This window comes from Sciurus carolinensis, chromosome 11, assembly GCF_902686445.1.
Source record: "Sciurus carolinensis chromosome 11, mSciCar1.2, whole genome shotgun sequence".
Classification (NCBI taxonomy): domain Eukaryota; kingdom Metazoa; phylum Chordata; class Mammalia; order Rodentia; family Sciuridae; genus Sciurus; species Sciurus carolinensis.
The window spans coordinates 73,358,972-73,431,060 of NC_062223.1; the positions used below are offsets into that span (position 1 = coordinate 73,358,972).

At 35.9% G+C, this 72,089-nt stretch overlaps 5 protein-coding genes and 1 pseudogene across 5 annotated transcripts; 5 read left to right on the forward strand and 1 right to left on the reverse strand.

Annotated features, from left to right (window-relative positions):
• The first annotated feature begins 9,830 nt into the window (after positions 1-9,830).
• LOC124959576 (olfactory receptor 52D1-like) lies at positions 9,831-10,814 on the forward strand. The gene has a single exon (XM_047517983.1). The coding sequence runs from the start codon at positions 9,831-9,833 to the stop codon at positions 10,812-10,814; it is 984 nt and encodes a 327-aa protein (XP_047373939.1).
• An 11,968-nt stretch (positions 10,815-22,782) lies between these two features.
• Positions 22,783-23,736, forward strand: LOC124959577 (olfactory receptor 52D1-like). The gene has a single exon (XM_047517984.1). It carries the CDS (start codon positions 22,801-22,803, stop codon positions 23,734-23,736), a length of 936 nt encoding a protein of 311 aa, XP_047373940.1. The 5' UTR covers positions 22,783-22,800.
• An 8,125-nt stretch (positions 23,737-31,861) lies between these two features.
• Positions 31,862-32,767, forward strand: LOC124958073 (olfactory receptor 52D1-like). Its single transcript, XM_047515769.1, has one exon. It carries the CDS (start codon positions 31,862-31,864, stop codon positions 32,765-32,767), a length of 906 nt encoding a protein of 301 aa, XP_047371725.1.
• Positions 32,768-38,323: 5,556 nt separating this feature from the next.
• On the forward strand, positions 38,324-39,006 carry LOC124959578 (B-cell CLL/lymphoma 7 protein family member A-like; annotated as a pseudogene).
• Positions 39,007-44,686: 5,680 nt separating this feature from the next.
• LOC124959789 (olfactory receptor 52E1-like) lies at positions 44,687-45,622 on the reverse strand. Its single transcript, XM_047518184.1, has one exon. It carries the CDS (start codon positions 45,620-45,622, stop codon positions 44,687-44,689), a length of 936 nt encoding a protein of 311 aa, XP_047374140.1.
• Positions 45,623-66,690: 21,068 nt separating this feature from the next.
• Positions 66,691-67,644, forward strand: LOC124959726 (olfactory receptor 52E2). Its single transcript, XM_047518064.1, is given in 1 exon segment — positions 66,691-67,644. A coding segment is annotated over 1 exon segment (954 nt).
• Positions 67,645-72,089: the final 4,445 nt, after the last annotated feature.

Below are 72,089 nucleotides of genomic sequence, written 5' to 3' on the forward strand. Positions count from 1 at the left end.
CCAGATACAGAAAGAAAATACTGCTTGTTCTCATATGTCATATCTGAAGAAGCTAAAGTCATAGACACAGAGGAAAGCAGTGGTTACAAGAGAATGAAGACATAGGGCAAGGGGAAGATGCTGATTTTGGATGCAATATTAAACTTAAATACTAGAAATAAGTTCGAAAAATGTTTTGTACATCACGGTGACAAGAGTTAATAACAATATACTGTTTCGTCAAAAAAAGCTAGAAGAATACATATTGATTTCCTCAACTCCATTAATGTTACAAATATGAAGTAATACACACATTAAATAGCTTTATTTAGCCATTCCAAACTGTATACATAACTCACCACATCATGTTGTGTATCATAAATATGTTCTATATTACTATTTAACTAAAATTGGGATCAATCCTGCCCAAAGATATATACCTATGTGTACATTTATGCAAAACAGAGTCAATTCTCATTGTTCTCAGTACTTATGTTCTATAAAGTCATTGAGAATACATAATTAGCAATGTGGAACCATACATTACAAGATTACATTCCTAAGTGCCTAAGTATTGTCATGATACTTTACTGAGGTGATCAAAATAAAACCTTGTTTTATGGGCATTACTTTGTAAGGATATCATATTTAATATAGAGTTATTGCATGCACATCACACTCTTTAATAGAGTGTCAGGGATTTTGTAGTCATTTGTGCCCATGTCCTTGTGTGATAAACCAATCTCATCAGCACTGGAAACCTGCTCTTCCACAAAATTTTTACATGGTTTAACATTTAGCAGGCAGGCATTATAAAAGTTCCTCTGACAGCCTTCTGTTATGCAAAACCTGCCTCCATTAGAAGGTTTTCATTTTTCATGTTTTATTACCTCTTAAAACCTGAAGTCAGATGCACCAGCCAAGAAGAGTTGGCCATTTCTCAACACTGGTTAACTTGAATGTAAATGTCTTTGTCTTCCAGCCTCACAACAAGGCTGTTCTCTATGCTGATTTTTAGTGGTTGATATCTCAAGGATACACAAATGTGCCCTTTACTTCAACCATAAGAAAGTGAGTTTAAAGATCTAATTGACCTCTATTAGTGATTCAATAATGAGACATCATCCCATCTCAAAACAGAGGGAGCTCTGCTGGGAAGAACACAACAGGGCGTTTGTAGAGCAGATTGAGCAGGAATAAGAACACAGAACAAGAAAATAAAGTAAGTTGGTTAATATCAGGTTGCTTTTCTTGTAAAGGGCAAACTAAGGGGAGTTCCTTATTTTGCTGGGTCGGGTTGACTAGTCCCTTTCCTATTGGTTGTTATGAATATTCTGTTTTGGGGAGAAACTGACCTGCTTGGGGATTTCTTACTACCATTTCATTTGATTATACAACACTTGGCACAACTGACTCCTCATGGCTATTTTGTTCTGGGATGCTGGTGCTTAGTGTAGGGCCTTAGTTTAAAACAATGACATCCATCAAATTTCATATAGCACATGTTTTCCACATCTTTAACACATGACAGATGTTACTTTAACACTTTCCAGATAGGCCTTATATACAAATAAGTGAACTTCCTCTTCTGTTTTCTGGGGTAGCAAGCAATATTGATTTATTACCTTTGAGTTCATAACCAGAAGCAATATAACTCATTTCTGTATGAAGGTTATTTTCTTCATAAGGCACAGGTAAGACTTCTTAAGAACTTAAGAACAATCCATAGAACCTCAGCACTATCCTTTTTGACCATTTGAATCATTGTGATCAATAATCAAGAGTAGAAAAAAGAAAGAGAGAACATGTGGCACTGAATAGACAGCATAAATTGTTGGGGGCTATGCCATGCCGACTGGCCAAGATGGCGCCTGGCAGCCAGCCAGAAGTTGTTTTGATCACATGGAGATATGTGTGCACAGGTGTTCCCGAGTGCTCCTGCTCGGCCTGCTCGTGATTGGGCAGCTGGCTGCTCACCTGATCTCAACTGACGTGGCTCCGCCCTCTGCCTCTTGGAGGGAATATAAGCGGACAGTAGGTAGAAGGTAAAAAACAGCAGCTAGTAGAAAGAAGCAGCAGGCAGCGGTGGAAGGTAGATCACAGAGCGGAGAATTGAGAACACACCTCTAGATGACAGATAGGTAGATCACAGTACGCGGGACACATCACTAAGAAGCACCTCAGATAGACGCACCCTTAGTTCACAGGATGCAGGACGCACCTTTAAGAAGCAGCAGAACTAAGAAGATATAGATCTCTGAAAGTGTACTCTCTCTCTCAAGCAAAGCCTCTTTCTCTTTCTCCTCTCAAAGCAAGTAAGCCTCATTTCCTCTATCCTCCATAAACAAGCAAGCAAGCAAGGAAGCAGCCCAGAAATAGAAGTAGCTCAGTTTCCAGTCCATCTCCAATAAATACCTGCGCAAATTGTTGCTGCAGGCGGTGACAAATATCCGCGGATTTGGTACCGCAAAGAGCCAGCAACAATAAATGACATTCATTTACATGTGCGCATTGAAACTAGAACTTAGATTCTTATCTTGTTCAACCTCAGCTGGGAACCTGCATATCAGGAAGTCAAATACATTTTAGGGACTAGACAAATTTGCAATATTGACTCACTGAATACTGAGTCTCAATGATATATATGTAATTTATATTAAATATTTACTTAAGATAAATATGAAGATTATAAGAGGATTAACAATAAAATTATAAACTTCCAAGTTGTTCATTTAACAAAGTTAAACTGGATGTAGTGCCAAACACCTGATTCCCATTTGCTCAGAAGGCTGATGTGGGAGGATCACAAGTTTAAGGCCAGCTCTGGCAACTTAGCAAGATCCTGTCTCAAAATAATACACGAAGAAAGGGTCCAGCTGTGGCTTAGCGGGAGAGCTAAGTGGTAAATGGTACCCCCCCCCCACACACACAATTTAACATACTAGTTAGATAGATATCAAAGTGTTTCAAAAAATCATTCAAGGCCTGAGATTCTATCTTCTATGTAGACTAATCTATTAGTCATACTTTCAACTGAATTTTTAATTCAATTTATTGAGTCATTTCCAGGATTTCTGTCTCATTCTTATCAGATTCCTTATTTCTTTATTGAAATAATCTTTCACTTCCCATATTTTCTAAATTCATTCATTATACCTTTTGTTAGCTCATTGAACATTTTAACTATGAACACTGTGGTATGAATCTCTCAGTTATTGAAGTGTTCTAGGCTGTTTGGGGTGGTTTGTATCCATCAGCTAGAATGATTATCTCTTCGGTTTTATGCAAAGGACTATTTATTGAACTTATTTCTCTAGTGCCTCAGGCTGGGTGGATATTCATGAATTGATACTCCCACTCAATGTGTATCCTCTGTTCTTCACGATAACAGCACCACTTTGAGAGAAGATACTAAACCCTATTAACTGCAATTACTACAGAGAAAAGCCATGTACTAATAAACCTGAGGGGAAAAATTTTGTTGAAAATGTTCCCTATGGTTTCTTTAATCTGGGTATAAAATGGTAGTAATGTTCTGGAGTAGGTTGAGGAATTAGTTATTAAAATATTAAAATTATGATTACACTATGTAGAGGATGAAAAGGAGAGGAGAGAAATATTGGACAAAAGAAAAAATGAAAGAAAAGATAGAAAAGAATAAAAGAAACCAAGGTAAAAAGTTGAAAAAAAAATGGAGAAATTTTAGGCGCAAGCAAATACTGCAAGAGTGAAAAGAAGAAATAAGAGGAGTAATTTTCAACCTCAGCTAGGAAAACAAAGATAGAATGATTCCAGTTAATGATTTAAAACATTAGAAGAAATATAATACGATGGGTCAAGGGAGCAATATAGAATAATAGGGGAACATATATCAATTCCATAAAAAAAGTAATACCTGTGAGATCAAAACTGACATTAGAACTATTTGTGATAATCCATGTCAAGGTGGAGAGATTCTTATTGAGTCTTCCTGGTTTGAATTGCATCAGGATTCAGGACCGTTAGAAGATGTCCACCACTCTTACACTCTGTTTTCCTGGGTCTGAATGTAGTGATCACACCAGCTCAAGTCTGATACAACTTTAGGGGGACCTCTTTGATTTTTGGTGTGTTCATGTACATACTAGCTTTCTGCTCAGTCAGAGGAGATGGTCCCTAATTGCATGGGACTTAGCACACTGATTATTTCCTGTTAGGGGTATTGCCTTGTGTGCCCTCCTGTAGAAAAGTTCCATGTATCCACTGGTATCAAATTCAGCATGGGTTACTCGTGCATTTTCAGAGTGTGAGGTGTGTGATGGTCCAAAATAGAAGTATTGTAGTTTATTTGATGAGGTGCTGGGTGACCCAGGGGGAAGAGGTGTAGGACTGCAAACACTCTGGAGTACACAGGTTACTGGTCAGTGGTCTTGGATCTGGGCACTTTGAGTGGTGACTAGTGTCTGTTGGGTGCTCCTCTAAGACTTTTTGTGGGTCTTACTGCCACTGTGTATGTATGAAGTTCTCTGCTTCCTGCTTGATGTGATCCTCAGAAATTGCCTTCTGTAGGTCCACATATCTGAATGAGAACTGAGTTAATTTGCAACTCTGGGACTCCTAGTTGTAGATCCTCCTATAGGTAGGTGTTGGGGCACAGGAGCTACTTCCCTGGTTGCTATGGATTACTCACCAGCTGTTCCTTGTTTACACTACAAGGGTCCAAGTCTGTGTACTTGGATGGCACTCTACCACTCTGCTGGCTACTTATGTTGGGTGTGATAACACAGGATGCAGGACTCAGGGCTGTCACTGATGTCTGTGAGTCATGTGTGCCTGCTCCCCTTCACATGGGCTTCTTTAAAGTGGCATGGAGCTTGGTGGCTGTCTGAAAGTGTGGAACCTGTATTTTCTGGTTCTCTGTGGCTATTCCATGGTGCAGAAACCTATACCCTGGCTGATCTGGGTGCCATTCATGTGAAGGGTGGAGTATCAGTTGGCCCACCTGTGTCTGAGTTCTTACTGCCAGTGGTTGTGAATTTCTAGGTAGGCACGTCCCTCCACTGGGGCTTTACTGATTGGTTCTAAGTACTTGAGGCTGTAACTGCAGTGCCTCTGTGTACAGGGTCTCTATGGGTGCTCTGTGGCACAGAAGCCTCCACCTTGGCATTCTTAGAGAATGGCATGGTTTCAAGCATTAAATTTCCCACATAAATGTTTAGTTACAATGTAAGTCTCATCAAAATTGCATTTTTATTACTTCATATAATTAAATAATTCTGTGCATTTATTTTGATCATGTATGGAAAGAATAACAAATCTTGAATTATGGCATGAATTTGTAAAGTATAATAAGATTTACATATTCAAAGTTATATGAACACAAAAGTTATAAAGTAAAGTTAATTCTGGTATCCAGATGTCATGAATTTTGTGGGTTTCTCTACATTTTTCTTTATTAAAGACATTTAAAACAAAATGTTGATTAATATTTTCCTTTATATACCTATATGTGATATTTTTAAGAAATGACAATACTGGATTAGACAAAGGGGAATGAAGGAAAGGGAGGGGGAATGGGAATAGGAAAGACAGTAGAATGAATCAGACATAACTTTCCTATGTTTATATATGAATACATGACCAGTGAAACTCCATATCATGTACAACTGCAAGAATGGGATCCTAATTAGGAAGTTATACTCCATGCATGTATAATACATCAAAATATACCCTACTGGCATGTATATATGAAAAGAACAAAAAATTCATGCAAAATCTATGATGTTGTCAAAATGAACCCGATCATAGTAATGTGTGATTATAATGCTCTAATTTTAAATAAGATTCATTAAAAAAAATAGAAAGAAGAATTCTGAGATACTGCAGTCCTGCTGAGAAGAAGCTTCCAGACACAGATGGGGAAGACTCCCTCCTTCCCTTTTCCCCTCCCCCTTTCCCTCCTGGATTATCCTATTATTAGATGTTGACTTGAAACATATAGGAGTTGTATTCTGAACTCAAATCTCCAGCTCCCAATTGATTCTTCCCTGACACCTTGGGGAAGCCATCTCACCTCCCAGCTCAGGGGAACTTAAGGCACATGGTAACTGTCTATGACTGAGCTCATTCAGAAAATCTGTAAGTCTGGGGAGAACAGAAGCTTTGCTCAAGCCAGGTAAGTTCTCTTGTTGATCCACACAGAGCCACAGGGAAGTAATGGTAACTCTCATTGCATCCTGAGCTTGGCGGAGAGTAGTTAGATAGTTTTCAGGGTTCTACTATTAGTAGCTGGACTCTGAAAAAGAGACTTATTTAAAATTTCTTGAGGAAACAGATGATATTTGGGTTTGGGGCACCCTGAAAAGAATTCATCTTTTTTACAAGCAAAGACATCTTTATTTTGTTATGAATTGGGACAAGGCAACTGTCTTTAAAAATAAATATGTACATGGGCTTTTCAACATACTTGAGTAGATTAGAGAAAGATTGCTGAAGGAAAGAATGAGAAGGAGATAGGCTAGCAGATATTCTGAGAAACCATAGAAATCTATACTTTTTGAGCAATGTTTTATCCTGCTAACAGCAGTACAATGTGGGATATAATATTACATTTACAAGACCCTATGGGGTATGCATTATTTAAGGTTTAATGAAAGCATTAAACTTTGGCTTCAAATACCAGATATATTAATCCATAGTAGAACAGCTGTAAGAAACCAATTGGTCAGCATTAGCTACTTTTCTTATCTATTTCCTAAGTAGGATCACCTATTCCAAAACTATCTAGAATACAAAATGGGTTAGAGCCAATAATATAATTAACATGGTATCTAATAGATGCTCAATGCATGTTGGTTTATATTATTTTTTCCTAAAGAAATGGATAATAAATGCAGGACTGGTGTAAAAACAGCACAGATCATTTGTTTTATTAATATACAGAATCATATGTAAGTTTCTTCTCCTTCATCCCCTATCAATATCTCCAGGATAGAGTCAAACAAAAAATAAATGCTAATTTGAATTTCATATTGTTGGAAACAGATCTCTGGATATTCTCAATATTTAACATTTCAGGAAACTGTTAGTGCAATAGAGGATATGAGGATTTGTGAGGACTACACAATATTTATACTGATAAGTATAGAGTGATTTATAGTGGTCAAGTTTATGCTAAAATTACTGAAATACTTTCCAGAAAAACAAAAATAGTACCTCACCTTCCCCCTTTTATTTCTTCATCAATTTATTGGAACAGATAACAAATAAGTGGTAAGACATCATTTTTTTCCAGTAAGAATCTGCAATGTAATACAGAAGAAAGATATAATAAAATATAAAATACAATATGACAAAAGATGATTGACAGGTACATGCACATACCATAGGGACACCAAGGAGGGTGCCAATGATTGTTCAAGGTATCAAGGAAAATAATCTCAGAGGAGTTGAAATGTGAATAGAGATTTCACTTCTAGTCAAAGTTATTAAATGTTTTTTATGTGTGTAAAATGCCAGTAGAAGAAAGATACAGGGTCATTTCCATCACTGGTAGAGAATGTGATCAGTTCTTGATGGCAAGAGACAGGAAAAAATGTATTTCAATGGTTAGAAACATTTGGTAGTTGTTTAGAAAACATGGTAGGCTACATCTTATTATGACACATCAGTTTGTATTTTTTTCAGATTAATAAAATTTCAACTCTGTCATTATTTATTTACTTACCTTAAAAACTACAGGCAAATAATGAATAATCTGAATACATCACCACTGTTAAAAAAAGGCAAAATATGTGATAAAAGTAAAGATAAATCTTACTTTGTCTATGCTCTTCTCTGTCTATATCACATTTTATACTCCTCCTAAGTGATTGCTTTCTGTGTTTATAAAATTCTCAACATGAATATATTTATACTATATGCTATGCTCGTGTTTGGTTTTTATATGTATATTCCAAAAGAGTGCAAAAAATAAAATTATCTATCTTATTTTAATGCATCTGATATTAGTTTGTACAAAAAGGACTTTTAATTTCTGAATGTTTTTTATGGTACCGAGTGTAACATAGTACAAATTTTTTAACTTATGACTTTTAATAAGGGCAGTTAATTTTAATCATTTTAAAAGATTAAATTATTATTTGAATACAGACATATTACATAGTTTTCTAATAATCTTGTTTCCTAAATTCTTTTTCTGTCCAATATATGCCCTGCATCAGAAAGGACATTCCCAGACTTTCCAAAGCTACCTTGACACACATATCCAGTTGTATCCATGAGCAAAAGAGAATATATATCCCTAGAGACTCTGAAGTTCAAATCGTGAGAATAAGCAGAAAATTTGGTTGTGAAACTTCAAGATAGTTCAGAGGCCAAAATTATTAAATCATTGCCATTAAGTATAGAAGCCCTGTTTGATATACATATTTCAATATTGAATTATTGGACACTGAATTTTCAGTTATTTTTCATTATCACTTTTACTCCATAACCATGAATATCTAGCATAGTAAATAAAGAGTTTCCAGAATAGTGTCAATCATATTTCTAAAAATGTAAAAGACTATCTACTAAGGTACATTAATTATTTAAAAAATTCTGCTCTAATAATATTAATAAAAAATGAAACAAATATGGTGATGCATGCCTGTAATCCCAGCATCTTGGGAGGCCAAGTCAGGAAGATCTTGAGTTCAAAGTTAGCCTCAGTGAAATGAGACTCTAAGCAACTCAGTGAGACCCTGTGTCTAAATAAAATACAAAATAGTGCTGGGGATGTGGTTCAGTGACCAAGTGCCCCTATGTTCAATCCGGGGTACCCCCCCTTAAAAAAGGGAACAAATATATTAAGCAAATTGCAGTATGGTGCTACAGCTGGGGTCACAAAATGCAGAAGCATGCAGAGGAAAGGAAAAAATGTGAACTGAAGCTTAGGTAGAATAGATCGATGGAAAGTGAACTTACTCAAGAGCAAGTTTTTTGACAAATTACATAATTGAAAGGAAGTGATGGAATCTCAAGACTTCAGGTTATAATCAAGTTGTTTTAATATAGTCCAAACTGTGTGGCCTGAGGAGAGTCATGACGTACAATGATTTGTTAGTTTCCTGACAAATTGTGTCAACTTCTCTTCTTATCCTTAATAAGTATCATGCAGTTGTGAGTAAACCTACTTGTGATCATTCCACAATTGACATATTTCCTATATGCTGGTTTTCCTGTTTCAAAACCACACCCTGTTGCTTGGCATGTCCCTAACCTACCGTGACTAAAACCTAAATATATGGTAGGCATCATCTCTTTTCTGTAAGAATAAAATTAAAATCTCTGGTTATTCCTCCTGTCTTGCTTTTACAATATATCATCTGCACTATTTCTTATCCTTCCAAATGCAAGAGTGTTAAACATTCTTTAATTCTTAATTGGCATCATTTTCTTCAATGGAAATGGTAGGTTTTTTCATATGTTTAACTGTGAAATTTAATACTTAGTTTACCAGATTTAGTATCTGTACATCAGTTGTATAACAAATGAAAATTTCATGTATCAATGAAAATATCAATATCAAAATATTGGTAAAAATTATAAAACTATGTTGTGAATGGTTAGGAAGATCCACAGGATTCAATGTATCTCATTAAGAAGAATTAAATGTTTCTTGCAGTTCTCAATGTAGATACCATTTATATTTTTGTTAAGATGGTGTGCTTTTTAAGGCAGAGAATCTGAAGAGGATGGAATAATTCCTGTCTAAATATTCACAAGTATGGTAGTTACAACGTAGGCTAAATTTACTTGCAATTTGGCTTTCTTTATGAAGATCACAAACTTCAAAAAATTATTATTTTGTTTGTTTAAAGGAAATAACCATGAAGAGCAAGCTCAAACGTCCAACTCTTGTGATGTCAGCATATAATAAAACAAATGTTCATCCACTAACCTTCATTCTCATTGGCATTCCTGGGTTGGAGGCTGCTCACATCTGGATCTCCATTCCTTTTTCCATGGTCTACCTTTTGGCCCTCCTGGGAAACTCTTCACTTCTGTTCATCATCAAGACAGATCCCAGCCTCCATGAACCAATGTACCTCTTCCTCTGCATGCTGGCTGTCGCTGACCTTGTCGTGTGTACTACAGCTGTACCCAAACTTCTCAGTCTTTTTTGGTTCCATGATGGAGAGATCCGCTTTGAAGCCTGTCTCACTCAAGTATTCCTGATACACTCTTGCTCCACCATGGAATCTGGTTTCTTCCTGGCCATGGCTTTTGATCGTTATGTAGCCATTTGCAATCCACTAAGACACTCAGCTATCCTGACACACAGTGTAATTGGGGAAATAGGTCTAGCTATTGTACTCCGGGGCACAACGCTTCTCAGTCCTCACCCTTTCCTACTACGTTGGCTTCCCTACTGCAGAACCAACATAATTTCCCACACCTACTGTGAGTTCATGGCCCTCATCAAGATTGCCTGTGCTGAGACACGGATCCGCAGAGCCTACAGCCTCATTGTTGCCTTCCTTACTGGAGGAGTGGACTTCATACTGATCATTTGTTCTTATGTGCTCATACTCCACACTGTCTTCCACCTCCCATCCAAGGATGCCAGACTCAAGACCTTGGGTACCTGTGTCTCCCATGTCTGTGTCATCTTAGTGTCCTATACTCCAGCCTTCTTCTCCTTTCTCACCCACAGGTTTGGGCACCATGTGGCTCCCCATATCCACATATTTGTGGCTAACATTTATCTTCTTGTCCCACCCATGGTGAACCCTATTATTTATGGAGTAAGGACCAAGAGAATAAGAGACAGATTCATTAAATTGTTCAGTTTTCAAAAACAACTGAATTGAATCAGTTTGTTGGTGGGTAAAATATGAATAAACATTATATTATCACTCTTGGAATATGTGATTTCTTCATTCAGACCCTCTATTTATGATCAGATGATTAATGATTTTCTGTGGGAAGTAACTTACTAAAAGACAACTAATATTTAAGCATATAAAATTCCTGGTTCCTATGCAATTCAGTAAAGTTTTCCAAAAAAGTATTGGGCTTACTTTAAAATGAGAATCTCATTATTCTACTTACAACCCATCACTGAATCTTATCACTGTGACTGTCTTACAGTGTACATAACAGTCTCTATTATCATAAATGCCTGAATGTGGTCATTATAGAAAACATGAATTTAAACATCTTTGAGAATCATATTTATAAAAAAAAGCAGGAAACCAGGAGAAAATATCACTTTGAACTGTCTTTTTATGAGACATTTTGACAACACTGTGTATTTCTTTTTAGGGTGCTATGATTATTTTTCTGTTTTTCTACATTATTGTTACCTCCCACTTTTTAAGAGAATCTTAGTTATCATCCATTCTTTCTGATGTATGAGATGATGTATGTGGAGACCAACTAAATTTGATTTATTTATCATTGATGCGAAAAGGAAATGCTTATTTTTTAATTTTTTATGTTTTTAAAAAATTTTTACAGACTGCATTTTATTCATTGTACACAAATGGGGTATATCATTTTGTTTCTGTGGTTGTACATGATGTAGATTCATACCGTTTGTGTAATCATACATGTACATAGGGTAATGATGTCTGTCTCATTCCACCATTTTTCATACCCCTTTCCCTCTCATTTCCCACTATGTTAATGGAGGAACTTTAGATTATGTAGAGGGAACTGCATAATTTTTAAGAGGTAATAAATAAGGCAATATCCCTCTCTAGAATCTCAAATTTGTGCAACACTTGAAGTCATTCATCTTTCTGTGATGGACAATATTTGAACTTATCTTATGTCCAATGACATTTGACCAGTTGAATTATATGACTTGATATTTTATCTCTTCTAGTATTTTCTTGAGATCTAAATTTTGGAAAATGCATGTAGTATTTTGATACAGATGAATAAGAGATTATCAAAGTAAGAGATATTTTAACATATCTCCAATTATCCTTTATAAAGTTCATAATGTTGTTCATTTCAATTTTCCTATCCTCTTTGGCTAAAGTACATAAAAGCTGTGATAATCGTTATATTCAGACAGGAATATTGCCAAGGAAAATTCTTTATCAAAATGGTATTTTCACCAACTGTTGCTGAACACAAATTCCCAGCTCCCAACCCACTTACTTCAAGGCGGGATGACTGTCCAGCCAAGCACACTCCAGAGTGCCACAGGGGATTAGGCTCAGTCTAGACTTCAATGAAAACCATATTTTTCTTAGTTCCTTGTTCTGCCTCACCTTGCTTCTTTATTTCCTCACAGGTTTCTCTAGCTATGCTTGCACAGAATTATTTGTTTCACCATTTTCCTCCCAGAAGCTGAACAAAAACACCCCTCTACTTCTATTTGTTTACAAAATTTTAAAAATTAGGTAAACAGAGGGTTCTGAACTAAGAGATGAAATGTACTTGACATTACTATGTTGATCTTCCTGAGATTTTCTTCACTAACATGGAAATAAAGATATCAAATAAGAATATTAACTTCCTTGCGAAATTCTGAGAAGGACCGATAATCATCGTGCTAATGGTAATAGCTTGTACTCATGCATTCAAACCCACATTAATATAAAAAATGGTATTTTCTTAAAAAACAAAGTAAACAAACAAACAAAAAGCTCATGGAAAATCATCTGAAGCATAACAAGAAAAGGAGTTCTCAAACAACATGATGTATGGTAACAGCTTTTTGGCTGACAATTTGGAACATACCATCATATTTACAAATTTCTTTTTGTTCACCACAGTCCATTCTTCTTGAGTAAATATCCTTTATTCTCAAGTTTATCATTTATCATTTAGTGAAAATTTATAAGTTTAACTTCTTTGTTATCTGTTTCTTTGAAGTTTTCATTATTTCACCCTTGTTCTTTAACAATAAATTTGTAGCTACACAATTTAATTTTCTAGTTGTTACTTTCCTTTAGACTTTAAAGGAACTATCCTTCTTCTCTGGAATATACTATTGCTCTGAAGAAGTCTGGTCAAATTGTCATTAATTTTTAGGTGATTCTTTTCTTCTGATTTTTATCAAATCTTTTGCTTGATTTGTGTTCTGTTTTATCAGGTGGATAAGCCTCACATGTATTGTGTAACTGGATGAATGACACAAAAAAAATCTGCTTGACATTGTTCAGATTTTAACTCTGAAGAAGACACAATAGTGGAAGTAGGGTTCTGTCGATCACGTTGTCAAATTTCCCAGGTGATTATAATAGATATATATAATTGAACTGCAGCTTTGGAAGTTGTAGAAGTTGTGAAAACTAAAGTAGAAGATCCCAAGCATCTTAGGGATAGTCACTGTGGAGAGCCCCAAGTCAATGGTAGCCAATATGACCAGGAAGTAGAACATGGGCTGGTGAAGACTGCTCTCAGCCCTGATCACCAATAGGATGGTGAGGTTCCCTATGAATGCAATCAGGTACACAGCACAGAAGGGAAAACCAATCCAGATGTGAAGAGCCTCTAGTCCTAGGATCCCCAGAAAAAAGAGGAGGGGTGAGACTGGCTGTCACTGGGAAGGAACATCCTCCCTGGGAACCATTAAGTCTTTGGTATTTGTATGCCCATCAAACTGCCAGGTGCAGGAAAAGCTCTGCAAGGTGAAAAATAAGAGCATTATGCAATAATATATGCTCTATTCCTCAGGTGATTCACCCCATCAGAAGCCCAAAATACAGAACAAATTAAAGAAGTAGATCTCAATGAGAAGGATCTGAAACAAGTGCTGCGTTAGATGGTAATAAAAGACTGTATAGGATATATTTCTCATGGTCACTACCTTTCTTCCCAATTAATTTACAATGGTTTTCTCATTCATATCATGCTAAGCTTTTGCCTGAACACCAACATTATTATGTTCTCTCATCATCACTAACACAATTTACTTTCAATTTTCATGTACAGAGGGATCTGCCAGGACACATATGGTGACTTCTATTGATTCCATAGATGTTAACACAGAGCTATTTCACTAGACGGAAGTTAATTTGCCCAAGACCACTATTTAGTGAAATATAACTAAAATATGACCTAAATCAACCCATTTGTTAATGATTCTTCATGATAACTACAAAACAATGAAGCAAATGTATTGAAAATAGCATCAATGACAATTTATTTGGGTTCTGCCTATTGCTTCATATGCTATATCAGAATCTGTGCAAATCATATGTAATCTCTATAAACACCTACCAGAGGACATATTTAACTCTACTTTACAAATTGAATAAAACTCAACTACTTTCAAAAGACTCATCAAATGCTTGAAGTACATATAGTTATCAACATAGGAAATATGTAGAAAGAAATGTAATAAAGTATAGAGAGAATGCAAAGAAGGTAAAGATAATGTACATCTTAATTATGATATGTATACAAAGTCCCCTTCCTAAGCATACTTATTCACATACATAATCTCTTTAAAATTTGCCTAGATATGAATAAAAGAATGTACCATCTCTAGTTTAAATAAGAGGCAAGTATATTTTTAAGAGTTTAAGAATATACCACAGTTTCTTTATCCATTCTTCTGTTGAAGGGCATCTAGGTTCATTCCCCAATCTAGCTATTGTGAACTGAGCTGCTATAAATATTAATGAGGCTGTGTTACTGTAGTATGCTGATTTTAAGTACGTGGGGTATAAACCGAGGAGTGGGAGAGCTGGGTCAAATGTTGGGTCCAATGCAAATTTTTTGAGAAATCTCCATACTGCTTTCCAGAGTGGCTGCACCAATTTTTATGTAGAGGGAAATGAGAGGGAGGAGGGGGTGGGGGTATGAAAGATGGTAGATTGAGACAGACATCATTACCCTGTGTACATGTATGATTACGGGAATGGTATGAATCTACATCACGCACAACCATAGAAATGAAAAATTGTACCCCATTTGTGTACAATGAAACAAAATGCAGTCTGTAAAAATAAACAATAATAAAAAATAACAAAAAAAGAGATTAAGAAGCATGGCAAATACATTGAAGAAAACATCAGACAAAAAGAAATAATATTCCATGTGCTTAGTTATTAGGAGCAAACTACATTGATCATTTGCAAAATCATCACTTCTAATAACATTTCTTGCACCTTGTTTAAGGAATCATTAAGAATATATTTTCAAAGCATTCGATCATTTATTATATACAGTTGCATATAATATAATATAATGTATATAATGCTGGGTCATTAGAGTTTTCCCAAGGAGCATTACTAATCATGACTACAGTTTTAGGAAGGTGGTAAGGTATTATCTTCTCAATGAGCTGAGATAGAAGAAATGCTAAGAAAAGAGGGTCCATAGCAAACATATAGAAACTTCTAGGAGGATAGGAAACACTTGAAAAGAAGCAAAGCTAAGAGCAAGAAAGACTATTTACAGGAGGTACACTGTGGATTGCCCACAACAACGGAGTTTATCTCATAAACTATGCTTGCTTTAGAATTTAACAGTGAGTACTTTAAAAAAGTGCTGTGAGATGGGCAACATAAGAAGTGAAAAATATGATTAACTCAAGGAAACAAGAATTTGGGGATTTAGCACTGAAGGTGCAATTGGAATGGAAGTGAGTTTATTACTGAATGACATTCTGTGTTTCTGAATAATACCTGCGAGGTACAGAAACATGGGCAAAATTCTCAGAAAGCCATATGATAGTGTTTAATCTTTTATAGCACATTTATATGCAACAGATAGTCCATACATGAGGATATTCTTCAGGTGAAATGTGACTAGCTTATCATTAAAGAAAAGAAATAAGAGTAGTTTCTCTTAACTGTGTAAGGAAATATTAAATTATATTTTGTGCTTGCAAATAAGATGTTGGGGGAATTTTGCATTTTAACTCAGATTAACTAGCATCTGAGTAGTTTGTTGACTAAGTAGAGACACAGCGATATAAATACTAAGTATAAATAAAGGAAGATAGAGTAGAAATAAAGGAGGAAATTGTGTAGCTATTTTATGACACTATCACTCAGTGAACTGATTAGACCAGAAATCTAAAATCTCCTTACCTATCTATACATTCAAATTAAACACTATTTATACTTCTCTAATATTATTAAATTCAGTTAATTTTCTCCCATCCTATTGGATTATGAACCATGATCATTTCTTTGTTAATTACAGCACATTATTTTGCAGTGCTTAAAAACATGAGCTCTTCAGCCATACTAGTGTGCTGAAACCCCACTTCATTATTACAGGAGGAAGAAAGTTAGTAGGCAGTACTTATCAGTTGTGTGACTTTGCACAACCACTTCAATATCTACCCCTCACGTTTTCCTCAAAAAATAAATAAATAATTAAAGAGAAATGACCCAAAATATGTCACTAATTGAAACACATAATTATTCTGAGATGCTTTACCTTTAAGGCAATGTGTCTTTAAATATTCCAAGATGCTAACTTATCCATCATTTTTAGATGTCAGGAGACTGAGTTTTCTTAAAGAAACACAAAATGAATGCAGATTGAATTACAAATGCCTTCAGCACTAATTGTGACCCTTCTGAGCTGTGATCCGTTTCATTCTCTAAGCTTCAGCCTTAGATTCATTTCTCCATTTTTTTGTCTCTTCCCCTCTGACATCCTTCTACCTCTTGGTTCATCACTGTGTCATGAGGATTCACCTGTGAGCTTGGAGACAGAGAAGACTCACTAGGGATGGGACCCTGGCTCTGATTTTCTCAACTTGTTCAGTCTTTATGAGGACACTGCTCTTTGCCTGAAAAGCCCTTGCAGATAGTCCCCTAAAGATGGTTTAGTAAAGAACACAAGGTCTCTGAGAAATCTCATTTCTAATCTGGCCCTGGGGAAAATAGTCATCAGCAAGTCTTAGATACTAAGAAATGAATGGCCAAAAATGAGGTGAGCATCAGCAAGATGGCAGAGCAGAAGAATTCAACCTTCCTCTTCCAACAGAAATAATGATGTACCAACAATACATGGAGATATATTCCTTTAGGAGAGTTCTAGAATGCAAGTGAGAAAGTACAGCAAGCCAATAGAATGCAGAATGAGGACACACACACACAAGAAAAATAAAAGTTTCATTTATGTCTAAGACCAAAACCTGGCACAGCACATCACCAACAGACAACAGAAATTCCTCTCATGGGAGAAGGAGGCAGCAAAGAAAATATGACATCTATGTCAATGGAATAGTGTTCAGTCTTACAAGATAAATAAATTTTGTTATTTATGAAAGCATGCTTAACCTTAAAGGATACTATATTAAGTTAATACAGGCACAGAAAGAAGACAATTATTGTTTGTTCTCACATGTTGAATCTGAAGAACCTCAAGTCGCAATAACAGAGAAAAATAAATGGTCCTTACAAGACACAGGAGACAACACAGGACAAGGGGCACATGCTGATTTAGGTTACAACATTTTAGAGAAATAGAAGGAATAAGTTAAAGAATACATCATGAAGAATATTGTTAGTATACTTGAAACTAGATAAGAGAATAGATTTTAAGTTTCCCTACATCAAAAAATGATAAATATAATTGGCATATTAACTAACTTGATTTAGACATCCTGAAATGTATACCAAGGTCAAAATATCATGTAGCAGACCATAAATTAAAGGAGTTAAGCCATTCTGCCTAAAGGCATATACCTATTTGTATATTTACACATAAGAGTCAATTCTCATTGCTCTCGGTATATTCTATTAACTCACTTGAATGCCTAATTAGCATATATTTATTACAGGGTTAGGTTCATATGAGCCTCTGGTCATAATATTTCTCTCAAGTGATCAGCTATAACCTTGTTTTATAGATATTTCCTATTTAGCAAATTTCATTTTGTATACAGTTCTTACAAACAAATCACACACTCTTGGACTTAGTACCAATGGCTTTGGTCACCACTTGTGTAACAAAAATTCTGCCAACGACCTGATGCAATAAACCAATCTCATAGCATTGAAAACCTGTTTGTCCCCATAATTTTTTTCTTTTGTAAAATCTAGCTGGCCATTTGAAATATTCTTCTACAGTGTCCTGATATGCAGGACCTGCCTCTGTTGGAAGGTTTTTGTTTTTCTTTTTTGATGCCTTATTACCTCTTGAAACCTGCAGACAGAAGCACCAGCCAAGAAGAGTTGACCAATTCTCAACCCTGGTTAACTTGAATGTAAATGTCTTTGTATTCCAGCCTCACAACAAGGCTGTCCTCTACCCTTGTTTTTAGTAGTTGACATCTCAAGATAAACAAATGTGCCCTCTTCTTCATCCATTAAGAAAGCAAAATTTCCAAGAAAGTGAGTTTAAAGATCTAATTGACTTTTATTAGTGATTCAATAATGAGGCATCATCCCATCTCAAAACAGAGGGAGCTCTGCTGGGAAGGGAACAACAGTGGGGTTTGTAGAGCAGATTGAGCAGGAACAAGAACGCAGAACAAGAAAATAAAGTAAGTTGGTTAATATCAGGTTGCTTTTCTTGTAAAGGGCAAACTAAGGGGAGTTCTTTATGTTGCTGGGTCAGGTTGATTTGTCCCTTTCCTATTGGCTGCGATAAATGTCCTGTTTTGGGGAGAAACTGACCTGCTTGGGAATTTCTTATTAGCATTTCATTTGATTACATGACACTTGGCACAACTGACTCCTCGTGGCTATTTTGTTCTGGGTTACTGGTGCTTAGTCTAAAACAATGACCTCCAGCAAATTTTATACAACACACCTTTCCCACATCTTTATTACATGATTGATGTTACTTTAACGCTTTCCAGATAGGCCTCATATACAAATAGGTGAATTTCTTCCTCTCTTTTTGGGGGCAAAATATCGATTCATTACCTCTGAATTCATAATCAAAAACAGTATAACTTATTTCTGGATGAAGTTTATCTGACAAGGTTATTTTCTCCATGAGGCACAGGAGAAACTTCTGGCACTTGGAAACAATTCACAGAACCTCCCTGCCCATGGGAGCCTTAGGCATCTGGAAACTGTCCATGACCGAGCTCATTCAGAAAAACTATAAGTCCTGGGAGAATAGAAGATTTTCTCAAATCATGTGGGTGCTCTTTTGATCCACAAAGAGCCCTAGTGAGGTAAGGCAGGGCAGAGAGTTCTTCACTGCAGTCTGAGTTAGTTGGATAAGAGTCAGGTAGTTGGAAACCAGCCAGGTTCTGAAAAACAGATGCATGTAAGATTTCTAGAAGGAACAGAAGCCATTGCTTTGGGGTCACCCTGAATGGGCTGCATCTATCATACACTCAGTGGTGTCTGTTATAGGTTGGTACTGAGCTGCAACTTTCTTTAAGAATAAATTTGTGCATGGGTTTTTCTAAATACTTGAGCATAATAGAGAATGACTGATGAAGGAAAAGATGGGCGGGAGATATACCAGAGAATATGCCGAGCAAACCTTAGAAATCAATGCATTTTCATTAATATTTCATTCTTCTTAAAGCAGTGAGAAATGCTCTATGTCAATTTACATTTACAAAACCTTATGCGGTACATATATTTGAGGGCTTAATAAAAGCATTAAAGATTCATAATTACTTGGATTTAAATGTCAGACCCACTAATTGATATTAGAATAGCTCTGGGAAACCACTTGGATAGTCTCAGCTACTTTTATTATCTATGGCATCAGTAGGATCACCTACGCTAAAACTCCCTTGAGGACAAAATGGGTTAGAGCCAACCGTACAATTAACATAGTATCTAATAGATGCTCAGTGCATATTAGTTTATATTATTTTGTCTTCTTAAAGAGATGGACAATGGATGCAGGCAATCCTGCATTAAAACATTATAAAAACATTATAGTCCATTTGTTTTATTAATCTCCAAAAGTGTATGTGATTTTCTTCTCCTCCATTCCCTACCAATATCTCCAGGATGGAGTCAGACAAAAAACAAATGCTAAATGAATTTTATATTGTTGAAAACTGATTCTTAGACATAACTTAAATTTTAACATTAGTGTCAGGAAACTATTAGTGTATGCAGGGTTTGAGGATTTTTGTAGACTATACAATACTTATACTGAAAGAAATATAGTGATTATAGACTGATTACTTTAAATTTATACTGAAATTACTTTTCACAATAATAATAATAAGTAATAAATTACTTTTCACAATAATAAAAATATTTCATTACTTTGCCCATTTATTCTTCATTAACTCATTGGAAAGAAAAGAGAAGAAAAGAAAAATCACTTTTCTTTAGGAAAGCATCATTTCTATTCAGTAAGAATATACAGTACAAAAAGGAGATGTGAAGAAATATAAAATACATTATGGGAGAAAATAATTGACAGGCACCTACTATAGGGACACCAAGGAGGGTTTCCATGATCATTCAAGGTATCTAGAAAAATAATCTAAGAGGAATTTGATTTGTGAATAGTCTTCATTTCTATTAAATAATTATTAAATGTTTTATGTTTGAAAGTACCAGGTAGAACAAAGACACAATGTTTTGTTTATTTAAATTTGGTAATATTTTACAAAGCATGAGAGGCCACATCTTAACCTAATGCCTTGGTTTGCATTTTTTTTCTGATTTATACAACTGCAGCTCTACATTATTTATTTTGTTACTTTAACACTACAGGTAATTATGAATACAGTGTGACAATTAAAAATAGCATAATAATGGAAAATGTAAATTTTATGCTATGATCCTTTCTACCTTTCTATCACATATTTTAGACTCTTATGTTGGTGTATATTCACTTAGATTCCTTTGTGTATCTAAAAATTTCCATTTAACTGTATTTAAATGATCCATAATTATATATTTACATGTCTTATATGTATATTCCAAGAATGAAAACTATCAATTTAAAGTTCATTTTATTTTAATATCTTTTATATCTGTTCAGAGAAATATACCTTTTTATTTTCAGTATATTTACTCTACCACATTATAAAGGTAACACAAGTTTTTAACACAAATAGTACTTTCATGAAGGATGATGACTCTTAACTATTTTGAATGATTGTTATTATTTGATAAGAGTAAAAGCATGTTAATAACTAAGAGTAAAAATTGGTTGTCTTTTTGGAGGAAGGATAGTTAGTAAACAAACGTAAGGGAAGGGATTTTGTTGTTGTTATAAATGCTATAAAATTATTGCCCTTTTAAATATTCCTGTAATTCTTTGATTAAAAAATACTAAAACTAAAAGGATAAAATTAATGTGAAAATATCCTTTGAATATAAATATTGTATTATTACAAACCATTCCAGTAATCTGATTTCCCTATATTCTTGTTGTATCTAATATATGCCCTGGGTCAAAAATGACATTCCCAGATTTTCCAAAGCTCCCTTGACATCATATCCAGGTGTTTCCATGGGGGACAGAGAATCTCTATTCCTACAGATTCTGAAGTTCAAATAGAGTTAGCCAAAACTTTGTTTGTGAAACTTTAAAAACAGAGACTAAAATTATCACATCATTGCAACTCAATATAGAAACCCAGTCTACTATACATATTCCAACACAAGATTCCTGGGTCGCTGGCTTAAGAGTTGCTTTCATTAGTACTCCACAACTATAAATATCTATAATAGTAATGAAAGAGTTTCTGGAACAGTACCAACCATATTTCTCTAAAATAAAAGTTAAACATACTATCTACTAAGGAACCTGCATGATTTAAAAACTGTGGTTCTAATAGTTATTCCTGAGAAATGGAAAGAGTGCAATAAGCGGATTGCAACATGGGGCCGAAGTGTTGTCACAAAATGCAGAAGTGTGCTGAGGAGAGAAAACTGAACTGAACCTTAGGTCGATGCTTACATATATGCTTAAGTTTAGTAGATGATTAGGTGGAGAGTGAACTTACCCAAGAACAAGATTTTTGACTAATTACGTAAATTAAGGAAGTGATAGAAACTCAGACTCAAAGTTATAATCAAATTGTTTTAATAATTTCCTGCTAATGTCAAGAATAACACAGAACAGCGTGGCCAGAAGAGAGTCATGAAAGTACAATGATTAATTTATTTCTTGACAAAATGTGTCAGCCTTCTCCGGTTATCATTCTAATGAGTCTCAGGGAGTTGTGAGTAAATCTCCCTGAGATTATTCCATAATGGACACACCTGCTCTATGTTGGTTGTTCTGTCTCAAAGCCACACGCTGTTGCCTGGAATGTGTATAAACTACTATTAAACCCTAAAAAAGAACAATTCTTTATTTGAAACTTTCCTCCTGTCTCATTCTTATAACTTTACTCTCTCTTACTCCTCCAAATATAACACTCTTAAACATTATTTAATTCTCAATTGGTGTCATGGAACATGATAATTTAATTCTCAGTGGAACATGGTAAAATTTTCATACATTTGTTTATGTATGGTATTTGGTACTTAAAGATTTTTCCTCTTTTAGCATTTATACATCAGTTATTACAAATTACAAATTCATATGTCAGTAAAAATATCAATATTGATATATATATATACAAATTATTAATCTTGAACAGGTTAAGAAGATTCACAAGATTTGGTACAAGTCAATAAGAAAGAATGATTCTTCCTTCTCAGTGTAGACAGCACTTTTCAGGCACTATTTTCATCCTTTCCTGCTACTTTCCAAACAAGGCAGGATGGAAATAATTATACCTGACTCCACAGATAATAAAATAATTTCTATCTAAATAGTCATAGGTATGGTAATTACTCCATGACCCACAGTTCCTTCCAATTTGGCTTTCTTTGACAGTTTGTAAAATTTATAAACAATTAAAAAATTTATAAATTATTATTTTTTTCACTTTAGAAGAAACATCCATAAGGAGAACAGAAATATCTGATCCTTGTGATGTCAGCATACAATAAGACTGATGTCCATCCAACAACCTTCATTCTCATTGGCATTCCTGGGTTGGAGGCTGCTCACATCTGGATCTCCATTCCTTTTTGTTTGGTTTATCTTTTGGATCTACTGGGAAACTCTTCACTTCTGTTTATCATCAAGACAGATCCCAGCCTCCATGAACCAATGTACCTCTTCCTCTGCATGCTGGCTGTTGCTGATCTTGTCGTGTGTACTACAGTTGTCCCCAAACTTCTCAGCCTCTTTTGGTTCCATGATGGAGAGATTCACTTTGAAACCTGTCTCACTCAAATGTTTCTGATACACTCATGCTCCACCATGGAGTCTGGCTTCCTCCTGGCCATGGCGTTTGATCGTTATGTAGCCATTTGCTATCCACTAAGACACTCAGCTATCCTGACACACAGTGTAATTGGGGGAATAGGTCTAGCTATTGTACTCCGGGGCACAACACTTCTCAGTCTTCATCCCTTTCTGCTACGTTGGCTTCCCTACTGCAGAACCAACATAATTTCCCACACCTACTGTGAGTTCATGGCCCTCATCAAGATTGCCTGTGCTGAGACACGGATCCGCAGAGCCTACAGCCTCATTGTTGCCTTCCTTACTGGAGGAGTGGACTTCATACTGATCATTTGTTCTTATGTGCTCATACTCCACACTGTCTTCCACCTCCCATCCAAGGATGCCAGACTCAAGACCTTAGGCACCTGTGTCTCCCATGTCTGTGTCATTTTAGTGTTCTATACCCCAGCCTTCTTCTCTTTCCTCACCCACAGGTTTGGGCACCATGTGGCTCCCCATATCCACATATTTGTGGCTAACATTTATCTTCTTGTCCCACCCATGGTGAATCCCATTATTTATGGAGTAAGGACCAAGAGGATACGAGATAGGTTCCTTAAACTCTTCAGCTTTTGAAAGTCTCTGTATGGAAGCATTTTTGATCAGTATATGAATAAAACACTCTTTTATCTATCTTAGAATGTGTGGTTTCTTCCTTAAGGTGCTTTGTAAGATCAGTTGGCTAGGAATTTTCTCTGGGATACAATTTATCCAAAGACAATGTGTTTTGTCACAGATGTGTCAATTGTGGAAGCACATCAGTAATGTTTTCCAAATAAATAGTGGCCTTATTCTAAAATGAGAATCTCATTGTTCTACTCAATAATAATTATTTTAATATAATCACTATAGCTGACATTAATAACTATATACTGTTATTATAGAAACATTGAGTCTGAACATAAGGATAGGATTTCAGAAAACAGAGTCTAAGAGAATATATCATTGTCTTTTTATGACTTTCTTTTTTTTGAGATATGGTCTCACTATAATGCCCACACTTGTTTGCAATCTTCCACGGTAATAGAGTCTGCTGCTGTGCATCACCATCCTTAACTCCTGAACCATTATTACAACCGTCTTAGTACTTCCTAGGATGTTATGTTTAGATTTCTGCTTATTCCTATGTTATTGTTCCCTCTTTTGAGAGATCTTACTTAATCTTCCATTGTCTTCTGATATTTGAAGACCAATTGAATTTGACCCATTTATTTTTCATTTGTCAAGGAAAATATGCTAATTTTTCACTGATAATAAAATTACAGTGTCTCTCTCTGAAATCTTATATTTTGAGATGATCATGATTTTTTAATAGGAAAATATTTAATAGGAACATATGTGCAATGATATTCACCCATTTGAATTATATGACTGAATATTTTATATTCTCATGGTGTTTTCCTGAACATCTAAACTTTTTGAAATCTATTCAGCATTCTGGGTACAGATATATCAAAGATTGCTAAAAGGAAGGAAGTATTTTGATATATTTTCTGTTATTCTTTTTAAGATGTTTGCAGTTCATTTTAACTCTAAGTTCTTCTTTAGCTAATGTGCATAAAAGTTGTGGTAATCAATATTATGAGTCTGGTGTATTACAACTCTTCATCAAACTACTATTTTCTCATAAACAAACAAAACCAAACAAAAAATATATGGGGAATCATCAGAAGTGAAAGAGAAAGACAGACAGACACACAGAGATCTAAACCAACATAATGGAGAACAGCAGGTCACTGATAGACGTTTGTGACACACCAACATATTTACAAATTTCCTTTTGTTCATCTTTTAACTAAATTCCCTTCTTAAGTATATAACTTCACCTTCATCATACACTTTTGCTACATAAAGTTTGCCTTCTCTGTTATCAGTTCCTCTGAAGATTTCATTATTTCACCCTCATTCTTGAACTATACTTTTGTAGCTACCCAATTTGATTTTCCAGTTATAACATTCTGTTAGTCTTTTCAAGTCACTGTCCACCTCTTTAAAATATTATTGCTATAAAACATCTATTGGCCAAATTGTCATTAATTCATAGATAATTATTCTTTCTCACTGATTTCTATTATGTCTTGTGCATTTTTTTGATGTTCTGTTATTTCACATGGATAAATCTCACAGGCATTATGTTAAGTGATGAAACTCAGACACATAAAAACTACATGCTACATGAATGTGTTCGAATGGAACTAAAGAAAAGACAAAACTTCAGTGGAATAGTGTTCTGTCACTCATGCTCTAAGGTTCTACATGCAATTTTTATAAGCAGACTAAAATAAATAAATACTGTCATTACAACAACATGCATAAACCCGAAAGCTAATATGTTAATTAGTCAAGGCACAGAAAGATAATGCCACTTGTTCTCATATAATAAATATGAAGAATCTTAGCTCACAGAAACAGGAAAACAGGGCTACAAGAGATTAGAGACCTAGGACCACGAGTGCATGATGATTTAAAATGCAACATTTAAGTCAGAGGAATGGACTCAAGAAGTCCTGTGTACACCATGATGAGGATTGTTAATAACAATATATTGTATACTAGAATATAGGTAAGGGAACCGATTATAAGTTTTTCAACTTCCAAAAATTAGAAATATGATTTATGTATTAAATAGCTTGAAGTCTTCATTCTAAAATATATACATAGGCCAACACATCATGTTGTACACTATAAATATGTAGACCTTTTCTTTCAAATTAATAGAGTGAGCAATTCTGTCCATAGACATATACCTATTTGTATATTTACAATATCAAAATCAGTTCTAATTGCTCTCAGTAGTTAAGCTGTAAAAAATCACTTGAATTCCTAATTAGCAAATATGAAACTATTCATTACAGTGTTAGGTTCATATGAGCCTCAGATTATAGAATTTTCTCAAGTGATCAAAGTATAACTTTGTGTTATGGGTATGTTTTATTGGGAACATCTCATTTAATCTATAGTTCTTACAAACAAACCACACAATCTGATTTAGTGCCAGGTGCTCAAGGGACCACTTGTATTATATAAGTATTTATGCTAACATCCTGCTATGATCTGCCTCCACTCTTCTCAGAATTGAAAACCTGCTCTTCCACATAATTCTTTGTCTGTGCAAAGCATAGTAGGCATTTTAAAAATTCTTCTGCAGTGCCCCGACATGCATAACCGGCCTCTGTTGGAAGGTTTTTATTTTTGTGTGTGTGTGTTATTACCTCTTAAAACCTGCAGTGAGATGCACCAACCAAGAAGAATTGGTTATATCTCAACTCTGGTTAAATCGAATGTAAATGACTTTGTCTTCCAGTCTCATAAGAAGATTCTTCTCTATACCAGTTTTTAGTGGTTGATATCTCAAGATACACAAATGTGCCCTTTTCTTCATCAATTAAGAAATTTTCAACAAATTGAGTTTAAAGATCTAATTGACTTTTATTAGTGATCAAATAATGGGACATCATTCCATCTCAAAACAGAGAGAACTCTGCTGAGCAGGCAGAACAGTTGGGTTTGTAGAGTAGATTGAGCAGGAACAAGAACACAGAGTATGAGAAAAAAGTGAGTTGGTTAAGATCACCAACTTTGGACCCTTGTAAGGGTCCAAAGAAAGGGACTTCTTTATGCTGCACGGTCAGGTCAACTGGTCCCTTTCTTACTGGTTGATGAATGTCCTATTTGTAGGAGAAACTGATCGGCTTGGAGATTTCCTATTAGCATCTCATTTAATTACACTACACTTAGCACAAGTGACTCCTTGCTATTTTGTTCAGGAATACTCATACCCAGTGCAGGGCCTCAGTCCAAACCAGGGGTCTCCAGCAAATTTTATGTAACAGAACTTTCTCACATCTTTATCACACATGAAAGGTGATACTTTAAAACTGATAGGCCTCAGATACAATGATCTCTTCCTTTCTGGGATAATATTTTGGATTCATTACCTTTGAAGTTATAATCTAAAGAACTGTAACCCATTTGAGGATGAAGATTATCTAATAAAATTATTTTCTCAAAGTTTTTTTTTAAGGCACATGAGAAACTTCTGGCACTTGGGAACAATGCATAGAACTTCAGCACCATACTTGGAGACTGCTTTAAAGATTAGAATTTATAAAAAAAATGGAAAAGAGAGAGAACATGTTATCATAATAGATAGCATAAAGGACATTCATTTACATTATGAGCAGAAACTAGATCTCAGATCCTTATCTTGGTCAACCTCAACTTGAACCATCCATGTCAGGAATTGAAAATTTTGACAGATATTTGCATGTCGAAAATGACTTTGACCATCAAAGTTGACTTAGGATTTCAAATACATTTTAAGGACTAGACAAATTTTCAGTTGAGTCTCAAATTATATGTATGTAATTTCTATTAAATACATACTTAAGATGTACATGAACAATATAAAGAATTGATATAAAATGATAAAATCCCAAGTTTTACAATTAACAAAACTGGTGTCAAATTTTCCACATTAGTGTTTAGATACAATTTAGTTCTCATCATTTTGTTTAATATAATTAAATTACTTTATGTGAGATTTATTCTGATTATTTGTGAAAGGAATATGATTAATATCACAACACATGCTTTGGATTATGATATAAAAATTTGAAAGCTAATGTGATGTAAGTATTCAAAATTATACAAATAGAAAACTATGAAATAAAATTAACCCTGATATCCAGATGAAATAAATTATATTAGTATATTTTATACTTTTCTATTAAAGATAAAAAGACATTTTAAACAAAACTTTGAGTCATAATTTTCTTTTTGTATACCAACGTGTATATTTTTAGTAACCAACAATCCTGAGTTTCTGCAATCCTGCTGAGATGAAGACTCCCTAGATAGACAGTGAAGACTCACTCCCTCCCACTTCCTGGATTCTCCATTTAATAGATGTTGACTAGTGCACAACCATAGAAATGAAAAGATGTGTCCCACTTGTGTACAATGGATCAAAATGCGGTCTGTAAAAATAAAAAATTAATTAAAAAAATATATAGAAGTTGCATTTACAATTCAAATCTAAAACTCCCAATGGTTTCTTTCCCTGACACTGTGGGGAAGCCATTCACCTCCCTGCTCATGGAAGCTTAAGCACCTAGAAACTGTCTATGACTGAGTTCATTCAGAAAGGGAGAATAGAAGATGTGCTCAAGTCAGGTGGGTGCTCTTTTTGATCAACACAGAACCCTAGAAAGGTAATGGCAACTCTCACCACATCCTGAACTAGTTGGACAATAGTCAGTAGGTTCCAGGGCTCTACTGAGATGAACCAAGCACTGAAAAACTGATGAACATAAGATTTCTAGGGAGAATAAATGCTACTGGTTTTGGGGCATCCTGAAAAGGTTGCATCTATTGTGCTTAATGCCATCTCTACTCTTTTATATCTTGGGACTAGGCTGCAACTTTCCTTAAATATACACATGTATATGGGTTTTACTGTATAATTCAACTCATCAGTGGAAGAAGGAAGTGCTTAGGGGAATATGCTGAGCAAATCTTAGAAATCTATGCATTTTCAACAGTTCCATCCTACTCAAAGTAGTCAGAAATGCACCATGCCATTTTACATTTATAAAACCCTATGGGGTACATACAGTTGAGGATTTAATAGAAGCATTAAAACTTCATAATTGCTGGAGTTCAAATGTCAGTTTCACTAATTGACAGTAGAATAGCTCTGGGAAACCAACTCGTCAGTCTTAACTACTTTTCTTATCTATGTCATAGTAGGATCACCTACCCCAGAACTCCCTTGAGGACAAAATGGGAAAAAGTCAATAGTACAACTAACATATTACATAATAACAACATCTATTAGATGCTCAATTCATGTCAGATTATATTATTTTATTTTTGTGAAGAGATGGATATGGGGCACAGGATTTCCCCAAGAATCATTAGAGACCATTCATTTACTCTTCTCCAAAAGCATATATATGTTTCTTTCTCTTCCATTCCCTTCCAATTTCCTCATCATGTAGTCAGAAGACAAATAGAGGCTAACCAGATTTAATATTGCTTGAAACTTATCCCTGGATATGTCTCAAACACTCAATATCACAATCAGGAGATTGTTAGTATTGCCAGGGTCTGAGAATTTTTACAGACTATACTATATTAACACTGATAAATTTATAATTATTTGAGATTGCTTATCTTAAAATTATACTGAAATTACTTTTCAGAAAAATAAATTACTCCCTCACCTTTCCCCTTCTATTCTGCATTAATTCAATAGAATGAAAAGCAAATATATGGAAAAATACAATTTATATCCAGTAAGAATCTGAAATACAATAAAAAAGATATGATAAAATATAGAATACAATATGAAAATATATTTTTATGAGTCAAGTGCACATACCAAGTGACAACCAAGGAAGTTGTCAATGATTTTTCAAGTATTTAGAAAAATAATCTTAGAGCAGTTGATATGTGAATGGAGACTTCCCTTCTAGTCAAAAGCTCATAAATGATTCTTATCTCTGGGGAAAAAAAACACATTGAAGAATGACACAGCATCATTGCTATCATCCATTGGAGACAGATGTGGAGAAATGTATTTCAACGATTAGAAGATTCAGTAATACAAGACATGGGAACCACATCAAATTAACGTCCCTGGTTTGTATTTTTATGCAATTAATGTTATTTCAACTCTGAATTTTTTATTTTATTATCTTAAACACTACAGGTGACCATAAATATGTTAAATACATTGTGGCTGTTACAAAAAACACACCAAAGTTGTGCTGGGATAGTAGTTCAAGGATCAAGTGCTTGCCTAGCATGGAGAAGCCTTGGGTTCAATTCTCAGCAACACAAAAAACAAATAAATAAAATAAAGGTTAAATTCTTACAAACACACACACACATACAAAACAGTGACAAATGTAAATTATTCTGTCTATGCTCCACTTTATTCATCACATGTTTTTGCCTACTCCTAAGTTTGGTGCAAATTCACTTAGGTTCCTTTCTGTGTCTAAAAACTTTTCAAATTCAGTGAATTCACATTATATCCATACATATATGTTTTATATATATATATTCCAAATAATAGTGGAAAATATCAAATCGATATACATTTTATTTGAATACTTTTGATATCAGTTCATAGAAACATGACTTATTTTCAGAATATTGATTATAGCATAATCTAAATGTCACAAAATTTTAAATTCAACTATTACTTTTATGAAGAATCACTACTATTAGTAATTCAAATAATTAAATTATTATTTGATTGTAGATATTGTATTATTAAAAAACTTTCCAATAATCTGGTTTCCTATATTCTTGTTCTGTCCAATATATACCTTGGGTCAGAAATGACATTTCCAGACTTTCCAAAGCTCCCTTAACACAATATGCAGCTCTTTCCACAGTCAAAAGAGAATCACTATTCCTACAGAGTTTGAAGTTCAAATAGTGAGAGCAAGCAGAAACTTGGGACTTTTGAAGACTGGCTTAAGGGTTGCTTTTCAGTATCACTGGTACTCCATAACTATAAATATCTATAATAATAAAGAAAGAGTTTCTGCAACAGTGCCAATCATATTTCTAAAAAAGAAAAGTTAAAAGAGTCTACTAAGGGACCTGTATGATTTTTAAAATGCTGTTCTAACAAAAGGAATAAGTGCAATAAGTAAATTGCAGTATGGAGCTACTGGTAGGGTCATGAAATGCAGAAGTATGAAGAGGAAAGGGAAAATCATAAACTGAAGCTTAGGTAGAATAGAAGCAGGGAGAATGAATTTACCCAAGAGCAAGTTTTTTGACTAACTACATAAATGAAAGTAAGTGATGAAACCTCAGACATCAGGTTCTAATCAAATTGTTTTAATAATATTCTGCTAAGGTGAAGAGTAACACGCAACTGTGTGGCCTGAGGAGGGTCATGGAAGTGCAATGATTTGTTCATTTCCTAACAAACTGTGTCAGCCTTCTCCTGTTTTCATCTTAATGAGTTTCATGCAGTTGTGAGTAAACATCCTTGTGATCATTCCATAAATGACACATCCGCTGTGTGCTGCTTTTTCAGCACTATCTCAAAGCCACACGATATTGCTTGGCATTTGTGTAAACCACTAGTGCTAAATCCTAAAAAAAAAAAAAAAAAATTTCTAGTCAAAACTGCTTCTGTCTCACACTTATAACTGCCCTATTTCTTCCTCCTACAAACATAAACTCTTAAACATTCTTCAATTCTTGATTGTTAGCCCCATGATAGGATTTTGACACATTTAACTTTGAATTTTTATACTTATTTTCACACATTTAGTATCCATACATCATTCATATTAGAAATTAAAAATTCATATATCAATGTCAATATACTGGTAAAAATTATTAAAACTATTCCATGCATGCTTCAGAAGATTCACAGTATTCAGTATATCTTAGTAAGAAGAATTGAATACTTCTTGAAGTTCTCAGTATATAAACACACACACACACACCATTTTTATCTATATTTAAGTGGTAATAACATCTGACTCTGTAGACAATGAAAACTTTTCTATCTAAAAATTCACAGGTATGGTAATTATGCAATGACCCATAGTTTCTTGCATTTTGGTTTTCTTTTGACAGTCTGTAAAATTTGTAAATTATTATTTTGTCAGTTTAGAGGAAACATCCATAAAGAGCAAACTGGAATATCTGATCACATCCTTGGATGTCAGCATACAATAAGACTGATGTCCATCCAACAACCTTCATTCTCATTGGCATTCCTGGGTTGGAGGCTGCTCACATCTGGATCTCCATTCCTTTTTGTTTGGTTTATCTTTTGGATCTACTGGGAAACTCTTCACTTCTGTTTATCATCAAGACAGATCCCAGCCTCCATGAACCAATGTACCTCTTCCTCTGCTTGCTGGCTGTTGCTGACCTTGTCGTGTGTACTACAGTTGTCCCCAAACTTCTCAGCCTCTTTTGGTTCCATGATGGAGAGATTCACTTTGAAACCTGTCTCACTCAAATGTTTCTGATACACTCTTGCTCCACCATGGAGTCTGGCTTCCTCCTGGCCATGGCTTTTGATTGTTATGTAGCCATTTGCTATCCACTAAGACACTCAGCTATCCTGACACACAGTATAATTGGGGAAATAGGTCTAGCTATTGTACTCCGGGGCACAACACTTCTCAGTCTTCATCCCTTTCTGCTACGTTGGCTTCCCTATTGCAGAACCAACATAATTTCCCACACCTACTGTGAGTTCATGGCCCTCATCAAGATTGCCTGTGCTGAGACACGGATCCGCAGAGCCTACAGTCTCATTGTTGCCTTCCTTACTGGAGGAGTGGACTTCATACTGATCATTTGTTCTTATGTGCTTATACTCCACACTGTCTTCCATCTCCCATCCAAGGATGCCAGACTCAAGACCTTGGGCACCTGTGTCTCCCATGTCTGTGTCATCTTAGTGTTCTATACCCCAGCCTTCTTCTCCTCTTTCACCCACAGATTTGGACACCACTTGACTCCCCATGTGCACATATTTGTGGCTAACATCTATCTTTGTGTCCCACCCGTGGTGAATCCCATTATTTACAGAGTAAGGACCAAGAGGATATGAGACAGGTTCCTTTAATTGTTCAGTTCATCACACTATAATGAAGTGTTTTCACTTTTGATCAATATCTGAGTAAAACACTCTGTTATCTGTCTTAAATTATGTGGTTTCTTCTTAAAGTCCTCTTTTCAAGATCAGATGGCAAAGAAATTTCTGCGTGAAGTCATCTATCTAAAGACAGTATGTGTTATCACAGATGTAAGTGTCGATTATGAAAGCATACTAGCAGTGTTTTCCAAATAAGTTGTGAGCTTACTCTAAAATGAGAAATCATTATTCTGCCCACTACTAATTATTGGAATTTAATCACTATAACTAACATGCTGTGTATATGAGAGTACCAGTTAATAGAAATACATGTATAATATCAGTATAGGAAAGATAAGTCTGAATTCATTTAGGGATTAGATTTGTAGAAAAGCAGGATTCCATGCAAAAATAGTCATTATAAACTATCATTTTCTGACCTTCTTTGGTTTGTTTGTTTTTGAGATGGAGTCTCACTCTGCTGTCCGGCCTGATGTTCAAGCCTCCTGAGTCATGGGAAGTATATGTGTGAGCCTTTATGAAAATCCTCTTAGTTCTTCCTAGGATACTATGTTTACATTTCTGTTTATTCCTATATTATTGTTGCTTACCATTCTTTTGAGAGTCCTTACTTTGTCATCAATTATTTCTCATATATGAAATGAAGATTAGTTATATTTGTCCTATTTATGTTTCACATGTCAAGAGATAATGTGCTAATATTTCCAAAGATAATAAAAATCCCATGTTCTCTAAAATCTTTTCTTTTGAGACTATTAAGATGATGTGTTTTTCTGTAATTGGAAATATTCAATAGAACTGTATTTTTGCATAAAAAATTTAACTTCAGATGTATAAATGGAGGCATGGAGAAATTAGTAAATCACTAGAAAAATGTTTTAGCCAGATACTTCACCCCTCAATCCAAAAATGTGAGGAGAATCAACATTTATTAATCCATTTGCTGGATTCCAAGTTCTCTACTGTGTGTTTTATATGCATAATTACTAACATTTTTTTTATATTTGGATATATTTATTTTTTCTCTTTTTTAAATTTTTTTATTTTTTACTAACTGTATTTTGATTCATTGTACACAAATGGGGTACATTTCATTTCTATGGTTGTACACAATGTAGATTCATACCATTTGTGTAATCATACATGTACATAGGGTAATAATGTCTGTCTCATTCCACCATTTTTTATACCTCCTCCCTCTAATTTCCTTCTACATAATCTAGGGATTCCCCATTCTTCTCTCCCTCCCCTCCCCCACATCCCATTATATGTCATTCTCTACTTATCAGGGAAAACATTCAACCTTTGGTTTTTTGGGATTGGCTTATTTCACTTAGCATGATATTCTCCAATTCCATCCATTTATTTGCAAATGCCATAACATTATTCTTCTTTATGGCTGAATAATATTCCATTATGTATATATACCACAGTTTCTTTATCCATTCATCTGTTGAAAGGCATCTACGTTGGCTCCACAAACTAGCTATTGTGAATTGAGCTGCTATAAACATTGATGTGACTGCATTGCTGTAGATGCTGATTTTAGTCCTTTGATCATAAACCAAGGAGTGGGATAACTGGGTCAAAAGGTGGGTCCATTCCAAGTTTTCTGAGGATTCTCCACACTGCATTCCAGAGTGGCTGCACCACTTTGCAACTCCACCAGCAATGTAAAAGTGTGCCTTTTTCCCCACATCAATGCCAACATCTATTATGGTTTGTGTTCTTGATAATAGTCATTTTAATTGGAGTAAGATGAAATCTTAGAGTTGTTTTAATTTGCATTTCTCTAATTACTGAGATGTTGAACACTTTTTCATATATTTATTAATTGCCTGTATGTCTTCTTCTGTAAAGTATCTGCCCAGTTCCTAGGCCATTTATTGATTGGGTTCTTTGTATTTTTGGTGTGAAGTTTTGTAAGTTCTTTATAAATTTTGGAGATAAGTGCTCTACCTGAAGTGCGTGTTCTCCCACTCTGTAGGCTCTCTCTTCATGTTCTTGACTGTATCCTTTGCTGAGTAAAAGCTTTTTAGTTTGAGTTCATCTCATTTATTGATTCTTGCTTTGATTTCTTGTACTTTGGGAGTCTTGTTGAGGAAGTCTGATCCTAAGCCAACATGATGAAGATTCAGGCCTACTTTTTCTTCTATTATGTGCAGGGTCTCTTGTCTAATTCCTATGTCCTTGATCCATTTTGAGTTGAGTTTTGTGCAGGGTGAGAGATAGAGGTTTAATTTCATTTTACTACATATGGATTTCCAGTTTTGCCAGCACCATTTGTTGAACAGGCTATCTTTTCTCCATTGTATGTTTTTGGCTCCTTTGTCTAGTATGAGGTGACTGTATTTGTGTGGTTTTGTCTCTGTGTCTTCTATTCTGTACCATTGGTCTGCCTGTCTATTTTGGTGCCAATACTACGCTGTTTTTGTTACTATTGCTCTGCAGTATAGTTTAATGTCTAGTATTGTGATACCTCCTGTTTCACTTTTTCTACTCAGAATTGTTTTGGCTATTCGAGGTCTCTTGTTCTTCCAGATGAAGTTCATGATTGCTTTCTCTATTTCTATGAGGAATGCCATTGGGATTTTATTTGGAATTGCATTGAATCTGTATAGCTCTCTTGGTAAAATGGCCATTTTGACAATGTTCATTCTGCCTATCCAAGAACATGAGACATCTTTCCATCTTCGAAGGTTTTCTTTAATTTTTCTTTAATGTTCTGTAGTTTTCATTGTAGAGGTCTTTCACCTCTTTTGTTAGATTAATTCTCAAGTTTTTTTTTTTTTTTGAGGCTATTGTGAATGGAGTGGTTTTCCTAATTTCTCTTTCAGAGGATTCATCACTTATGAATATAAATGCATTATATTTATGTGTATTGATTTTATGTCCTGCTACTTTGCTGACTTCATTTATTTGTTCTGAAGTTTTCATATGGAGTTTTTTGGATCTTCTAAATATAGGATCATGTTATCAGTAAATAGTGACAGTTTTAGTTCTTCTTTTCCTATTTGTACCCCTTCAATTTCTTTGGTCTAACTGCTCTCTCAAGTGTTTCAAGGATGATGTTGAATAGAAGTGGTGAAAGAGGGCATCCCTGTCTTGACTAACAACATTTTTATATTTAATCATCATAGATACCTAATGACAAATACTTCAGCATACTCATATATGTAACTGACTAGTAAGTCAAGAAAGATTTGAAGTCTTTCTGCTGAGAAGTCACAATTTTTCTATAATTTCACAATTATTTAATGTATAGCCAAATCTCATCAAATACAGATTTTAGAAACAGCTTTCCACAAACTCATTTGCTGAAACTGCTCCTTCCATACTTGTAACCATGCTTAGTTGAAGAAGTAGTTGACAAAAGTTTATTGACCAGAATTCACTGGGGAGACTGAGATGCCTAAGGCAGCGTTTGTAATCAAGAAAGGGTTTCTGTGGTACACTCAATAAGTAGATATTTTCTTTCCATTGTGATTCCTGAAAAGATGGAGAAAAAATAGAAGCAGAGAGGTGTGCTTTCCAAATAGTACTTTCATATTGATGAAGACTATTGTGGAGGTTTTGGTTTGGTTTTAACAGTAAACATCTCATTAAACCCTAGAGTTAGGCATGTATTCCTAATTGAATCAGGGGAAATTCATTGCATGGAGGAGCATGGAGAAACACAGGACTTCTAGAGAAAGAAAACTTACTGAGAAGTAGAGGGGAGAGCTTCTTAATTCAACTCACTCAGTTTATTCCTTTATTCCCATGTTTTATGGGAGATTAAACTTATAAATAATGGAATTCATTGTTACATATTCATACATGCCTAAAATATAACAATATAATTTGGCCAATATCATTCATTCCCCAGTACTTCTCCTTTCCTTCTCCTCTTTTCTCCCCCTGGTCCCCTTTCTCTACTATACCGATTACCTTCAATTTTCATTAGAGCCCCACCCTAACTTTCTTTTCTTTTTTCTTCTTTAGCATCCACATATGACAGACCCTAGAGTTTCTGAACTTGGCTTATTTCTCTTATCTTTGTTTTAGTCAGCTTTACAGTTACTGTGACCAGAAGACCTGATGAGAACAATGTAAAGGAGGAAAACTTGATTTTGGCTCATAATTTCAGAGGTCTCAGTCCATAGATAGCTGACTCCACAGCTAATAGGCCCAGGTTGAGGCAGAACATTATGGCAGAAGGGGACAGCAGAGGAAAGCAACTCAGGACATGGCAGCAGGAAGCAGAAAGAGTGTTCCATTCAGGAGGGACAAAATGTAAACCCCAAAGGCACGCAGACAGTGGCCCACCTCCAGCAGCGACACTCCGCAAGCCTACAGTCACCACCCAGTCAATTCATATGAGCAGATTAAGTCACCAGTAAGGTTACAACTCTCATAACCTAATCATTTCACCTCAGAACATTCCTGCATTGTCTCACACATGAGCTTTCAGAGTGCAACACATATCTATAATATAAGTACATAAGGTTCTCAAGTTCTCTCCACTTTCTTACAAATAACATAATTTTATTCCTCTTTATAGTTAAATAAAACTCCATTGTGTATATATATATCACATTTTCTTTATCCATTTATCCATTCACTAACATCTTGACTCATTTCCATGATTTGACTATTGTGAATTGTGCTGCTATAAACATGAGTATGTATCACTGTAGAATGATGACATTAATTTTTAGCATAAATTCCACGGTAACTCAGTTTATTCTTAGCAAATTTTCAAGTTCATCACACTTTTTCAGTAGCATATAGTGAATAGAGTTATGGAGAAAAGATTAACTTTATGATACCTAAAATCGAGAGCAAAGGAAAGCCAGGCATGGCGGTACAGGTCTGTAATCCCAGCATCTTGGGAGACTGAGGCAGGAAGATTATAAATTCAGAGTCAGCCTAGGCAATTTAGTGACCTCCTAAGCAACTTAGTGAGACTCTGTCTCAAAATTTTTTTTTTTTTTTAAAAGGGCTGGAGATGTGGCTCAGTGTTTAAGTGCCTGTGTTCAATCCTTGGTAGCAAAAAAAAAAAAAAAAAAAAAAAAAGTAAAGAAAAATATTTTGCTCCAGTAGTTTGAAAAATTGATTCAAGTAGTGCTGGGGTTATAGCTCAGTGGTAGAGTGTTGCCTAACCCACAAGGCTCTGGGTTTGGTTCTCAGTGCCACATAAAAAATTGACTGAGTACATAAATATTCATTTTTAGATTAAGGACATGACGTTGGAAAAATAACATCTAATGATTACACAGTCTCTCCTCCATTCTTTATGTATCTTAACCCATCGATTCCTTCCACAAACTAGACAAGATTTGTAGCATTAATACTATTATTTTACAAATAAGGACACTGGAGCAGATAGTCAAAGAGGTCGTTAAGATGAAGGCGGTAGCTGTGTGTGAGTGAGCCGGTGGGCCTGTGGCCACCGCAGAGCTTGTGGCCACTGCAGAGCATAAGCAGGCCCCGGCGGGCGCTCCCCCAGCCTCTCTCCCCATCAGAACCATGTCAGGCAGGTCAGTTGGAGCAGAAATCAGAAGCCGGGCCAAAGATGATATCAAGAGGGTCATGTCGGTTATGGAGAAAGTGCACAAATAGAAGTGGGCGTCTGTTGGTGACCGTCCCTATGAATGTACAAGTGGGTTCCTATGACGGGGCCAAAGGTTGACGACAAAAACAAGGCTAAGAAGAAAGGCAAAGAGAAGTGTGGCTCCGAGGTCACCACTCTGGAGAACAGCTCCTCCCCGAGATGATGGACATGCACCACGATAACGGCAATCCGAGCTCCATGGCAGACGCCTCCCCCATCAAACAGGAGAACGGCAGCAACTCCCACCCTGAGCCAGAGCCCGACTCAGCCATGCCAGCGACAGCACAACGCCAAAGTGGACCTGGCGCAGGCAGACCCGGAGGAGCCCCGCGGGGCTGAAGACGCTTCTGATGAGCAGAACTCACGGTCTTCCATGGAAAACTCGATGAACAGTTCAGAGAAAGCAGAACGGCAACCATCTCCAGAGTCGGGGCTGGCGGCAGAGATGTCCACAATCTCTCAGAAAGATCTGGAAGGAGTGCCACCCTCTAAAGAGATGAAGGTGGAGGCCTCTCAACAGAACCCCAAGAGATGTAGGCTCGGAGCTCAAACCTCCAGTCGGTGTTCCACAGCAGGCGCATCAGCAGACTTTTTCTAGAAAAGTGCTGCCCCAGCGATTCCTCGTGGGTGCAAACAGGACTACTGAGGTTTCAAGTTTACCAAGTGCAAATCCAAGAAAACCCAGAACGGCGAAACTTCTCAGACACTGAAGAACTCTGCTGTGAAGCGAAACATGGAACCTAGAAGCTGCTGGCCTGGAGAGGGCTCAGGAGTGTCCACACCCTCTTGGAAGATTACAAGATTACATTTGTGTTTCTGCTGTTTCACCCCGTCTCCCCGACGCCCACTTCTCTATTTAACAATATAAGCTCTTTGAGGGTAGTACTCATCAGGAATTCGCTTTTTGTCAAGGACTTTTCACTGTTCTACCAATTCCTTCCGCTTTCCTTTTTTTTTGTGCCTTGTGCCCTTGAGGTGACCTCTGGCATGTTTCCTGTGGTTGTTTTGCATCTCCCTTTACAAAGTGCCCTCTCCTTCCATCTGAGGCAGCAGCAGCCACCTTCCTTGCCCCTCTCCTCCCTGCCCAGGACTGCTGTGGAGTAGGCAGGCAGGAGCTGTGGGACAGTAGACACTCAGCTGGCCCAATTTCGGGAGGGGGGATTTGGGTACACCCTGAGCCCTGGGTGACCTTGACACCAGCTTCCAAGAACCATGGAGTCACAGGTGCCAGGGCCCAGTCCTCAAGGACTGGCATCCTCTGGTCCAGGCCAGGGTCTTCACCTCCTCGGGGCCTTGGTCTAGGTGTTTCCTATCTCCCAGAAGCCCAGATGGACATGAAAAGCCCTTAGATTTTTCTGGCAGTTCCACCTCTTGACCACCTATCACTGCCCTCCGCCGGCGGAGGCAATGATAATGCGTACGCTTCCTTTTCACACGAACAAAAAAGCCCAAAAGACAAAGACCAATGAACGACGACGACGAACAATGCCCAACAAACAAAATGCCCTTTATTCGAGGAAGTGTCTGGGTTATATAGCAAGCATAAGCCAATCAGAATCAGCCTGAGATCAGTCTCTAGGCAGTTACAAGAATCACCTCATATACAGCAGCCAATCAGAGTTACTGAGCATGTGGGGAGAGCATGATAACAATGTAATACAATAAGGGCAACAAGAAGGCACACAGCGAGCATGAGTCAGCAGTGTTAGCTGTTTGTTGCAAACCAGGGGCCCCAGACTGAGGTCCTCGATGTTGCAAACTGGGCCACCCCGGCTCAGTGCCAGACTAGGGTGGGGTCCGCGGTACCCGGACAACCACCTCCATCACTGCTTTCTCCTGGACCTCTGAAGACAAAGTGGCTTCTCTGGCTGACTGCACCTTTGTCTCTTTAAGACAATAGCAGGGCCAGGAGGTGGGAGCAGGCAGCAGGAATAGCCAGTATGGAACTTTTTCACAGAGAGTTGCTTGAATTTCCAATCCACAGAAACTTGGTGTCCTCTGAAACCTCCTTCCGTCCCCTTCCCCAAACCTTGGGCCTACCCCAGACCCCAAAGGCAAGATTGCAATGCAGGGAAACCCACTCGCTTCTGCAAAATGTTCTGATGCTCAGAGCCAACAGTTGGACTGAATCTCATTCCCAGGACATGTGGTCAGTCTCTGCCAGGGATCCAGCCTTGATGGTTGGGCCTTAAAGACCAGAAACAAAGCACCAAGGAACTGGAAGATTTGCACAGCCTCCAGAAAGGAGCGACTGAATTTTCCCTTCGCCACGCCCGGACTATGCTGGGACAGTCCTCTCTAAGTGGAGATGCCTCCTGGATGACCTGCCCAGCTCTTGAGTTTTCAGTCCTGGTTTGCTCTTAGTTAACCTGGCCTCCTCAGACCTTAACACTTTGCCTAAGCTTTCTTTACTGCATATGAGTTCGAATTCCCTTTGAGTTGTGTATTACTGGGGGGCGGGGGGGGGACTTTGGGTTTTGTTGGGGATCCTTGTTTTTGTTTTTATTTTGGCTAATTGGTGCATATTCAGGTACCACTTGACATGTGGCTCTTTCTTCCAACCACCCACCATGGGAAGTGTCTGCCAGGTTTCATTCTCTAAGAGTTTCTGAGAGTGAAGCTCCTTTTTTTTTCTTTTTTTTTAAGGGATCCTATCTATTTCCTGCAGTTCGAGAAGAATCAAAATGTTCCTGAATTTCAGATACCTCATGCAAAATGTCTCCTGAAATAAGGGAAGAAAAAAAGAAACTGAAAATCTTAATGTTGAAGTTAGCAAGCCTGAAAAGTTCTGTCTTTAAAAAAAAAAAAATGTCCTGTACTTACCAATTTTTTCCCCTCAGGCAGTCAGTTCTACTGAGAACTGTGTTCTGCGCCTTGGCATGAAAGTGACTTGAGGCTCCACTTCTCAACATATCTCAAGGCAGCTTTTGCTTCCAGATCCTATATAGTTAGGGTAATGTTTTCCTTTGCAGCAAAATGCCATTTTGATAAAAGATGAATTTGGATATTTTATTTCTGTTTTGGAAAACGTGAGGTTACAACCCAGACAGCTAAAGGAGACTCCAACACAGCATCCATGGGGACAGGAAGGCAGCCAGGGCCTCCTCTACTCATGTGGCCTCTCTGGACAGGCGAGGGGAGCTGGCTCGGTGGAGGATGAAGACGGCCATGGTACTGAGGCTGTCATTAGCTTTTCTCTGAAGTGCCTTAAGGTATAGGAATGGTCCAACATTGGGACCAGCTGGGCCCCACCAAGGCCATGCCAGGCAAAGCACAATAACCCTGCACTCCAAGCTGGCTGGGAAGGCCTTCCACTCAGAATGGTTGGACTGCAGAAATCCAATGTGCTTCCTTCCCCAACGCACTCCGTTCCTCAGAACCGCTGCTCCCCACCCACCCTGCACCCCTCACCCTCGTCCCCACCACAGAATCTAAGACCTTTCAGCCTGTGGAGCCCGGGCAGGGAATCCTAAGCCAATACCTTCCGCATACATCAGGCCCCGTGGCCTAAAGGGCTCCCAGGGCAAACTTAATTCTCCCCCTATAACTTGAAGGTGGGGAAGCTGCAGCTACACATTCCACAAAGTGCTGGCACTTAAACCCATAACCTGGAAGGCTGATGACGTATTCATATGGGATGGTAACCTCCCATCATCAAATGGTGTCATGGTTTAGAATGTTCATTATGGCTGAGGACCTGGTTAGAGGTATAAAGAACTTATTTTCACCATTAAACTAATTTTTCCCCCTCTTAAAAGATTTTCTGTTTTTGGTGTGTTGGACAGCAGTATAATTTTTCACTTATTTATTCCATCAGTAGATATGGTTTGTACAGTGTACAATGGTTCCATTTCACAAAATAAAAAAAATTCAAATCATAAGTTAAAAAAAATGATGAAGGCTATATTTGAACCTAGGAAAACCCCTCAGGTTTTTCTCCTTAGAACTCCACCAGGTAATCATCAGATAAACTGGGAACAGGTCTAGACCCCTGAGAAAGTCTTCATCATGGGTCTGACATAGTAGAGGGGAATAATTGCCTATATATGGTGGGAACTACACCCACCTAGTTGCTTCTTCCTTCTCTCCCCAGGGGAACAAGAGTCTTAAGTTACTGGGGCAGAGTACATGTGAAGACCCATTGCTGCAAAGAGAAAGGAGCAGAAACAAACACTATAACCATGGCATATGGCGGCATCATCCAGTCTCCTATAGATAGGGAGGGGCACAATCACTGGGAAGTCAGGCCCCAGGACCCAGAAACAGCACCAACCTAAGACTGAAGTTCAGCCACCATAACAGATAACAGAATATCCTCCAGCTCCCACCTCCAGACAAGCAGGCAACAATTTTCCCAGGGAGCCTCAAGAACTTGGGAACTGGGTGGATCTATGATTCGCGAGCAAAGGGAAGACCTCAAACTGACAGCTGGGTAGAAACTGAAAAAGGCCCTTTGTAGCCTGTGCTGCAATCACTACAGAATTTTATAGCAATAAGAAAAAATGGATGAATCAAAATAGTTGTTTATTCATTAAATAAATTGATCTGTAGTTAACAATCTGACAGAAAACTCCAAGCCTAAAAGGCTATACTGGGGAAATCAACCAGCTTTCAAAGACTACTTTACATAAATATCCAATATTTAGAAAGAGAGTAAACACTTTTAAACTCACTCAGAATACGATGGGACAATAAAATGTTGAGGTTATTTTCTAAGTAAAATAAATAGAAAGATAAGGGATGAGTTCAGTCTCACAGAAGGAGTCCAGGAAAAGCAACAGAGCATAACTAATGAATCTATTTCCAAAAACATTCAAATTTGGGATTCAAAGTTACAAATTCCTTCTAAGAATTTGTGACAATATATTTTCTATTATAATAGGATTTTTTTCCTTTAAAGTGCATTCTATAGAATATGCGTATCATGGGGTGTTCTGTGAAGAATATTCTAGCCAATCTCCCCTTAAAGTTTTAAATGATTATTTGTGATTAAAAAACTCAGAGGTTCTACAATAAAAGTATTGCTAGAAACTTAGGCTTTTCTAAGATTTCACAAATTTTCCCTTGAACCCTTTACTCACATAATGTCAACAATGTCACATGGACCTAGATAACACTGAGGGATAATGTATGGACCTAGAGTTCCATTAATAGAAATAAACAAAAACCCACTTAGGTGGTTAGACCTAGAACATCACAGGGACTTCGAACATTCCATAAGAATGAAATTCCTCTAAACATAGCATTTAAAAAAAAGATAATAGACAAAACTGGAAGAAAAGAGATATCAACAAGTTTGACTCTATAAACACAGCCAACAAGTAAACAATGCATGTTTAAAAATAAAAAGACCTCAAATTTAATAAAATTGCCAAGTTTCTCACATAATTATCATATTCAAAGTATCAATTTCTTACCATCTGACATTAACATAGCAAAGTCAAGAAACCATTCTTTTTGATACTGAATCCAGACCTGTGGAAAATACTTTGGTATTTGTTATTTTATACCAACACTAATCAAACCGATCTGTTTTTTTTAAGTTAAAATATGAAAATCTTTATTTTTGTTTTGTTTTGTTTTATTTATTTTTTGCTCATTATGTGAATTTTGCTTGGTTTTGCTTTCAGCTCCTTGTAACTGCAATGTGCTCAGTCACAATGAAAGCAGGACAGTGTTGGTTTTCTTCCACAGTAGAAATTAGAATAATTTATAAACAATGGAAACATATAAATACTTTATATTTGCATGAGACTTTGGATTGCAGTGTTTATTTTGGGGTTTAGGAAGGAGACCTAACAGGTCAAAGAATTGCTACTGATAATCCTTCCCTAGGATAGATCTGTGTACCTTCCTAATGTTCGTTTTCCATTTTAAACATCACGAATTACTGCCAGTCCTTTCTTTTTCCTTCCCTTCCCCCATCCAATTTTTTTCCTTGTGGTATTGACAATTGAACCCAGGAGCATTCTGCCACTGAACTCCATCCCCAGTCTTTTTCCTCTTTTCTTTTCCAGAAAGGGTGTTGCTAAGTTTCCTAAACTGGCCTTGAACTTGTCAATCTTCCTGCCTCAGCCTCCTTAGTCCCTGGGATTTACAAGCATGTGCCATCATGCCCAGTTCACTACTCCTTTCTTTCTTTCTTTTTTTTTTTTTTTGCGGTACTGGGGATCGAACTCAGGGCCTTGTGCTTGGGAGGCAAGCACTCTACCAGTTGAGCTATCTCCCCAGCCCACTACTCCTTTCTTAAATTATTCTTTATAGACACCAGAGCTGCTTTATTTCTTGGCAAACATTTTCAGTACCTGGTCTCTAATCTGTTTAGTTCGGACTCCATAAATTACAGGATTGAGTGCAGGTGGAATGACTACGTAGAAATTGGCTAGAAGGATGTGGATGTAGCGTGGTATGTTCCGGCCAAACCTATGGGTCATGAATGAAAAAAATGCAGGAGTGTAGAAAGTCAACATGACACACACATGAGAGCCACAAGTGCTCAGTGCTTTGAGCCGGGCATCCTGAGAAGAGAGTCGAAATACAGCCTGAAGGATCTGGACATAGGAAATGACAATAGCTATGATGTCACACACCAGGATAGAAATGGCACATAAGCCATAGATGATGTTGACCTTGATGCTGGCACAAGCCAGACGTGCAATGCCCATGTGCTCACAATAAGTGTGTGGGATGACATGGTGTCCACAAAATGGTAACCGCAGGATGAGTAGAACAAAAGGAATGGCGAAAGACAAGGGTCTCAGGAGGATTACCCAAGCAATGGTGACCACCACCTTGGTAGTCAGCACTAACGTGTAGCGAAGAGGGTTACAGATGGCCACGTAGCGGTCATAGGCCATGGCCACAAGCACAGCTGACTCCATACCAGTGTATAGGTGGATGAAGAACATCTGGATGAGGCAGCCCTCAAATGTGATTTCTCTCAGGTTGAACCAGAAGATACCAAGCATCTTGGGGATGGTGGATGTGGACAAGCCCAGGTCAATAGATGACAAAATGGCCAGAAAATAGAACATGGGCTGATGGAGACTGTGTTCAGTTCGAATCATATAAAGGATGCTTATATTCCCAAATACAGCTGTCAGGAACACAGTAAAGAAAGGAAAACCAATCCAGGGATGCACATTTTCCAGTCCAGGGATCCCCAGAAGGAGGAAAGAGTGTGGATGAAATAGGGTGGTATTAAGTGAAGGCATTTTTTGGAGCTGTCTATATTAAAATAGATCTAAGGTCAAATTCTTCTCATTCACTGAGTGAGTCTCATCCTTTTAGTGCACACACACACAAAAAAAAAGAAAAAAAAGGAAAAAGAAAAAAGAAAAGAGAAAAGGAAACCTCTGTCATATTTACCCGTGTATCTGCAACATAAAAGACTTGAAAATACATAGAGTTTAATGGTAAAATGTGGTATACTTCATCACAACCACTCGATTTAATTCAACATTTCAGTTCAACAAACTGGTTATCCAGCATTTACTTGCTGAATTGTATGCAAAGACTGATTACAAATGATGAACAAGAGAAGGGTTCCTTTCCTCATGAAACCTAGAGTGTTAGTGATTTAAAGTTAGTATTAGTGGTAGTTATAAGTTACACAAGTCAGAATTTAAATTAAGAAAATATTTTTAAGATAAAATTATTCCCTTCCCACTTTAAATACACAAAAACAGATCCTGGAATTTTTATTCTATTTCATAGAAGAATTATTTGGTTTATGAGTATATAGTTTATGAACAAATAAGTAGGAATGGAGATAGACATGATAAAAGTCATTATGATTGTACACAGGCCCTATTTCCGTGCTGTGCAAATATAATTCAAAGAAAACAGCAATGCAGCAAACTAGAATATCCTAAACCATTTTAAATATGTGTAGATATCCTAGTATTTAAGCTTCTGAAACTATTTCTCATCCCATAGTTGTCTTTTGATCTCTCCAATATACTTTGCCTTGAGATTCTACTACTGAAGCCATGGTAAAATATGTATCAGAACAATACTCTTATTGCGGTCTGCTTACAATAGAAAACACATACACACTCTTCATTTCTGACCTAATGATAGGCTTTGCTGCTTTTTGGTATCTTCTGGTTGACACTGTCAAGAAAGAAACGGATTTACACACAAGTACACACAAAAGCAGTAATGTTCAAGTTTATAAGACATTACAAAGTTGTCAGGTAAGTAAGATAGTTTATATACATCACCCCTTGACACTAATTATACTATTTTCCTACTATACCAAGTTGTTGTCAGGATATATTCCCTTAATGAAGCTAAACACTACTCAAGAGCTCTCTTACACACATTTCTCAGCATGTGTGTGCATGTATGTGCACACATGTGCCTTGCAAAGATTCACTGCACCTCAGATCTTGAAAAAATTTCCTAAAAAGTCTTACAAAGGAGAATTTGATCACAGCTATTAGAAGGAGACAACAGCAAACGAATTACTAAATTGAGAGACTGGAAGAGGTTTTCCAAGAAAGAAAAAATAACTGCTTAGAAAACTATCCCTAATTTGAGCAGGGTTCACTGTATACAAGGAGTAAACTAAGGGACTGGGGTAAGAGATGTAGTAGATATTCATCTATACCAGACTTTTTCTCTTAACTTTGTTCCAGCTAGCTTAACAATTTTGTGCATGATTATGATAGAATATTAAGAAATGGACATGGAGATTGAGTTCATGTTCTGCAGCTCATTGCTGTGTGATTCCTTTTCAGGAAATTAGGGAAAATTGTTTTCCTTATGCCCACAAGGTGGATCGTCAAAAAAAAAAAAAAAAACAGAAAAAAGAAAAAGAAAGAAAGAAAGAAAAAAGAAAAAGAAAACGCTATAGTGAGCTTAGTTTCAACATAGCTTGTCTGGAAATCCCCAGCAGGAGTAGTAGATATTAAATCTCTATCCTCTCTTTATCTATATATAACTATTTTAATAGAGTTATATATAAAGGCAACTGATTTTCCTTAACTTTAGAGATTTGCACATAAATCGAGTTGTACACTTAGAGACTACACCATTGCAAAATGATTAGAACTACCTGGGGGAAAGTAGCAGATTTGGTTGTGTTTTACATGGCTGCAAAGGGTGAAGGATAATTTTGAATGGTCTCAGATAAGTCAAGTATGGTTCTTCCTTCCTGTCAAACAGGCTTGGGCTGGGGCCATTATCATAACTTTAAGTTACATTACAAGGGATTGAAGAAGACATACCAATGAGAAATAATTAGAAAATATGAAGAGAAAGAACCTTCGTAGATCAGTAAATACACAGGATCCAGGTCAGTGAATAACTACAGTCCACAGAAATATTAGCAAAAATGTCAAATGATACATGAACTTCATGTAGAGACTACACAGAAAGAATGAAAGCCACAATTGCTCAAGTGTACAAAAGATTATACCAACATGTTCCTACCATCAGTTCTCTCGCTATTTTTACTTGATCAGAAGGCTTTCATTTCTTCCCACTAGTACATCACCTACTGCTCTTTTCTTTGTACTCAGTTAGCCATAAGTAAGAATCCATACTAAAATGTTACTCATCAGCAGAGACACCTGGAGGAGTGATCATATCTCCCTTAACATTCTTCTGAACTCCATTTGCATAGGAGGGTGGTGCTTCATATTGTGGTCATAACCTCCAGAGTGAGACCTTAGGAACATCCTAGGGGACTCTGGAGACAACAAAGCCCTGAAATCAGAATTAACTCTTTCAATGAAGTTAAGAGATAGCAGAAATAGATAATCCATGTTCTGATTCCAGCACTGAACTCTCAAATTTAGGATTATCTTAATTCCAGGGGATGCTGCTGCTGCTGCTGCTGATGATGATGATGATGATGATAAATTCCTTAAACATTTTTTTCCAACAGGGACCCTGGGTTTTGTTCTTGGGTCTTTATCCTGACCTCCTTAAGCAGTGTGGGGCCATTCCAAGCCCCTTAAATATGTTGGTTAATGATGGTGTTATAGCTGGGTTTATCTTCTTAATAGTGTACAACTACCACATTAACTCATATTTCATATAATTATGGTATTACAAAGTAAGGAAGCACGCTGTGACCATTATCATGACTCAATATTTAGCATTATCCTAAAATTAGAAATGCATACAATTTTACATACACTGGGATCTGTCATGCCTTTCCTCTAGAGATTTTCTGTCAGTGATGGAAACCAGAAACAAAAATGCAAAAGACTGAAACTAGTCATGTTGTCATCTTTTTCCCACTGACTATGTGTATAAAACCACGTACATATTTCATTATTTTCTTAATCTCAATGTTGAAGCCTATAAAAGAGGAAATTTGTCTACTATCTTCAATTTCTTTTGTATTATGAGTTTATTATGAGTTTATTATCCTACTTAACTGATATGGAGACAGAAGTAGAGAAGGGCAGGAAAGTTCTATAGAGCTAAATTTTTAGGCTTCCCTTCTAGAAGACTTGCCCTTGAGTGACAGGGACTGATTTAGACTCTCAGAAGGTTAATTTTCATGGTTCATTCTCTAATGATTCAACAAATATGAATCAACTTTGCATTTGGCACTGTTTCAGGCACTATTTAGGATTAAACAGAACTGATGAAATACTTTTTCTCTAGTAAGAGAAGAGCAACAGACAGAAGAAGTAAGGTTAGTATAGAGATGATAATATGAGTTATATGGAAACACAAAATGCAAAGTAGGATGGGGATGGTGATGGTAAGGGTTGGCAATTCTAAGAACATCAGAAAACTGACATTAAGTATATGCCTTTGAAGCAAAGCTTTGAAAGAAGTGAGGAAGCAAGTCATGTAGAATCTGGGGGAGGGTGGGGAGAAGTATTCCAGGCAGAGAAAGCAGCAAATGTAAAGGGAAGCTGTACTATGTTGGTGTGGTACAGGAAAACACATTCCATAGAATCAAACTCTATGATGCAATAAAATTAGGAACCCTCAGAACTCCATTATCACACATTTCATAGGGGCTGTCTCTGAGCAGGATAATACCTAAGGAGATCCTCATAGTGTCTAGCAATCAGGGTAGATCATGAAGGTTATTTGAGTCAATTCAATTACTTGTTTTCTTTTCTTTTTTAAAAATATAATTTAAAAGCATGGTAGCAGAAGAAACAAACACATTGTCAGGTTATCAATAATTATTCTTTAAAAAGTCAACTGATAATGCCTGAGTGTATTTACATGTCTTCTCATTCTTGCTTCTATCAAGTTATGATAACCACTGCTAAGAAGGATCCCAAATTTACAAAGTAAACCAAGAACACCATATAAAGGACACTGCAAGAAAACTCCAAGTCAATGTTTCTGATGAACATGGATGCAAAAGCCTCAACAAAATATTAGCAAACCTAATTTGGCAGCATATAAGATTCATATACCATGACCAAGTAGACTTTATTTCTGGGATACAAGGGTGTTTCAACAGTTCTAAAATTTTTAAAAGTAGAATGAAGGATAAAAGTCATCCTCTTGATAGATGTACAGAAGGTGTTTTCTTAGAAAGAACTTCAATAGAGTGAAAGACTTTTATACTTTTCAGTATAAAACACTGTCAAAAAAGTCAAAGGGGACATAAATAAATAGAGACACCTTCCATGTTAATGGATTGGAAGACTTCATATTCTTAAATTTTCCATATTAACTAAAACCAACTGAAGATTCGATGTGAACCCTATAAAAATACAAATGCTATTTTTGATAGAAATAATACCTAAGGAGATATTAGGATAATACCTAAGGAGATCCTCATAGTGTCTAGCAATCAGGGTAGATCATGATTCCTTCATAAGGAATCACAAGTCAAAAGCCAAAGAAAGATTCAGCAAGAACAAAGTTAGAGACCTCACACTTCTAGATGTAAACATATTTGCATAATCTATAGTAACCAGAACAGTGTGATACAGGTACAAAAATAGACATACAATCCAATGGAACAGAGCAGAGAGTTCAGAAATAAATCCATCCACATATAATCAACTGATCTTTGTTAAGAGTTCCAAGGATACACAGTAAGGTAAAAATAATCTCTTTGATAAAGTGAATATCCAGATGCAAAAGAATAAAATTGCACCCTTATCATATATCATAAACAAACATTAACTCAAATTAGATTAAAAAAACCTAAGACATGATGACATAAAACTCTTTTAAAAAGACCCAGGTGGAAACATCCCTGACATTTTCTAGGCAATGATTTCCTGATTATGGAAAAAAAAAAAAAACACACAAAAAAACTTTAATGGAAACCTTGAACAGTAATGGACAGTTTAAGACACAAGTTGTGGTTTCAGATGTATACCTACCAAATTCATCAAACTGTGTACATTACATAAGTATAACTTTTTGTAGTGCATCAATTATACCTCAGTGATGTAGTTTTAAAAGACAGAATTTATAGAACTGTATCAGTAGTAGTACGAAGCTTTAGAATAAAATGAAAAACTTAAAACGAAATGGAAATTTCATGATTACCTTGTGAATCTACATGAGCCCTTCATTAATTCACTCTGTGTTGAGTACAGTACCTGATGCTCCATGTTCTTTCATAATCTCTGACTATAATTTAAAAACAAAGCATACTTGTATATTCAAAAGTAAGCTTTCTTGGGAAAAGCAGCTCTGTTCTAGTTTTAGCTATTTCAATCAACTAAAACGTTGCATTTGTTATGTTCTTAAACCACCTGTCTTCTTTTCTTTATCCTTTATTTTTTTCAGTTGCTCCCCTTATTTTCCTGTCCCATTCCATTTTCCATTTCTCACTTATGGTTAATCTTAAAAGCAATAATTTATTCCTTCAAATGTTTTATTGACTTTTAATGTGCTTATATTTAGGGGTATATCCAATAGGCAAAAATAGAATAAAATTAGGCTAAGGCAGGAGAATCACAAGTTCAAAGCCAGTCTCAACAACATAGTGAGGCCCTAAGCAACTTAGTAAGCCCCTGTCTCAAAATTTAAAAAAATAAAACAGACTGGGGGTGTTGCTCTGTGGTTAAGCACCCCTGGATTGAATCCCATTGAATCACTGTTACAAAAAAAGAATAAAATTATATATTAGAATCCTGTATACTTACCACTAATTTTAAGTGCTTATTAACATTATTTCATTATTTGTTTCTAGTAACTTCTATTCTATTAGTTGAAAAAGAAAAAAACCTTCAGGTACAGGTTGTCCTTATGTAGTCCTAGTTCTGTTATTCAGCCTCACAAATAATACTAAAACATTCTGGAAGTTATTCTTATTTAAAGGTATCCTGTTGGCAAATTTCTTCCCTAGTCAGAACAGTTCACTCTTTCTGGAATATTATCTTCTCATAATTGTCCACCATAGACCTCCTTTGTGTGTGAACTTAAACATTAGTTTCTTGTGGACTCTTGCCAGTCCTTCAATCTTGGTCACATCTTTACGTTCATTGGCATTAAGAGGGGAAACATTTCTTCATTTACTTCGATTTGTTGCTAATCCCCCTCTTGTCATTCTACTTATGGGTTCTAATAAAGCAAGGGAAAAAAAACAAACCCGAGAAGCTAAATATAGGTATATTATTAGATCAAGGACTCTTGCTTATACCTAAACACCTCAAAAACCCTGCCTATTTTACTCAACTCTAAATTGAAACTGGCCAAACCATATGAAAGAGATCAAATGCATTGATCCTTGTCATAAATTTTGTAAAACTTTGTGTGAAAGATTTAGTTGGTCTAGAAAGATGTAATTCACTCACATTGTAAAATTTATTCCATAGATGATTAAAAGGGATGATTTTTCAAGAGATACACAAGAAATACATGTGTAACACAGATTTTATAGGAATAAAAAAAAGTCTGCAGCAGGGAACTTCTTTTTTGTTGTTGTTTTAGGATATGGAGACTTAAAAAAAATAAATAATGAAAATGGCACTGATTATAGCACAGTGATGTCCACAACCAGATGCAAAGGATTGCCTGATTTCTGGGATATTGCTCTAAAATTTTTTCTCAGGATAATACATGTGGGAGAAGGGAATGATAAAAAGCTGTTGGTGATTTAATCAGAGATGCTGTCCCCAGTTAGCCAAATGTTAGCTCCTTAGTCATTAATTTCATCCAGAATTCCTGGTTGCTCTTGCTCAGGAACAGGGTATATTATCAAGATGGTGTCAACAGGAAGACCATCAGGTATGAAGCAGAAGGTGCTCAGCACAGGTATGAAGTGAAGCCCTTCCAGTATGGAGCTGTCATGGAGCACATGCAGAGCAGGTTGCTGAATTATGGATGAGCCCAAACAATGGTAAGGTAAAGACTCATAAAACAGGAAACGCTAAGGTTGTATAAACATGTACAGGAGCGTATGTGCTCTGGACACAGGAGTGGTAGGGTCAGGAACCTGCCAAGGGCAAAGGACAGCAGCAGTCTCTGGGTAGGAGTAGGTAGCAAGGGTCTAAGAAATCATCCTGGGGAGATGTGGAGGTTGCAAACACATGAGGAAATATAAGCCGATCTCCAAGTCCCTAGCACCTGCTCCATGTTCATAACAGACTTGAAATATAAAAGATAAATTCAAAGACAAAATTATTTCTTGTTTGTTCTAATTTATTATAAATAATAGTAGAATTCATTTAGACATCTCATACATAAATGGAGTATAACTTCTCATTCTTCTTGTTGTATATGCTGTAGAATCACACCAGTCAGATAATCATATATGTACGTAGGGTAATAATGTCCAGTTTATTCTACTATCATTCCTACCCCCCCATCCTCTCCCCTCACTACACTCCCCTCTGTCTAACCCAAAATACCTCTATTATTTTAAGAATTCAAGATGGCAACCACAGAGCATTAAACCCCAAACATGAACTGGGCCCTGTTTCAGAGCAGAGAGATAAGCACTGTCCTGGGCACATACTCATGAGGCACTCCTTAGCATTAGCTAAGCTCTGTGGGTTCAGCTTAGGGGATATATGGGGCAGTTAATATTTGGGGGTAGAACAAATGGGAAATGACTGTGTAGGAATGTACCTATAGCAGAAACTATGGATGAGAATCGGATTGGGGTTAAGAGATAGAGGGCAGGTAGGGGGAGCACAAAACTGAAGAAATTAAAAAAAAAAAAAAAAGAAGTGAAGGTTAAATGTTCTGTCCAAAATATTTCTTTTTTTCTTTTTTTTTAAAGGGGAGCACGTTTTTAAAAATTTATTTTTATTGTAAATAAATGGGATACAGCTTGTTTCTCTGTTTGTACATGAAGTAGAGGCATACCATTTGTGTAATCAAACATTTACCTACAGTAATAGTTTTTGACTAATTCTGTTATTTTTTTCCTCCCCTGCACCACTCCCACCCCTCTTTTCCCTCTATACAGTCACTCCTTCCTCCATTCTTGCCCTCCTCCCACCCCACATTATGTGTCATCATCCGCTTATAAGCGAGATCATTCGTCCTTTGGATTTTTGAGATTGGCTTATCTCACTTAGCTTGATATTCTCCAATTTCATCCATTTGCCTGCAAATGCCATAATTTTATTATTCTTTATAACTGAGTAATATTCCGTTGTATATATATATATATATATACCACAGTTTCTTTATCCATTCATCCATTGAAGGACATCTAGGTTGGTTCCACAATCTGGCTATTGTGAATTGAACAGCTATGAACATCGATGTGGCTGTATCTCTGTAGTATGCTGATTTTAAGTCCTTTGGGTATAGGCCGAGGAGTGGGATAGCTGGGTCAAATGGTGGGTCCATTCCAAGTTTTCTAAGGAATCTCCACACTACTTTCCAGAGTGGCTGCACTAATTTGCAGCCCCACCAGCAATGTATGAGTGTACCTTTTCCCCACATCCTTTCCAATACCTATTTTTGCTTGTATTCTTGATAATTGCCATTCTAATTGGGGTGAGATGGAATCTTTGGGTAATTTTGATTTGCATTTCTCTTATTTCTAGAGATGTTGAACATTTTTCCATATGTTTGTAGATTGCTTGTAGATCTTCTTCTGTGAAGTGTCTATTCATTTCCTTAGCCCATTTGTCGATTGGATTATTTGCATTCTTGGTGTAGAGTTTTTTGAGTTCTTTATAGATTCTGGAGATAAGTGCTCTATCTGAAGTATGATTGGCAAAGATTTTCTCCCACTCTGTAGGCTCTCTCTTCACATTGCTGATAGTTTCCTTTGCTGAGAGAAAGCTTTTTAGTTTGAATCTTTCCCAGTTATTGTTTCTTGCTTTTATTTCTTGTGCTATGGGAGTCCTGTTAAGGAAGTCTGATCCTAAACTGACATGTTGAAGATTTGGACCTACTTTTTCTTCTATAAGATGCAGGGTCTCTGGTCTGATTTCAAGGTCCTTGATCCACTGTGAGTTGATTTTTGTGCAGGGTGAGAGATAGGGGTTTAGTTTCATTCTGTTGCATATGGATTTCCAGTTTTCCCAGCACCATTTGTTAAAGAGGCTATCATTTCTCCATTGCATACTTTTTGGCACCTTTGTCTAGTATGATAAATTTTTTTTATTTGAGTTTGTGTCTGTGTCCTCTATTCTGTACCATTGATCTACCTGTCTATTTTGGTGCCTATACCATGCCTTTTTGTTACTATTGCTTTGCAGTATAGTTGAAGTTCTGGTATTGCGATACCCTCTGCTTTCCTCTTCCTGCTAAGGGTTGCTTTAGCTATTCTGGGTTTCTTATTGTTCCAGATCAATTTCATGATAGCTTGCTCTATTTCTGTGAGGTACATCATTGGGATTTTAATTGGAATTGCATTGAATCTGTATAGCACTTTTGGTAATATGACCATTTTGACAATATTAATTCTGCCTATCCAAGAACATGGGAGATCTTTCCATCTTCTAAGGTTTTCTTTAATTTCTTTCTTTAGTGTTCTGTAGTTCTCATTGTAGAGGTCTTTCACCTCTTTTGTGAGATTGATTCCCAAATATTTTATTTTTTTCGATGCTATTGTGAATGGGGTAGTTTTCCTAACTTCTCTTTCTGAGGATTCATCACTTATGTATAAAAATGCAATAGATTTATGAGCATTGATCTTATGTCCTGCTACTTTACTGAATTCACTTATGAGTTCTAAAAGTTTTCTGGTGAAATTTCCCGGTTCCTCTAAATATATAATCATGTCATCATCAAATAGGGATAGTTTGAGTTCTTCTTTTCCTATTCATATCCCTTTAATTTCCTTGGTCCTTCTAATTGCTCTGACTAGGGTTTCGAGGACAATGTTGAATAGAAGTGGTGAAAGACGGCATCCCTGCCTTGTTCTAGTTTTGGGAGGGAATGCTTTCAGTTTTTCACCATTTAGAATGACATTGGCAGTGGACTGGATGTTGAACCAACCTTGCATCCCTGGGATAAAACCCAATTGATCATGGTGCACTGTCTTTTTAATATATTTTGTATGCAATTTGCTAAAATTTTGTTGAAAATTTTGCATCAATGTTCATTAAAAATATTGGTCTAAAATTTTCTTTCCTCAGTGTGTCTCTGTCTGGTTTAGGTATCATGGTGATATTGGTTTCATAGAATGAGTTTGGGAGGGTTCCCTCCTCTTTCATGGAATACTTTGAGAAGTATTGGAATGAGATCTTCTTTAAAGGTTTTGTAGAACTTGGCTGAGAACCCATCTGGTCCCAGACTTTTCTTTGTTCGTAGGCTTTTGATGACTTCTTCTATTTCATTACTTGAAATTGATCTATTTAAAATGTGTATATCCTCTTGGTTCAGTTTAGGTAATTCATATGTCTCTAGAAACCTGTTGATGGCTTCGAGATTTTCTATTTTGTTGGAATATAGATTTTCAAAATAGTTTCTAATTACTTTTTGTATTTCATCATGTCTATCCTGTTATTTCCTTTTTCATTCTGAATTTTAGTAATTTGGATTTTCTCTCTCCTTCTCTTTGTTAGTGTAGCTAAGGGTTTATCAATTTCGTTTATTTTCTCAAAGAACCAACTATTTATTTTGTTAATTTTTGATTGTTTCTTTTGTTTCAATTTCATTGTTTTCAGCTCTGATTTTAACTATTTCCTGTCTTCTACTACTTTGGTGTGCTCTGTTCTTCTTTTTCTAGGGCTTTGAGCCATAGTATTAGATCATTTATTTGTTGATTTTTTTCATCCTTTATTCAATGCGCTCCATGAAATAAATTTTCCTCTAAGAACTGTTTTCATAGTGTCCCATAGATTTTGATATGATGTATCTTTGTTCTCATTTACCTCTAAGAATATTTTTATTTCCCCCCTGATGTCCTCTGTTATCCATTCATCATACAATAGCATATTATTTAATCTCCAGGTGTTGGAGTAGTTTCTGTTTTATACTCTGTCATTTGTTTCTAATTTCAATCCATTATCTGATAGAATACAAGGTAGTATCTCTATCTTCTTGTATTTGCTAACATTAGCTTTGCGGCATAAAATATGGTCTATTTTAGAGAAGGATCTATGTACTGCTGAGAAGAAAGTGTATTCGTTCTTTGTTGGATGGTATATTCTATATATGTCCATTAAGTCTAATTTATTGGTTGTGCTATAGAGATCTATGGGTTCTTTGTTAAATTTTTGTTTGGAGGATCTGTTCAGTGGTGAGAGAGGTGTGTTAAAATCACTTAGTATTATTGTGTTGTGGTCTGTTTGATTCTGGGAATTGAGAAGGATTTGTTTGATGTACATGGGTGAGCCACTGTTTGGTGCATAGATATTTATGATTGTTATGTCTTGCTGATTTATGCTTCCCTTAAGTAGTATGAAATGTCCTTCTTTATCCCTTCTGACTACCTTTGGCTTGAAGTCCACATTATCTGATATGAGGATGGATACTACGGCTTTTTGGCCGTGTCCATGTGCATGGTATGTTTTTTCCCATCCTTTCACCTTTAGTCTGTGGGTATCTCTTTCTATGAAGTAAGTCTCTTGCAGGGAGCATATTGTTGGATCTTTTTTTTAAATTCAATCTGCCAGGTTATTTCTTTTGATTGATGAGTTCAGGCCATTAACATTCAGGGTTATTATTGAGATATGATTTGTATTACCGGTCATTTGACTCATTTTTGTTTTTTTGACATGACTTGATTTCTTCTTTATTTGGCTGTTCCTTTAGTGTAGTTCCTCCCTTTGCTGATTTACATCGTTATTTTTCATTTCTTCCTCATGGAATATTTTGCTGAGAATGCTCTGTAGTGCTGGCTTTCTTTTTGTAAATTCTTTTAGCTTTTGTTTATCATGGAAGTATTTTATTTCGTCATCAAATCTGAAAGTAAGTTTTGCTGGGTATAAGATTCTTGGTTGGCATCCATTTTCTTTCAGAGCTTGAAAAATGTTATTCTAGGCCCTTCTAGCTTTTAGGGTCTGGGTTGAAAAATCTGCTGATATCTGTATTGGTTTCCCCCTGAATGTAATTTGATTCTTTTCTCGTGCGGCCTTTAAAATTCTGTCTTTATTTTGTATGCTAGGTATTTTCATTATAATGTGCCCTGATGTGGGTCTATTGTAATTTTGTACATTTGGAGTCCTATCATCCTCTTGTATTTGATTTTCCATTTCATTCTTCTGATTTGGGAAATTTTCTGATATTGTTTCATTGAATAGATTATTTATTCCTTTGGTTTTTTTTCTCTGTGCCTTCCTTAATCCCAATAATTCTTAAATTTGGCCTTTTCATGATATCCCATAATTTTTGTAGATTCTGTTCAGGATTTTTTACCATCCTCTCTGTTTGGTCAACTTTGTTTTCTAGGTTAAATATTTTGTCGTCAATGTCGGAGGTTCTGTCTTCCAGGTGTTCTATCCTATTGTTATGCTTCCTATGGAGTTTTTAATTTGGTTTATTGTTTCCTTCATTTCAAGGATTTATGTTTTTTTTTTTTCAGTATCTCTAACTCTTTATTGAAATGATCATTTGCTTCCTGCATTTGCTCTTTTAACTGTTGAGTGGTGAAATCATTCAAAGCCTGCATTTGCTCTTTCAGCTCATTGTTTGCTTCTCTGATCATTTTAATTATGAACATTCTGAACTCCCTTTCTGACATTTCTTCTGCCATGCCGTCATTGGATTTTATTGCTGTAGCATCTAGGTTTGTCTGGGACATTTTCTTCCCTTGTTTTCTCATATTGCTCAGGTATGTATCCTTCTAGTAGTGAAACTCTGAGATATTGCAGATTTCCTCTATTGACTAATATTGTCCCTGTAGATTTCTAATAACTCACCTCCTAGCCTTCAGCAGCCTTAAGTCTTGGAGGAACTTGATAATGCGGTGCTCCACAAGGAAGCTTCCCCTCTAGGGGTAGTGGCCTTCAGGTGGGCTATATTCCCTGTCAGTGGGCAGAGGCACCTCCACTTGTTGACTGCTTGTCAGTCAAAGGGGGACTAGAGTACAGACTGGGGCACGTCTGGTGTGGACCTGTGTCTCTGGTTCTACTGCCCTGCTGGGAAAGCCTTGCCCAGTGGGGAAGACTCACCCAGTGGGGAAGTTTTGCTGGGCAGCTCTCCTCCCAGAATTTCCCTTCAGTCCAGAACTACTGCCTGGACTGGGCAGCCCTCCTCTGTGATGTTCCCAGGGGTCCAGAACTACCACCTGGGTTGGAGAGCCTGGCCCTGCAAGGGACTCCCTCACTGCGTGGCCCTCCTCTGCTACGTTCCCTGGGGACCGGAGCTACCATTTGGGCCAGGGAGCCTCATCCTCACCAAAGCCTCTGGCTGTGCAGTCCTCCTCTGAGAAGCTACCTGCAGTCTGGTCCCACCACCTGGTCCTAGGACCTTCACTCTGCATGGAAGCCTCTCACTGTGTGACCTTCCTCTGCAATGCTCCTGTTTGACAGGGTTCATGGCTCCAGCAGGGGAGTCTCACTGGGCCACTCTACTCCACAAAGTTCCCTTCATTACGGGACTGCTGCCCTATCTGGGGAGACCACCCAGTGGGAGAGACTTACCTGGTGGCTCTGAGTTGGTCCCCAGTCTCTCAATACCTCCTCTTCTTGACTCCTGGGTCCTGTCAAAGGGCCTCCAGTTCCTGTAGGTGTCTCAAGAATGGAGCTGCCCTTCCGATGATGATGGCCACGCCATCAGGAATAATTCAAAATGCCTGCACCAGTCTCTAAAGAAGCTGGGGAGCCCCAGCGAGGGTGCACTGAGTCAGCACAGAGGCAAGTGCAATGTCTCTCAGCAGTAGGGGGGCAGGCAGGCAGGCTCAGCAATGGCATCTGACATCGGTGTGGGGGTCAGATGGGGTCGCTAAGTGAAGATGTCCAACCTCAGTATGGAGGTTGAGCCCAATATATTTCTACTTAGGAAATTTCTAAAGTTATAAGTAGAACAGAGGCACTGACTAGACAGGTAAAATTATATTTTCTCCATAAGCGATGGTCCAGAATAATGAGGACTTGAGCCCCATCTACCATTATTTTGCAATACAAAGCAAGTTGATGAAAGGTTCATAGAGACTTACAAGGTAATTAGGAAACTGCTCTGTCCTGTCTTTATTTTCTTATAAGCCATGATGCTCTTCATGATTCAGGCCCAGATTAGAAACCAGAATCCCCAGAGACCTTTGTTCTGTAAAACACTGGCTCTAGGGAATTTTCTAGTGAAAGCTCTTCCCAGGTAAAGAGCAGTGCCCTCATAAAAACAGGCTTTGACAAAACAGAGACAAGAATTTGTTTTGATGCTCGCCTGGTGAGTATTCCCTTTCTCTCAACTTAGAGGTGCACAAGGGGAAAGAAGAAGCATAGAAGAGATGACAGGAGACAAGGGTGATGACTTAGGGAAAAAGAAGACTAAGGATGAAACTTTGGGAAAGAATGGGATCACAGTGAGTAAAGGCCCTGTAATATAAGAAAAGCATTTAGATTTCATTCTGAATCCAGTAGGTGTGACTTTTGGAAAAATTGATCTGTTTGATGTCTAATGCTTGAGGGATAACATGACCTCTTTGGAACATGGTTTGATGTTTTGAAGGAATTATCTGTCAAAAAACTGATAACAGATTTAAGAGTTATTTACCTTTACTATCTCTGTTTTCTAGACTAAGAAACCAAGTTGTAGAGATATTACATTACTTGTGCAAGGTCACACAACTAATAAGCGATACTTTTGTTATGTACTTCTCTTTAAATCCAGAGTGACTCAGTCACAAAGATAGGTTTCAGCACAGCCTGGTGCAGAGCTCATGTTCTTAAGCCTTAGGAAGCACTGAACTGTAACAGCTTCAAGAAACAATGGTGATTTAAACTATTACCGTTAGAATGTAGGCAGTGTACTGGTTTGATACATTTTTAGAAGAGGAATCAATAGTGTTTTTCTTTAAGTAAATGGGGAAAGGGAAAAGATGATACTCATATTTTTAAAAAATTTTTTTTAGTTGTAAATGGACACAATGCCTTTATTTTTATGTGGTGCTCAGTATAGAATCCAGTGCCTCATATGTGCTGGGCAAACGCTATATCACTGAGCTACAACCCCAGTCCCCTATTGACCAAATAGCTGAATGATAATGGTATTCATAGAATTAAACAACAGCAAAAGTAAGATTAAGTTACAATTGGCATTTGGTGGCATCAGTGTTGGGAATTCAATTTTAGAAATTTTTAATTTGTAGTGATTGGGGGGAAAAAAGTGAAAGTAATTTCCTAGGAGGAATTTGGCTATGTGAATCTCAGGTTCAGTGAAATAAATAGTATGGACACATTTATTTAGGAATCTTTATTAGAAGGATATCAATCAAAGCAGTGAATGTGAATAAGATTTTCTATATTGACTATATGAAATGAAAAAGAAGTACCTCACAATAACAAACATGGTGTTTGTAATTTAAAACTCTTAAATTAAAAACAATATAGTAAGTTGTTATTTTACGTAGAATATAAATATAAACGTATACAAGAAATGATACAAACTACACTATTGAGGTGCAAATAAATTCATTTGACACAAGATGCAATTTTCATAGAACCTAAAATATATAAACTTTGAAATCACTGGTGTTTTGAAGAGTTTGCCTCAACTTACTCATTGAGTATAGAACTACAACAACTACCATTATAAATTAATATTACTTTATATTGTACATATTTGGAATATCTATCTTAACCAGTTTTATGTTTTAAGTTCTGTAAGCAGATATTTGACTATTCCATGTATATCTGAAATGTTTTTATATTCAAGTTTTTGACCAAATAAACATTTTAATGACTCTGCAAAAATCAAGGCTAAATTACAATTGGACGTATATACCATGCCTACATGATTGTAGTATTTGGTCAGAAGGCATGTGAAAATTACTTTAAATAAGAGGAAATAAGTATAGAAAAAAGTAGGCAAGTGTATTACTAATACAATCTGAGAATGTATAATGAATGCTTTCTCTTCCAGAAAAATTACCCAATTTATTTTTTAAATGTAGATAAAGCAACAGTGGGACCATCCTAGAAATTCTCTTTGACTAAAGATATCATATTTGATAAGTTCATAAATGTTAAGTTTGGCTTTATGAAGGTTAAAAATATCAAACTAAATGATCTCAAGATATATAATCATCCTAAGCAAACAAAAAGGAGATAGATGGTAGATAGATATCTTTTGTTCAACTGACACATAGTGCTTTGAAAGTATCTTATTCCAGTTTGCCCAACTTGTACTGTGTATGTTTTATAGACATATAAAACTATCTTTTAGTGTGCATGCATTTATAGTCCATATATAGTATATATATATATGTATATACTATACTAGGTATATAATATATAGTATACTAGGTAGTATGTAAGTGCAAATGTACTGTATGTATACATACACACACACACACATAAGGGAAAATATTGAGTAAATCTGTGTTTGAATTCTTTGTTTTCATTTGTAAAAACCATTTCAGCCTGATGACCTCCTTAATTATCTCCAACTTCCATGGATTAAGGTGTGCCTTTCTTGAAATAAACATTGATGTTCACAATAAAATAATTCAGAAAGAACTATGTAATACTAGAGAGTTTGAAGAAGTCAGATGCATATAACTTTCTCAGAGGTTTTTCTGGACAGAAAGTTTTTTTTCCAAAAACTGGACATATTTTATATTTCACTGATAATTTAACTTACTGACTTTATACTTATAATTTCATTCAGAATGAATTTTTAATATATGAAGAATATTTGAAGTGAACTGAGGATATAGCTCAGTTGGTAGAGTGCTTGCCTCACATACACAAGGCCCTGGGATCAATCCCCAGCACCACAAAAAAAAGACAAAAAGCAAATAATGTTTGATGTAATATGTGAAACTGGCTAGACCTTATTTCTCTGAAAAACATTGTAGTGCCTGATTATCCTTTTAGCAACATTTTACATGTTCTCATATATTCTGAAAAATAATGCCTAGAACTATTTTGTACTTTTATGCATTTTTTATGAACATGACTTTTTGTATGCAGATACATTTTTCTAGTAGTCATTTACTCTATTTTATCTATTAAATATGCTAAATTTAAAAGTTGGGGTATAATCTTTTATAACATTATTTACATTCTTATCACTATCCCTAAATTGGGATACTCACAAACTCCATGTGGATTTTCTTTCACATTTCCAAATTTTGTCACCTTCTTTAATTTTGTGTGTGGCAATTTTCTTTGGAACTATCAAAGCATTGAGAGAGAAAGAAAGAGATAACAAAGGTGGGAGGGAAAAATGGAACTAAAGCAAAAGATTAAGAATTACCCATATTTAATGAATGGTCAAGGGAACAAATATCTTTAAAGAAGACTGAAAACATAAAAGAGATGAAACTAGAGAGAGAAAATTGGAAAAGTGTAATACTTATTTTTCTAGAGCCTACAAATTGCATTATATAATTCTGTAGTGATAGATGGCATCATGTGTCAATGATAACATTCATAGGGAAGCATTTGGTGATGTTATGAGGATTTCTCTGTACACATGATTCAGAAGCTCTTACGTTTGAGAAAATTTATTAATTTTATAGCAGGTTCAGCTTAATTTAAAATATTGTTGTGGAATGTGTTTCACCATTGATAGAAAAGTATCAAAAACTGATTATAAGAAATATTTTTTCATAAATATTCTTGTTTATAGACAATACATTAGTGTTTATAAACATACATACATGGAGGAAGTTGTCATATTGCATGAGCTTCAATTTCAATTTCAAATTGCCTCAAAAGAATTGCAAATAATACAACACATTTATTAGTATTTATTTAATAGACACATGCATGAAATGATTAACAATAAGAGTACAAGTCATAATTGGTCTAGCAAGTTTTTATAGTCATTCATTATTTTCATATTGACTTCTAAATTAAAACAATGAGTTCTAATAAGTGATGCTTGGGTGCAAAAATAAATGAATATATCCCATCTGCCACTAAGGGATTAATATTTTATGAACTCTTTTAAATTTTCATATCCACAAAGTACACATTATACATGCGCAGTTCAATTAATGACCACACCTGCATGACCAGCATATAATATCAATAGATATTATTAACATCCCAGAATTCCCACTCAAACTGATTGAAATACCCCACAAAATAATAACTACTATTTCTTAGACAATATATCAATTTTTCCTGCTTTTTAGCTTTATATAAATGGTTATTTCTTTCTCTCATCTTCATTTTGTAAGATTCTTCCATGTTGTTGTAATACAGTTGGAAATTGCTCATATGTATGGCATTTCACTGTATAAATATATTGCATTTAATTTTATATTGTGATAGACATTTGATGAGTGTTCCACATTTAAAACAAGACACAGACAAGTAGACATGAATGATAACTGTAATAAGAGAGTTTGGTATTAAGTCTTTCAGGCACCCAGAAGAAGACAGGACCCAGTCTGCATGAGGCCAAGGAGGAAAGATCAGGGTGTTCTCACAGAAACACCAAAAGAGGAGAATACTTCTGGCAAAGAGTGAAAGTGCAAGATGATTTTAAACACAAGACTGTAGGCATCTTGATTTGGAAGATGAGATTCTAATTAGCAATTCTTCCTTTAAAGCATTGATGTCCCTGTCTACCAGGGACCTTGATAATTCTCAAATCTCTTGTCAACAGATCTGAAACTACTCTTATTATCCTCTCTCACCTCCATATAACTGTAGATAATATACACTTCCCTGAAGCATTAAAATTTTTGTTCTTAAGACAAACCAATATCCACCAGTGCAAACATTTCTTTAACCTAGAAATCAGATGTTTTTCCCTTCTCCATAGTCCCTAATTCTATTATAGAGCTTTCTGCATGCTAAGCAAGCACTTTACCACTGAGCCATGTTCCTAGCCCCTGATGTGTGCCCTGATGTGTGTGTGTGTGTAGCTGTGTGTGTGTGTTGCTTCTTTTATTGTAGTTGTCTTCTGCATCATTTATTCATGACACATTCTGGCTACCTACCTAATATTTAGACTTTGCACCATTACAGAATACAATAATATGACTTAGGAGACATAAATTCCCCCCATTTTTTTTGCAATCAGAGAATATAATGCCATTTCTTCCCTCCTTGGAAATGCCAGGTAAGTACCTTATTTTTATTCATTAATAATCAGTCCTACATCTATTACCGAAAGTAAAGTTTCTATTCACTGAGAAATTATTGCATATATGATATGTAGACTGGAAAAAGGAAATTTTCATTGTTGTTTTACTATTTTCCACTCATAGAATCCACAGAAAATTTTGTCTCCATGAGTGAATTATATTTTTACTCCTTCAGTAATCAACTGCATAATTTTTTTTTAAAGAATCACGTATTGCATTACAGATGGAAATAATCTTTAATGTTTCCTCCTTCTGGGCCTGCCACAGATCGCCTCCTTCCTACTCCTGGCTTTGCTTCTCTTCACACACTTATCACCCACAGGGCACTGCTCATTCTACAACCTATTTATCACAGGTGCTCTTCTGGGGTTTGTTTCTTTATACCAAGGTCTAGATAATGGCCTAACATTTTTTGCTTGGATCATAATTAGAATACTGGAATTCTAATATTAGAATATTGGAATTGGAATATTCAAATGGTCAGAAGAGGGAATTTTTGCTACAAGATAATTATACATATGGGTGAAATATCTTGTTAGTAATTTCTGATAAAATGTTATAAGTAAGGCACATGAAGACAGATAATAGGGATTTAGATAACTTTTGAAATGAATGAATGATCATGAATCTAATTTTCCATAGTTCCTTTTGCTTCTGTCTGGGTTTTACTTCAGCATTTCATCAATATTCATCATTGCCTGAGCAATGAACTGTAGATACAAATTTATATTAATCAGGTAGATTCTCTGAGTTTTAAACACAACTGTGTATTTGCATACTGTGTGTGGAAGATTATTTGCCTGTGATTTATCTATATAGTACATATAAGTTATACATTGTTCTTTTATTTCTTTCCATTCTCCTTCCATTTTCATTCACCACTTTCTTGCTTAGATTAATTTCCATTAGATCATTTTAAACTTCTGAGAAGCCTCTTAAACTTCTAAATTCTTAGATTGCTCACATCATTATGGAAAATTGATATTCTTCATATTTATTGTAAGACTAGAGATGATATTTTCCCAAATAAAATATAAAGTTTTATAAATTGTGGACAGTACTATAACAATTGGTAGCTTATGTTGCTCTTTCACTTTTATTTTCACTATTATTCTCTGTCTCATTTTATAATTATATGAATGAAAAAAATTAATAAATGAACACATTTTAATCCTTTAGCGTGATTTTTAATATTTTGGCATTTATTTTGATAAATGTGTTTATTGAATGTATATTACCCATTTTCCATTTCACCTTACATGTTGTCATTCAATCAACTGAAATTAATTTCCAGCACTATATTCAAAGGTTAGCAGACAACTAAGATGATCAAAATTCAGGAGGGTTCTGGTATTGATGATGGTGATAATAAGACACAGTAGCTAATGAAGAGAGTAGAGATGTAAAATCATTTCATAATATTGGTGATAACATTATTGATAAGGCATCAAAGAGGAGAAAGCTAACAATTTTAAAGTCACATGCAGAACATTTAATTTTCATTTACTGTGTAATTATCTTTAGGGATTTATCCATGGATGTCATTTATCTGAAGTGCTCTGTATACAGTGTATTTCAAATTGTCAGAATTATTTGCAAAAGAGCATGTATAAAAAGGTATAATATTCCTTTTATTATCTTTAGGTATCAAAAGCTGCAGATTTGGTATAAATACCAATATGAAGACAATGGACTAATGCATTCCCAAATAGGATGTTACTTCCCAATGACAGTCAGTCTCACCCCTCTACGTTCTTATTGCTGGGGATCCCAGGACTAGAGGCTCTTCACATCTGGATTGGTTTTCCCTTCTGTGCTGTGTACCTGATTGCACTCTTAGGGAACTTCACCATCCTTTTGGTGATCAGGGCTGAGAGCAGCCTTCACCAACCCATGTTCTACTTCCTGGCCATGTTGGCTACCATTGACTTGGGGCTGTCCACAGCAACCATCCCTAAGATGCTTGGGATCTTCTGGATTAATCTCAGAGAGATCATTTTTGAAGATTGCCTCACCCAGATGTTTTTCATTCACAAATTCACCCTTATGGAGTCAGCAGTCCTCTTGGCAATGGCTTATGACCGCTATGTGGCCATCTGCAACCCTCTCCGATATAGCACCATCCTCACCAACAAGGTGGTTTCTGTGATTGGTCTTGGCGTGTTAGTGAGGGCAATTATATTTGTCCTTCCATTTGTATTTCTCATACTCCGACTGCCCTTCTGTGGGAATCATGTCATTCCCCACACCTACTGTGAGCACATGGGTCTTGCTCGTCTGTCTTGTGCCAGCATCAAGATAAACATCATCTATGGTTTATGTGCCATATGTAATCTAGTGTTTGACATCATAGCCATCGCCCTTTCTTACATATAGATTCTCCGAGTTGTTTTCCGTCTCCCTTCTCAGGAAGCCCGACTCAAGTCCCTCAGCACATGTGGCTCTCATGTTTGTGTCATCCTGGCCTTTTATACACCCGCCCTCTTCTCCTTCATGACACATCGCTTTGGTCGAAATGTCCCCCGCTATATCCATATACTCCTGGCTAATCTGTATGTCGTAGTGCCACCAATGCTCAACCCTGTCATCTATGGGGTTAGAACCAAGCAGATCTATGATGGTGTGAAGAAAATGGTACTACAGAATCAAGGAACAGAAAAGGAATAGCACCTAACACAAAGGATGTTTCACCTGCAATTTTATGAAAACTCAGACAGAGAAATGCTTTATTATAAAAATTATGCTCCAATGCTTGACTACATTGTCTCTTTCAATATTTTTATTATATTTAAATATACTCAATATTTAAATGCACTGATTTCCACATGATTTTCATACTACACTTCTCTGTATCTGTTGTTAGATTCTTGTTCTCTAACTTCAATTCTCTTATATTTTTATTTTAGAAGGTTATCTGATTTTTTCTATTCTTTTCTTCATCCGTTGATATGTATATATCAGATTTTATCTATTGTTACTAGAATAATTAATATTTCTTGGAGAATCTTCTTTCAATGTAATTGTATTTAGTTTCTGAATCTCTAGTTTCATAATTTGCAAGATGCTGGAGAAAAAATGGTGACTGTTATTTTCCCTGGCTATGAAATTTATAGTTTTAAATTATTCAACAAACTCAACTTAAAAATATCCATATTTTTTATATAATTAGGATTTACATTTGCCTTCCCTTTCAGGAAGCAGAGCATTTCTATTCATGGCAATTTGGTAATTGTAGTATAAGTTTAGTATAAGTTTGCTAGTAAAGCCATGCACATTTACCTGTTCAACTATCTTATATGCACCATATTTTATTTCAGCCTCAGCTATGGCTACTTTACAACCATAATTTTCTGCTTTTTGATTGTAATGCTGTTATTACTGTATATCTCATTTACTGTGATTTTATACATGTTTACAATAACTTAGTCATTGCCTTAGAGTTATCCATGCAAACTGTCAAAATCTAACATTAATTCACAGTCTTACCTCTTTATGTTAATAAGAATTATAGAAGAATTTTAGGGTATTTACCCACTTTTTGATTTATATTCTATCGTTAATGTCATCTACTTTTCCTTATACATTTAAATTTTACAGGCATCTGGTTATGGTGTTAGAGTCAACAATCATTTTAATGTTCCCAAGTATTGACTATTTTTTATTCATTCCTCCCTGAATCATCAAAATTCCTTCTGTAATAAATTTACTCATTTCTGAAGAATAAACCTACTTCTTTGATGTAATTTGTTGGAAACAAATGTCCTCAGTGTTTATTTGCCTAAAATATCCTTATCTTCTTTTCAGGATTTTTTGAGGATAAAGAATTCTAAATTAGCTTTTATTTTTCTTTCAGACTTTTGAAAATGTTCTTGTATTCTGCCTCCCAAGTTTTGGCTGAAATATCAATTATAAAATGCATTGCTATTCTTTTAAAAGTAATATGTCTATTCACCTTTTTGGAATTTATGATTTTCTCTTTGAAATGAGTTTAGTTGTATTTTACTTAGGTTTTAGTTTCTTTTTTAACCTTTTACTTATTTCTTTAGTTTTGCAAAATTTTTTGCCATTTACTCATCAAATAATTTACCTGTTCTTTCCTTTATCTCCAATTTCGTGAGTAGATCTTTGCATTATCTCCCATTACTTTAATCAATATTTTGAAATTTCCATCCTTTTTTCTATTTTAGAGATTTTTATTTCCCCAATTTTCATCTTTCTTCAAGTCCATCTGTTTTTAAGGTATCTTCATTTTCAGTTATAACATTTATTTTCTTATACCATTCAACTGTATGCCAACAATATTGGTCTCTTATTTTATGCATTTGGATATATAATTTAAAATTCTGTTTTTGTTTGCTGTTATCTCTATGACCCATGGAAATAATCATATTGCCTATCTGTTCTCTTCTTGGTTTATTATTAAAATTATTATCATGCCTATGTTTTTGTACTCTTGTTAGTCCTATTGTTTCCTTAGATAGTTCTAGATATTCTCTATTGACAATATAGACAAGATTTTAAGTCTAGAAGGATTCCTTCAGAATTTGGGGTGTTTTCCATAGACTAGAAGATGTGGTACTTCTGGATCATGTCCATCACTTAGGTTCTAGACCTTTTCTGGTTCATCCTCATTACTTCACCCTTTTAAGGTTCAGGTGCCCCACCTATATTCTTCCCAAACTCTCCCTCATGAACAGATTATAATACCCAGTGCTAATCCTCCTCGCCCAATAAATATCTCCAACTCTTTACTCAGCCTTTCATCTTTTTGGTTCATTTTCCAAAACTGATAGTTTCCCCTAGAGGAAAAAGTCCCTGTATTCTAGTTTAAGCACTTGTAATCTGACTCTGTAGTTTTTCAATTTAATTCCTGACTTAACATGATTTCATCTGGTTTTCTGTTTTTTTATTAGTGTAAAAATTGGGAGTAATTTTCTAACTTGCCACTATCGAATTGTCTTTCTTTTACAGAATCAGCACCACACCTACGCTTTGTCTTGTTATAGATGTAACTTACAATGTGTTTATGAGCCTGATGCTTCCTGGTTTCCTATAGCAACATGAGTTGATTCTTTTTATTTTATATCACACTATAATAGTATCATGAATTAATTACATAAGAAAATTTACTGGTTTTCTTTCTTATCTGCCACAGGGCTGCAGTATTTTTGGAAAATATATTTGAAGGTAGGTATAACACAATCTAATTGTTAAAATTAGCATGGAGATTTAAATGAGATTATTATGAACACTTGACAGGAGAAGAGAATGAACTAAAGATATTCTGATTCTCTGTGAATAAGAACTGATAGACTAATCAGGATTTTACAGATAAAAACTATTTAAGAGCTACATAAGAATCATAATTGAAAAGAAAACACACAAAGATAGGAGTCATTCAGAAAGAAGACTGAAATAACTTTAGAGAATGTCTTGTGGAAGTCCTTTATTTTGAAGATAGATGGCAGAGTAATATATGGGCTTAGTAGATTGTCTCCCAAGCCATATAACCTTTGCTTTAGGGTAAAGAAGTTTGTATTGAGTTGTTGTTCTAAAATACTACATTCTTTGGAATAATTCTGTTAGGATTTTTAATATAAAAACATGGGGCTGGGGAGATAGCTCAGTTGGTAGAGTGCTTGCCTTGTGTGCACAAGGCCCTGGGTTCGATCCCCAGCACTACAAAAAAAAAAAAAAAAAAAAAAAAAAACATGTAGTACATTAGACTGAAATCTAGCAGACAATCCTTATGAACACATATATTTTCCTTTAATAATTAAACTTCTGCAAAAACACTAAAAATGTGTGCAGAAGTGGTCAGAAAAGGATGCTTCACAGAGGAAAAGGATGCTTCACAGAGATGCCTTATTGGTCACAAAATTTATGATAAATGAATACAAACACTATTTGCTATGAATTATGTGACATTCACCATGGAATGAGTTTTGCAATCATCATATCTTAAAAACTCAACTAACTGCTTGAATTATTACTGTTATTATTATCATAGAAATGAATAAGCTGAAACCTAGATAGGTTAATTTTTATTTTATTAATCACATTTCTCTAGACTGCAGCCTTTGTTGACTCTTAGCTCTTTTTTCCATTTTAAAAGCCAATAATGGAAAGTGGAGTCCTGCCCAGGTCCCCATACTCTGTCATAATTTCCCAGGATGTGACACAACCTCTTATGATGTAAAGTTACAATACTTTACCACAATAAAACTGGTTCTTTTTATTTTCTCATTTTATTATCCTTTCAAATATTTACTTAAGACATCATTAAATATAGGAATTTCTTCAAACATATCCTGATCTCTCAAAATCCTTGCATCCTTTTTCAAAGAATTTCATTTTACACAATATTATAATCTAAACATTCTTCCTAAACCACATCAAAATTCCAAGTTACTTGACTCATCTAAATGAATTCGTACTCTATTATCCACAACTTCTTAAATCAGAATTCATTTTAGCTTTTATATGTTGCAGTTTGCAAAATAAAGAAAATCACTGGAAATTCCTCAAAGTCAGGGTGAATGACAAGGTCATCATTGTATCCAAAACATTCAATAATTCTGAAAATAGACTTTTAACAAAAGATCTTGACTTACATTAGGAGAAAGAAAAAATACTTCTGAAAAATTGACAGTCTAGCACAACTTAATACATTACAGTTTGTGGACAAAAGAAATAAACCAGAAATTTCAATAATGTATAGACTTTTGTTAATATTATTGCATCAATATTGCTCATTAGTTTTGTCAAGAAGGCTATTCTAGCATAAGATGTCAGCAATAGGGAAATTTGAGTGTGAGTATGTGAGAACTCTGTCTTTTCACAAATTGACATATACTTAAAAGTATTCTAAAGTAAAATGTCTGTTTTTTAAAAAAATTGCAATGAATCGATAGGTCTTTAGGGGAAGAATTCTTTTTCCACATTTTTTATGGTGCATTATAGTTGTACAAATTAATGGGATTAATAGGATTTGTTGTTATATATTCATATACATGCACACAATATAGCAATATAATTTGGCCAATATCACTCCTCAGCATTTCCTCCCTCCCTCCCTCCCTACTACACTGTGGTTCCTTTCCTCTACTTAT

Coding starts and splice junctions, on each gene's coding strand:
- LOC124959576 (XM_047517983.1), top strand. CDS start 9,831: ATGAAGAGCAAGCTCAAACGTCCAACTCTTGTGATGTCAGCATATAAT.
- LOC124959577 (XM_047517984.1), top strand. CDS start 22,801: ATGTCAGCATACAATAAGACTGATGTCCATCCAACAACCTTCATTCTC.
- LOC124958073 (XM_047515769.1), top strand. CDS start 31,862: ATGTCAGCATACAATAAGACTGATGTCCATCCAACAACCTTCATTCTC.
- LOC124959789 (XM_047518184.1), bottom strand. CDS start 45,622: ATGCCTTCACTTAATACCACCCTATTTCATCCACACTCTTTCCTCCTT.